The 72089-nt window shown below is 44.1% G+C and overlaps 2 protein-coding genes and 1 long non-coding RNA gene across 3 annotated transcripts; 2 read left to right on the top strand and 1 right to left on the bottom strand.

Moving 5' to 3' along the window:
• The first annotated feature begins 3408 nt into the window (after positions 1–3408).
• On the top strand, positions 3409–11329 carry IL12A (interleukin 12A). Its single transcript, XM_041731925.1, has 7 exons — positions 3409–3825; positions 4750–4904; positions 8168–8281; positions 8830–8871; positions 8947–8988; positions 9085–9228; positions 10721–11329. The coding sequence occupies exons 1-7, from the start codon at positions 3810–3812 to the stop codon at positions 10874–10876; spliced, it is 669 nt and encodes a 222-aa protein (XP_041587859.1). The 5' UTR covers positions 3409–3809; the 3' UTR covers positions 10877–11329.
• Positions 11330–17915: 6586 nt separating this feature from the next.
• On the bottom strand, positions 17916–52348 carry LOC121477550. Its single transcript, XM_041731963.1, has 17 exons — positions 51246–52348; positions 40610–40644; positions 40404–40490; positions 37921–37977; positions 37564–37593; positions 34291–34335; positions 33876–33923; positions 33662–33708; positions 33511–33560; positions 33020–33237; positions 32650–32900; positions 30705–30839; positions 27695–27833; positions 24604–24657; positions 24255–24335; positions 21174–21443; positions 17916–19425 (listed from the first exon to the last, which is right to left on the bottom strand). The coding sequence occupies exons 1-17, from the start codon at positions 51275–51277 to the stop codon at positions 19406–19408; spliced, it is 1599 nt and encodes a 532-aa protein (XP_041587897.1). The 5' UTR covers positions 51278–52348; the 3' UTR covers positions 17916–19405.
• On the top strand, positions 46181–54637 carry LOC121477551. The gene is made up of 3 exons (XR_005984288.1): positions 46181–49512; positions 52347–52518; positions 54132–54637. It is a non-coding gene; the product is annotated as an uncharacterized LOC121477551 (long non-coding RNA).
• The last annotated feature ends 17452 nt before the right edge of the window (positions 54638–72089 follow it).

Here is a 72089-nt window from a genome sequence, read left to right as displayed (position 1 = left end):
AGGAGGTCCACGTATACTCTCCTATTAGATATTGCAAAATATCTTCTCCCAATCAGCCAGCTGTCTATTAACTGTCCATGGTTAACAGGACTCCATACTACAGAAATTCTTAGTTGTTATGTAATCAAATTTATCAGTATTTTGCCTTATGGCTTAGGGCTTTAATGTTTTTAAGAAGTCCTTCCCATCCTTGAGTGACAAAGACAGCCTCCTACATTTTCATCTAGTACTATAATTATTTTACTTTTCCTATTTAGTATTTAATCCACTTCTGAGTGGATTTACATGAGTATGCTGTTTTAGGTTGGAGTCCAGTTTTATATTTTATCATATAGTAAACATTTTCTACTAAACAACCCATGTTTTCCTCATTGACCTGGTTGCCATCTGAATGTTATACGAAATACTCGTACGTACAAATCTGTCTCTAATCTCTCTATTTTGTTTCAGTGGTCTATGTGGCTGTTCTATTGCCAAACACTATTCTTCTTACTGTTGCTTTGGACACTGTCTTTATAGCTAGGGCTACTCCTCCTGTTTATTACTCTTTTACAAGTTTAGTTTAGATATTCATGGGCTTTTATTCTTACATATACATTTTAGAGGAGGCTTATTATTAACTTCCTCAGAAAATTATTTGTAATTTGCATTGGGATTGCATTGAGTATATGAATTAATTAGAATAGACTTGAGCTCTTTATATATTAACATCTTCCACCCAAGGGCATGGAATGTGTTTCCATTTAAATTAAATCACTCTATGTTCTTGATTAGACTTTAAAACTTTTTTTCCAAAGACTATTCCATACTTACACTAACTCATGTAATAATCATAACAACCATTTAGTCTTTTATTATCATCATTTTCCAAATGAGAAAATTGAGCCCAGAGAAATAAGGGACTTGCCCAAGAACCCCTAGCAAGTAAGTAAAGTAAGTAACAGAGCCTATGTTCAAATAGTTTATAGTCCATACTTTAACCACAGTACCACCTCTCAATTTACAGGCAGTTATTTTTTATTTTTTGGCTACCACTGTGAATAGCATCTTCTTTGTATTATCGCTTATTTATTATCTGGTGTATTATTTTTTATTATATTTTCTAATTGATTGTTGAAGCTGTAGAGAAATGGTCTGTTTTTTTAAAGTTTAATTCCAGTATAGTTAACATACAGTGAATGTTATATTAGCTTCAGGTGTACAATACAGTGATTCAACAATTCCAAGTATCACCCAGTAGGTTTTTTTTTTATTTTAATTCCAGAAATGTAGTTGATTTTTAAAGCTGATATTTGCATCCAGGGAAGTTGCTGATTCCTCTAGCTAGTTCTATGGTCTACTATTTCCATTGCTTTTTTTTTTTTTTTTATCAACTGTCAATAATGACCATTTTATCTTTTTCTTTCTAATTTTTAACTCTCTCATTTCTTTTTCTTGCCTTATAGCATTGGCCCAGACTTCCAGTAAATGGTAGACTCTCTATAGTAGTGATCATGGGCAAAGAATGTCTCTTAAAAAAACGCAATGCTGTTCCAGAAGGTTTACATTTTATCTTGGCTATAACACATACAGCTATAACATATACGCAGCACATCAGAGAACTGTTTTACAAAAGCATAAGTTAGAAATAGTGTCTCATGGTCAAGAATCCATTCTAAGCAGATAGGCCCTATGCTTATCTATGCCACAGAAATTACTTTTCTATAAGAGATAGTCCTTCCAGGGGAGACATAACTCAGTTGTGATAAACTTGACTTCATTCTGACTTTAAGTATATTTAATTCCATCCTAAAGCCCTATAGCAACAACACAGATCTGCACCTGCCACTTGCTTCACACAATCTGCTAAATGCAATTGTTTCTGACAACACATTGGTCTCCATCCCTAGGGGGGAATTCACAGACTGTAGCATTGGAAGGAGGCTTAGAGATCAACTATTGCTCTCACTTTACACACATCTAAAAGTCCCTATAGTGGGTACCTCATTAACCTTGAGAAGATGACCCACCTTCTGGGGCTGATGCTAACAACTGAGAGAGCTTATATCAGAGACCAGGGGCTAACACTGCTTTCTCCTAATTGGCTTCATCATTCCATCTTCAACTGGCCCTGCTTAGTGATCATGGCAGCATCTCAAGGTTTCCAGCGATTCATCCATCCTGACTTCAATGGGGACCTAGAGGAGAGAAAGAGGAGGCATCCACTCTTCTTTCTTGTATCCCAAAAACTTTTCCCTGTTCAAAATTGACTCATCTGCACAAAAGTGGGCACCAGTGGCTCCATTATGTAGTCCTGAGGCCTGGGTACACTCAGACCCATCAAAAGCTCTGAGTAGGTGGCCAAACACACCCCTCCCTTTCACACATACCCAGGGTGACTAACACTTGTGGTAGAGATGAGTGAACTGAAAAGCCCCACAGAAACCTCAAACCCATTACATCCAAAATGGAACTTCTCACCGTCTCCTCCAAACTCACTCCCTCTTACAGTAACCCCGGTCCAGGCCCTGGAGCAATCTCCATTCAGCCATTCTCAGCACCTTCCTGTCCCACACACCTGAGGAGTTACCAAGCCTTGGCCACTCAGCACCCTGAGGGTCTCTCCTGCCCACTCTTTCCTCCCCATTCTGATTGGGGCCATACCCTCCCAGCTGCTCTTCTCTACTCCTGACTCCTAGGATCTACCTCCATCCTACTGCTGAAGGGAATCTTCCCATCATGCCTATCTAACCATGTCTCCTGCCTGAAACCTTAGAAGGCTCCCCACTACCTTCAAAACAGATGCTCCTTAGTGTGGCATCTACTACCCTCATAGCACAGCCTCACTGCTCTCTCCAACCTCACACCCTGATGGCAGGACCCCCAGATCTCCACCTCCCTCTACCCTCCCTGCCCCTGCTTCTGATTCTTGTTGCATCACCTCAGAACCTGCATCCCATTTATTGGGAACAGTCTCGTGCCCCTAGGAGCATGCTGGGGAGCCATGGTCCCGGGAGCCTCACCCCCTTGTCCTGCTGAGGTGCCCTCTCTCTGGGCTTCTCCCAAGACCCGTGCATCCATCCCGGTAAATGATAACGTCCCCTCTGGACGCTGTACGGAACTGGATGCTCTATGACAGTAGTCATTGCATAGCCAGTCTGGTTTCACCCCTTTTCGTATTTAAGATTGAATAAAATACATGGAGTCAGATTTAGTGTGGGAGTGCCCCCACCGGGACCTGTTCACCACTGGGTGTCCCTCGCCTAGCGCAAGGCCCGCCTGGCACACCGCCTGGCACACCGTGGACCATGGGAATGAAGCAATGATGAGCGCGTGGCTGCTGAATGAACGCACGAGCTGCCCTTGCCCTTTCAGGACCCCGTGGGAGTCCGGACCGCGGCCCATCCTGGCCCACTCGGGGCTCCGTCGGAAGGGGGCGTCTGAGGCCCGGGGACCCAGGGTGGCCCGCAAGGGGTCGGGCGTGCCCGGGGGACCCTGCGCCACCAACTCTGCGCGAATTTCGCTTTCGCTTCGGGCCAGCTGGAGGCGGCGGGGCCGTCCCCGGAACGACTGCGGCCGAGCGCCCGCGGAGTTAATCCGAAAGCGCCGCAAACCCCGCGGGCCCAGCTCCACGTGTCACCGAGAAGCTGATGTAGAGAGAGACAGAGAGAGAAAGCGGGCTGGACCCCGAGCCCCGGGAAAGTCCTGGCGCGCCTCGGGCCAATTATAAAAATGTGACCCCCGGGTCGGCCTCCCACCGCCGCCCTCCCCTGCTGCGTCCGCAGTCCGCGTCCAGCGCCCGCCCGGGGTCCACGCAGCGCCCGCCCAGCATGTGCCCGCCGCGCGGTGAGCAGGGTCCGCGGGGGCTCGGCGGCGCCGGGGGAGGGCGCGGGGACTCGGGGGCGCCCGGGGTAGGATGCGGAGGCTCGGCGGCGCCCGGGGAGGACGCGGGGGCTCGGCGGTGCCGGGGGAGGACGCGGAGGCTCGGCGGCGCCCGGGGCAGGACGCGGGGGCTCGGCGGCGCTCGGGGAGGACGCGGAGGCTCGGCGGCGCTCGGGGAGGACGCGGAGGCTCGGCGGCGCTCGCCCGGGGCAGGATGCGGAGGCTCGGGGGCGCTCGGGGAGGACGCGGGGGCTCGGGGGCGCTCGGGCAGGATGCGGAGGCTCGGCGGTGCCGGGGGAGGACGCGGAGGCTCGGCGGCGCTCGCCGGGGGCAGGAGCACAGTCCGCCGCCTCGTGCGGAGGGGAAAGACAGGACGACTGCTCCGTAGGACATCGCCTCCTCGTCGGGAGACCGACCGCCTCGCGGGCTCTCCTCATGCCCACTTCGCAGATTTGAAACTGAGGCCCCACGGGCTGCCTTTCTCTCTCTGGGTCCCTCAGTCCCACGGCTAAAAGGGGGCACATCCCAGCCAGCCTCAGAGGGAGGCTTTGTCGTCCCCACTGTTTCCAACCCGCTAGTCCCTTCACTTCCTGGCCTCAGTTTCCCTGCTGGTGAATTAGTGGCTTTTTCGGGGTGAGCTCTGAATCCAGCACCCTTGTCTGAGCTCGTTAGGGGGCCCTCTCAGGGAGCCGGCGTCCGGCCCTACGGTAAGGCCCCGCCTTCCAAGAACTCGATTCATTTCTCAGGTGTTGAAGGAAGATGGGAAACGGCGGAGGGAGCTTGGTGTCGGTTAAGATGTGGACGGGTGGACATGACCAGAATGGATGGAAGGTAGAGGCAGGCCAAACCAAGCTGACAAGCTCAGCCTGCTCCTTGCTTCCTTTCCAGGCCTCCTCCTTGTGACCATCCTGGTCCTCCTAAGCCACCTGCACCTCCTTACTTGGGCCAGGAGCCTCCCCACAGCCTCACCAAGCCCAGGAATATTCCAGTGCCTCAACCACTCCCAAAACCTGCTGAGAGCCGTCAGCGACGCGCTTCAGAAGGTGAGTCTTTCAATATTCTTGTTCCCATTTTGCAGCCTATCTAGGGAAGGAGTTTGTCTGAACCCTCCCTCACCTGAAAGAATTGCAGAGAAACTTAGGGCGTTCATCAGGAGCTGTCAAGAGGGGGAGAGGGAACTTTACAGTGGGCCCAACTATTAGCCAACAAGTCTCAATGAAATTGTGTCTCCAGAGAAACCAAGAGTGGTAATAAATTATAATGGCGTTCATTGTGGCTATGTCTACACAGAGGAAAGTGGATGTTTACAGTGTTCCCTGTAGCCTGCCAACAGAGATGGAATTGTGTCAGGCCTACACTGTTTCTCTGACACACTTATCAATCCAGGAAACTGTTATTAGGTGCTGCCTCTGTGCTCTAGGGGCTACAACCATGAATTAGTCTCGCCCCTCACACTGCTCATCAGCTTCTGATGTGCTGATGCCATTCTTTGAGCAACACATTTCAGGGGGCCTGTGACAGTGTGTCTCAAGCCTTCATTTTCTAGGGAGATTGTTGTCTAATATTATTTACAGTTTCATTCATTTTTTTAGGTTTCATATTTTAATGCAAAAAAAATCTTTTTTTTTTTTCCTTTTAAAAGTGCTTCTGTACCTATAGCTCTTCTGGAACAGCCAAAGACTGATGTTTTAAAAGCTGTCTTTTGCCTTCCTGTTCTCTAGTGAATCTTTCCTGAATATTTTCTAGCTTGTTGTTTTATGGGTATCTTAAAATAAGCTCAATACCACAAGGCCTTCTTAAAAAATTCTTTTCACCTTCTAATCTTGCACAATGTGCTGCCAATTGCTCCTCATAGTTTAGTCAATCTTAATTAAAAAGGCAGCTCACCAAGTGAAAACTGCAGAGAAAAGTCCTTTGACTTCTGAAGAAGGTTTCAAAATGGATAAAATTTAGGAGCTGCAATTTAAATAGAGGCTTTAGGGGCACCTGGGTGGCTCACTGGTAGAGCACCTGCCTTTGGCTCAGGGCATAATTTATCCCAGGGTCCTGGGATGGAGTCCCACATCAGGCTCCCCGCAGGGAGCCTGCTTCACCTCCTGCCTGTGTCTCTGTCTCTCTCTCTGTGTCTCTCAAGAATAAATAAATAACATATTTTTTAAAATAATATAAAAATAGAGGCTTTATGTGATGAAGCTAACTCTGGTCCTCAAGTACAACACTAAAAGTCAAAAGATTACAGCATGCAATTTGATATTTTTTTCTATCATTCCTTTGTCAAATTTGCTAGAACAAATGATCTGAAAAAAGAGGTGGCAAATGCATGCAATTCACAACCCACAGATTTGTAGAGTTTGGCCTATCTATTTTCTTTTATTTTGATTTTGGGTTTGATGCCATTGAAAAAGTAGACCTTTCATATAAGAATCCAAATTTCTGGCTTCTCTAGAAAAGATCAGAAGAACTACAATGGAGGGCCCATATTTCCAAATTTAACTCCTTACCACCTGCTCAGGATAGTGGCTGCCCACGTGTGTGTGAACACCTCCAGGAAGAGTGTATAGTTTCTCTTATACACTATTCCTGTTGCTGCTGCTGTAACAAATTACCACAATGAAAGTGGCTTTAAACAACAATTTATTATCTTACAGCTCTGGAGTTCAGAAATCTGAAATAGGCTAGAATCCAGGTGTGAACAGAGTTGTGTCCCTTTTTGGGGACTCTAGGGGAGAATCCATTTTCTTGCCTCTTCCAGCTTCTGGGGGCAGCCCACATTCCTTGGTGTATGGCCCCTTCCATCTTCAAAGCCAGTAATGGTCAACTCAGTCTTCTTCATGCTGCATTGCTCTGACGTTGACTCTCCTGCCTCCTTCCATTTATAATGACTCAGCAATTATATTGGACCCACCCAGATAATCCAAGATAACCTCCCTATTTAAGGTCAGCTGATTAATGACCTTCATTTCATCAGCAACCCTAATTCCCCTTGGTGGGGGAACACATTCTCACATTCCAGGGATCAGGAAGTGGATGGCAGGGTGGAGGCATGGGGCATTATGCTGCCTACCACAGACAGAGGTTTTACTACTTGTTTCCAAACATGTTCTGCATCTCAAGCCTTCATTATGGGTCATGTGTTCCCTCTGCCTGAATTTCTCTCTCCTCTGCCTATCGAGCTTCTCCTCCTCTTAATGCAGATGTCCCATCTCTGGTGAGCCGTCATACCCCTCTCAGTACTTCTCACCCGCTGACATGACTCCTAGTCGTTTAGGCACTTTCCTGTCTCTTTCCTGGAATCTGGGAAGGGAGCAGGAGATAATGGTCCTCTTCCTTAGTACAGTAAGTCCCCCCTTATCCAAGGGGGATACTTTCTGAGACCCCCAGTGGACTTCTGAAGCTGCAGCCAGTGCTGAAGCCTATATTGTGTTTTAACAATATGTTATGTGAATGTGCTCTCTAAATATCTTACTGTATTCACCCTTCTTTATTTATGTGATGATGTGAAATGATAAAATACCCATGTGATGAAATGAAGTGAATGACCCAGGCATTGTGACGTATAGCATTAGGCTACCAGTAACCATTTGACTACGCATTGGAAGGAGGATCATCTCCTTCCAGAGCACAGTTGCTGTCACATAACTGAAACCAGGGAAAGCGAAGCCACACATAAGAGGAACAACTACTCACACACCTTAGGCTTGATGAATGAATGGCATGAAGTGATTTCAATCTTCAGTCAAATTTACTGACTTTTTAGAGAAATTTCCTAAATATGTTCAACGATGCTTTCCAGCATGTTTAGAAGATGATACCTTTGTGTGTGGCTGTGTGTGTACGTATACTGCAAACTAAATCTCCACTCGTCTTTAGGGCTACACGTTTGTTATATGCATCAAGTTGTGACCTTAACAGTTCTGCCTTTAGAAGTTATACTTTAAAAGGATATTCATAAAACACTGGTGCTTTGGCAAAATGAAAAAACTGTTTTCACCAGAAGCAAGTGTCACAGTGTGGCATAGATGCTGATTAGCATAGCCTGTTGAAATGATTTATAGTGTTTACATAATGGAAAAACATATCATCCAGAGAAACATGTTCTAAGCAAAGGGAAAGGAGGGAGAGAGAAAGAATGTAAATAACCTGTTTCCTTTTGTCTTATGAAGATCTCAAATTTCCTACAGGTCAAAGAGATAGATGTCAGGGGCAGCCAGCTCTCTCTTTGCTGGCACCCTGCAGTGCCAGCCTCATCTGAAGCCAGGTGCCTTATTAATATTATAAACTGAGTTATTCTTTATGTTTTTTACAGGCCAGACAAACTCTAGAATTATATTCCTGCACTTCCGAAGAGATTGATCATGAAGATATCACAAAGGATAAAACCAGCACAGTGGAGGCCTGCTTACCACTGGAATTAACCATGGTATAGATGATTTTCTTCCCAGAGCATGTAATACAATTAAGAGCTATGCACCAAACCTCATCTTCTTCCAAAACTGTACATGTTTCTGGTCTCCATCATCATGAGATTTTAACAGGTTCCCACTTCAGAAGTTAGATTTGAAAATATATATATAAAACAAATATGTGGGGATATGGGTGGCACAGCGGTTTGGCGCCTGCCTTTGGCCCAGGGCACAATCCTGGAGACCCGGGATAGAGTCCCACGTTGGGCTCCCGGTGTATGGAGCCCGCTCCTCCCTCTGCCTGTGTCTCTGCCTCTCTCTCTCTCTCTGTGACTATCATAAATTATAAAAAAAATAAAAAGAAAAAAATGTCTTTTACAACAATGAGGATGTGCTTAATACTATTAACTGTATACTTAAGAGTAGTTAAAATGGTAAATTTTATGGTATGTGCTTTTTTTTAACCATAATTTTAAAAAAAGATACCTTTGGGAAAAGTCAGGAAAAGTGTATGTTAAGAATTGATACCGTTGATGAGATTTTTTTTTTTTTTTTTTGTCTCTAGAATGAGAGTTGCCTGGCTTCCAGAGAGGTCTCTTTGATAACTGTAAGTCAGAAAATTAAAAGTTTCAGCCCATATGATGAATTCATATCAATGATGTCTCATTATTTTTTCTTCTAGAACGGGAGTTGCCTGGCCTCTGGAAAGGCCTCTTTTATGACGGTAAGACACAAAACTCTTTCTTTCCTCAAATGCAATGCGGGGGAAACATTTTTAGCCATCTCAATTGTTTCTTCCCTCTTTTGTCATATCACTTAGGTCCTGTGCCTTAGCAGCATCTATGAGGACTTGAAGATGTACCAGATGGAATTCAAGGCCATGAACGCAAAGCTTTTAATGGATCCCAAGAGGCAGATCTTTCTGGATCAAAACATGCTGACAGCTATCGATGAGCTGTTACAGGTAACACCTTTGTACTACCAGTAAGAGCGCCTTCTTCATGCTGAGACAGGGTCCATGATGTTATAAAATCATCCCTTCCTAGATTGGGAGAGGCCTGAAATCCCCTTCCTAGATCTCCTGCAGAGCCTCTTGACAATGGGCATTTGTGAGCAGGTCACGGTAAGAAAAGCAGACTCCCACTTGTTGATCATGTGGCACAGACCAGGCTCTCTGCAGATGTTTTCATACCTTTTCTTTTATGGTCCCATGACAACCACATGGGGTATATCCAAAGGTTAGACTTAGCCCCTTATCCACGTGGCTTGTAAGTGGCTGAGCTGGGATTTAAACCCCCATCCAAGGGATTTCACTACTTATCTTCTCACTCACTTCCAAAGGCTCCAGGATGTGCAGTGAGGGACCAGCATGCATATCTGCAAATATTGTCAGAGAAAACAAGTGGGGCTGATGCCTGGGTATGACCCATTTTGAACTAAAATGTGTATGAAATAAGAGTGACCTATCATATCACCTAGGACATCCACAATGTCACCCATAGACAAGAATATGCTTTGTAATTTTCTGATGCTGTAATTTTCAGCATGTAATGCTAATACAAAACATAGAAATATCCACTTGAGAAAGGGCAGGCAGGGTACATTCTGTGGTGACCAGGGCATGGGATAAAAATAAGTGTGGTATCAGGAATCACTGTTTGAAAAAGAAGTATTCCCCTTTCTTTCTTTCAAATTACCATTTGAAAGGCAACGAACTTCATGTAAATATCAAAGAATGTTCCCATCTAGAGAGTTACTTCATTTTCAGGCCCAAGAGTTGGGTGATTTGAGCTTTGGAATCCATTCTACCAGGAATCAGAAAACCATGCCCAAACCATTCACCTCCTCTGGGACTTGTATTTTCCTTTGTAAAACTGGCATGACCTTACCTACCCTACCTTTTTCTTAGCCTTTTTGCAAGGAACAAGTAGAAGTATTGATCATTGTGCAAATGTAAGATCTTGCATCGTGTTATCAAATTAAAAGGTTAAAAGTGAGAGATGCATTGCCAGGTTTGTTACCTGGCACACATGAGTGTCTGGGGCAAACAGGTCTGTTACTCAAGGAGTTCTGATCAGTAGCAATCCATCACCTCTCTATTCTAAAAAGGACTTAGCTTCATAGTATGACATATAAAAATTAATTAGATATTGCAGCAGATGTCATCTTAACAGAATTGTTCCTTTCTAAAATGCAACTCCCACTGATGATTTTCTAAATAGCTTTAAGGGTCTTTTCAGAGCTCACTGAAGATACATGTGCTTGGATAATGAGTATTTCTTCTCTCAGGTCCTGCCTGGCCATCTGGCTGGGAGTGGATTTGGGTCGGGTTTAGGAGATGTAATGAGGGAGTGGGTTGCAGGCTCTGAGGCATGTATTGGCTTCACCCATTTTTACAGATAAATGTTTTAATTTTGGAATACCATATATGTCATCCTTAATATTTATCCTCATAGGCCCTGAATTTCAACAGTGTGACTGTGCCACAGAAATCCTCCCTTGAAGAGCCGGATTTTTATAAAACTAAAATCAAGCTCTGCATACTTCTTCATGCTTTCAGAATTCGTGCGGTGACCATCGATAGAATGATGAGCTATCTGAATTCTTCCTAAAAAGTCTCTCTCGACTTTAAAGTCATTCTTATAAAAATGTGAACCAAAAGAATTTTTCATAAGATAGGGGTTAAGAACCAGGGAGGGGGTGGCTTGACCTGGTCCTACTTAAGCTAGTACGATAATTCTCATGCTTGTTTACATTAGTTGCCACTCAAATTTTGAAAGATGTGACTGTTATATCCACACGATGCCTTTGACCAAGTATATTTCACATTTACTATGGATAAGTTAAGTGTTCGTGAGCAAATTGCTAAAGAGGAAAAATGTCCTCACCGAACATGTTTTTATTTTCCCTTTAATAGAAGAGCAAGACTTTATAAGCTATTTCTGTACCAAACTGTTTGTAGAAACAAACACTCAAGCATAATTTATTTAAAAATACTTATTTATATAATTTTGTGTTCATGAAAGCATGTGAATTAATTTATATTTATTTATGTTATATTTATTAAAGTATTTATTATCAAGTGGATTTAGGATATCTTATGTTCTAAAAATAAAATGATTGAGTAGAATAAGTCTCATACTTTTTTCTAATGTAGTTGAAATACATTGTGGGAAAACTGAAAACTCCAATGTGAACAAATTTCCCGGGGAAAGGATGCCCCAATGTTCTTACCCACGTCCTATTTCCTCTAATCTCTTATTTTGAAAGGAGACTCGTCAGACTAGATATGCTTTAATACTAAGGCCATTGAGTGAGTTATGGTTTTTGAGAGGATGTTTTGTTCAACATTTGCATCCCAGGGATCCCTGGGTGGCGCAGCGGTTTAGTGCCTGCCTTTGGCCCAGGGCACGATCCTGGAGACCCGGGATGGAATCCCACGTCGGGCTCCCGGTGCATGGAGCCTGCTTCTCCTTCTGCCTCTCTCTCTCTCTCTCTCTCTCTCTCTGTGACTCTCATAAATAAATAAAATTAAAAAAAAAAAAAACATCTGCATCCCAGAGTAAAATACCTAAAAATGTTTTCCCCCATTAACCACAGCTCCGTAACATACTGTGCATTAGACAAATACATAATAATATCCTCTGACTGGGGAAAACATCATTAAAAGGCCTTCTAGTTAAATTATTCTAATTTTTGTGACCCTTTGGGCCCTCAGGGGAAGCTGTTTCCAAATTACAATGAGAAAAACTCCATTTGTTTTAAATTATACAGAACTTCTGTCTGAACCACATGGATAATTGCCTCTCTTTGACTTAAGAGATGTGCTTTTAATGACCCAATATTAAATTCCATCTTTTTAATTTTCTAAACCACGTGAATTTTAAAAGACTCACCTGGCAGTTTACCATGTAATTTTAGTGCTCTGATAATGATATTCCTCCATCTGAAAAGGCCATAAGAGAGAAACTACTTAGGGTGTCCTGCCCCCTTCCTCATGTGACCCCTCCCCACCACAGCCTGGCTGGAATCCCTGGGGTGTATGGCCACCCCAGGTCCCCTCATCTGTGTGGGCGACGGACTCCTTTGTTCAGATTCTCACCACTTGATACCCAGCTCGATAGAAATCATCAGAAACTAGGTCCCAATACATATCCCCTTTTCCTTGAGTGATTCCTCCACAAACTTGAATGATCTGCAAGTGATACACAAACAGGAGTTTCTCGCCATTGAGTGTTGGGTTTGGCCTTTCATCAGCTTTGTTTTTTTTTTTTTTTTTAAGATTTTTTTTTTTATTCATGAGACACAGAGAGAGAGAGAGGCAGAGACATAGGCAGAGGGAGAAGCAGGCTCCTCGCAGGGAGCCCAATATGGGACTCAATCCCAGATCCTGGGATCACGCCCTGAGCCAAAGGCAGATGCTCAACTGCTGAGCCACCCAGGCGTCCCCTTGAACCACCCAGGCATCCCAGCAGCTTTGATTATGAGAAAGCTCAATGGCTTGATGGGGCTGGGGCCATAGAGTTGCTGCCCCCCTGCACTTGGTATGATGACTCGTGTGTTGTCTGGCCAGTTGTCTGTGCCCAGAAACAAGGAGAGACAAGCAGATCATCTATGGACAGGGTTTGTAGAGAGGAACACAGATGTTACTTTGGTTCTAGAAATTACCATGACCTATGCTTCAAAAACATGACTGGCCCAAGAAACCTCTTCACAACTAATTCCATTATTACACGGGTGGTTTTTCTCTTTTGTCTTTTGATCCTGGGCCTACAATTTGCAAGTTTAATAACATGACCAAGTTGTTTTAACCTCTCCTCTTCTAACTCTTCTAATAAGTGATGCTTCTAATAAGATGATGCTTGAACTACCTCAAAGGATCAGAGTGAGGCTTTAATGCAACAGCTTGTGCGGAGGACTAGCACAGCACCTGACACATAATACGTACAGCATAAATGTGAACAGTATCGGAAAATTATTATTAGTCTTTGGGCTTGGTGACTGAGCCAAATTGGTTAAACCCTCCTTTCCTACTACTTTCTTATCTGTGAAAATCAGAAAACTGTAGCCCCTATCTCAGTGCTATTGTGAGGATTCAATGACACAGTACAGGGCTGGCATCTAATCAATGCTCAACGTCAATTTTTTTAAAGTGTTAAGATTGTTTAAAGATCTCAATGATGCCCTGGCCCTGCACAGCCCTCAGCACGTCACAGGTGTGCACCAGGCATCTGGTGCAAGCGTCTGCCTTCATGAACAAAGGATGGGGAGCAAAGTAACTTAATAAGACCGAGGTCCTCCCCTACTAAAAGTATTCCCCAGTCCTAGCCTGTTAGAGATTCGTTTGATTAACAATTCATGTTTTTATTTTTATTTTTTTAAAGATTTATTTATTTATTCATGAGAGATAGAGAAGCAGACACATAGGCAGAGGGAGAAGCAGGCTCCCCAAAGGGAGCCTGATGCCTGCAGGACTCATCCAGGATCCCAGAATCACGCCCTGACGCTCAACCGCGGAGCCACTCAGGCGTTCCTGATTAACAAATCACTTTTAAAAGGAAATAAGCAGTGAAAGTGTTTCTCTCACCTGAGAATGACTGAATCAGAAAATTAACATGAAAATAAACAGCTGACAGCTACCCCATCAAGGACCCAGAGCTTTAGGAAAAGCAAACAGTTCTGGGGAGCGGTCTGGCCAGACATCCACAGGTAGGAATTGGTCAACTCAACAGATGCAAAAGTCCCTCAGACATCCTAATGAGAAAAGGAAACATGGGAACAGAAAGAAGAAAAACTAGCTTTGTCTGGGGCCAGCATCAACAGAGACTGGTGAGTCCCCTTGGCCGAATCACCCCCAACCATTCAGGTACTATCCTTGTTTCAAGACTAAACACCTGGTTCTAGGTAGCATGATCTGGCTTCCTAGTTTAAGGCAAAGTGCCTTACAATACTGCCACAGACTGAATGTTTGTGCCCCCTTAAAACTCCTATATTGAAGCCCTGATCCCCAAAGCAATGATACTTAGAGGTGAGGCATTAGGAGGTGAGTTAGGTCATAAGCATGTTGCCCTGATGATAGAATTAATGCCCTTGTAAGAAGAGATTGGGAGAAAACCCCAACCCCTTGGGGCAGACACAGGGACAGGTAGCTGACTACAAACCAGGATGAGAGCCCTCACCAGACACCAAATCTGCTGGCACCCTGACCTCAGAATTCCCAGCCTCTGGGACCCTGATAAATGAATGAATGTTTGTTTAAGCCACCCAGTCTGTAGTATTTTGTTGTAACAGTCTGAGCTGATGGAGAAATCTATTTTAAGTAAGAAAAAAACAAGCCAGTTTTCAAAAATTGAGTTGTATCAATTTTTTGGTTGAAATGTATTTGGTGAGGACAGGTCAAAAACAGTTGTACTTATGTATCTTTGATAATGATATTAAAAATATAAATGTGAAGGGCACCTGGCTGGCTCAGTCGGGAGAGCATGTGACTCTTGATCTCAGGATGGTGAGTTCAAGCCCCACACTGGGCATAGAGTTTACTTAAAAAAAAAAAAAAAAAAGAAATGAAGGGGCACCTGGGTGGCTTAGTCGATTGTCTGACTATTGATTCTGGCTCAGGTCGTGATCTCAGGGTCATGAGATAGAACCTCACATCGGGTTCTGTGCTCCATACAGTGTCTGCTTAGGATTCTCTCTCTCCCACCCTCTGTCCCACCCCCCGCTTGTTCTCTCTAAAAAAATAAATAAAATCTTTTAAAGCTGTGGATGTGATTTTATGACATCAACTTAACATCAGAGACAGTATATTCGTGTGACCTTTTTTAGAAGCAGTATTAACTAATGCTTATAGGTGCTAACTAAATGCTTGTCATGTTCCTAAGTGTTTACCACAAAGGCATAAAATCCTCCCAATAATTCTATGGGGAGAAACTATCACCTTCCCCTTTTGATAGATAAGGAAACTCAGGTAAGAAGCCATGTAAGCTAGCATGACAAGTAAGTGACGCACCATGATTTGACCCCTGGCCACCTGTTCCAGCCTATGAAGCCAACTCCAGGCTTTCACTTCTGGTAATAAGGGCCCAGTAAGTCAAGGGACATTTCCATCACAACCATATAAACATCATCATGGTTATTTATACATCTCTTCCCCTCAAAACACCATGAAAACCTCAAGTACAGGAAATGCCATGTTACTCATGTCTATGTGTTCTCAGGCCCTGGCACTTAAATGTGGAGGACAGTGAGAGATGGCAAATCTTGATGGGCTCTCATATGTCTCTCATTTCTTTTTCTAATCTAGGAATAAAGAAGAAAGTTTTAGTCTTCAAAAATCAAAGTATTCGGGCAGCCCAGGTGGCTCGGCGGTTTAGCGCTGCCTTCGGCCCAGGGCCTGATCCTGGAGACCAGGGATCGGGTCCCATGTCGGGCCCCCTGCATGGAGCCTGCTTCTCCCTCTGCCTGTCTCTCTCTCTTTCTCTCTCTCTTTCTTTCATGAATAAATAATAATAAAATCTTAAAAAAAAAAAATCAAAGTATTCCCCATTACCAAAAAAAAGCTTAAACTTATAAAGAATGCACATGCATGCTTGATTCAAAACAATTTTACATGCTTATACTGGGGGAAAAAAATCCAAAATTCATAAGCATGTTGATTTACGTAATCCACATACCTAAAGTTTGGCATCATCACACTGGTGAACCAAAGAGTGGTCCACTTCCCCTTGCACACATCTTACACACAAACCCCTCAATGGTAGTTTCAAGAGGACCAGGCAATCATCTCATTGGCTGGTTCCCAAACTGGCCCTGACAGGAATGGTTTGCAGATCCAGCCAAGCTCCTTGACACCGCCCCCTCCCCATAGCCCTCAGTAACCCCCCACAAGAGAAGCTTCACTTCTGAACACTTTACCCATGCAGGTTACAGATAACATTTCACAAATGGCTTTTACAGCTAAGGAAAAATTAAAAACTCACTTAACTATCCAAGTTCCTCCTACAGTTGTTTTTATAAGTAACAAAACCATCTCTTAGACTTCCCAACTTGCTTGAAGATAAAACACTACTGTAAATGCACAGAGCATACCCTCTTCTAAAAATGAAACTCAGGGCACCTTGGGGGCTCAGTGGTTGAGCATCTGCCTTTGGCTCAGGTCCTGATCCCAGGGTCCTGGAATCGAGTCCCACATCAGGCTTCCCACAGGAAACCTGCTTCTCCCTCTGCCTATATCTCTGCCTCTCTCTGTGTGTCTCTCATGAATAAATAAAATCTTTTTAAAAATAAAATAAAAAATAAAAATGAAACTCAAGCCAGAGGTTACAGCCAACAGCAAGAATGGACTTCCACAGAATAAAGATGGCTGACTAACTTCAGGATGTCTTGTCTAACCAGGAATCTACATTGTGACTGGAACAGACTGGATCTAACCCCCCTGGGGGGCTTCAGGGCAGAGCTGGAGGTCCCCATAATGAAGCAGAAAAAAACTCAGAACTCTGAGCTCAGAATTCAACCCCAGGACCTCAGTTCAAGAGCCGCTATCAAAAATATTCAAACCACAGGATGTGGGCAGGAAAAGACACAATCTCTGCAGTTATCCAGTCGGGATCACACCCTTCGGCAAGCAGCATACTGCTTTGCCCCATGAACTTCCAGCAATGAGCAATGGGGCTGGGCCTACAGCTGAAAACCACCACCCTCATGAGAACCCCTTTAAAAATCAACAACTACAATGGCCTCTTCAGAAAATGGGAATGGGACGCCTGAGTGGCTCAGTGGTTGAGCATCTGCCTTTGCCTCAGGTCGTGATCCCGAGGTCGTGGGATTGAGTCCTGCATCAGGCTCCCCATGGAGGGCCTGCTTCTCCCTCTGCCTCTCTCTGTGTCGAAAGAAAGAAAGGAAGAAGAAAGAAAGAAAAGAAAAGAAAAGAAAAGAAAAGAAAAGAAAAGAAAAGAAAAGAAAAGAAAAGAAAAGAAAAGAAAAGAAAAGAAAAGAAAAGAAAAGAGAAAAGAAAGAGAAAGAAAAAGAAAAAGAAAGAGAAAGAGAAAGAAAGAGAAAGAGAAAGAAAGAAAAAAAGAGAAAGAAAGAAAGAAAGAAAGGGAAGAAAAGAAAAGAAAAGAAAAGAAAAAAGAAAAGAAAAGAAAAGAAAAGAAAAGAAAAGAAAAGAAAAGAAAAGAAAAGAAAAGAAAAGAAAAGAAAAAAAAAGAAAAGAAAGAAAATGGGAATGAAAATGTGCTTCCACATGACAAAGAAGGGGAGGAAAATTTTTCCCTAAAACAATTCAATAAAATTACAAAATGAGTCCCCGACACACAGAAAAATCCCATAGGAGATGCCCAGGTGAGGACCTACTATGAATCCACCTGGTTTTAAATAAAAACACACCTTCCAATAAGAAGGCGGAAGGGGTATAGTCACATACGCCATCATTCCCGGAGTGAGGACAGTTAAGGGGACGTGCAGGTTCTTCTGAGTCTCTGCAAACTCCTGGGTGAACCAGCTCCCCCTGCTTTATACTGCCCCAGTCCAAGAACTGGAGAACTGGCTACAAAACCAACTAATGCCCAAACAGCCAAGACAACAGCGATTAAGAAATATGATGCTTTCAAAAATAATTTGTAAGTAAATAATAATACAAAGAAGACACATTAGTACTATACAAATGCAGATTTATTTTGCTTCCCTTCATCTATAGTATGAAAAAGGTTGAAAATGTTAGGAAACCAGCTTACATCCAAAGCACCTCTGAGATTATGCTTTTCTTCAGAAAACAACTTATAAAAAATAATAAAGATTTAAAAATTCAAGTCCTTTAATAAAGTATTTTACATTCCTGAATGTTAAAACTCCTTGTGTTTCCTAAAATATAGTACAATTAAAAAAAAAAACAAACTCATAAAGTGACACTGATTTGAATTCCACAGGATCCCTGACAATTAAAAATATGTTCTTCCTTATAAAGTAAATTTGTTCTTCACACGCAAAACAATAAAGCGTACTTCTTTGATTAATTCATTGAGATATATCTTATTCTCCAGCTAATTATTACAGAAGACTAATGGTAATTTATAGTTTCTTTGAATAAGTTAACAAAACATATCCAAAATGTTAATCATCACACACATGATTCTGGGAGAGCGACAATATCTATACATACCAAAAAAAAAAAAAACCAAAAAAAACAAAATAAAACCCATTTCACCAATTAACAAGAGCCAATGTGGCTCATTATTCCCTGGGGCAGGTCTTCTTCAAGAAGACAGGACAATCTTCCCTTGGTCCTGCTATGGCTATTTCTGAGTAGCATTCTTTTCCCCCCAGAAAGTAAATAATCCCAGGGTGAAATTCAAGAAATGTAGTGCTTGGCTTTGTGGTTTTGGAAGGTTGATGAAATCTGCAAGGACTCCCCAACCATCCATCCGGTTGAACTTCGCCATGTGAGATAAGATCGCTTCTAAGTGTGCACCCCAACATGTGATGGGGACAGGATTACATTCCTTTCTCATCACTCTAGGACCAGGTAACATGACTGGTTCTCCGGTTTGACAAACCACTGGCCAGACGGGAAGGTGATGTGAACTATGGAAACCATCCCACCTAGGAAGATATATTGTACCCAGAGACCTGTGCGTCTGTCTGAGAAGAGGCTAAAAGAACAGGAATCTTTCCTCATGATTAACGTCACTGTGAAAAAAAGCCCAACTAAATTAGTGCAAGTTTAAGCATACTACCACTTAATTGCTAAAAAGGTTTCGAAAGCTTGATAGGAATTTCATAGTTCACAGACTCCAAAAGGAATGTTACCGCATTTCTCACCTGACTGAGTGGAGCCATTGGAAGCACCTTTGGATAGATGTTGAATGGGGAAGCAGGGCAGGATGGTGTGAGCAGGAGGTGTTAAAAAAAAAAAAAAAAAAGATCTTAATGTTATAGAGGTGTTTTTCTTCCTTAAGTTTTCCAAGTATTTTACATTTTCTGTGCCCCTGAATAATGTGAGCTACAGAGTGGCTGCCTATGTGAAAGGAGTTGCCTCCAGACTGTAAGTTCAAGGTCTCATCAAGTCCATACCCAATTACCAGATGAAGTGGTCTCTTGCAGATGAAAGCTCCTGAGGCTTCCTTTTTCAGTTCATCTTCCAAACTTCACCTTTCCTGTAAGAAACCTAACAAAAGAAAGAATCGAACAAATTCAGGGATTCACTGTTGGGGGCAGGGGGGCACGCATGCTTTTAGAGCAAATCACTTGGCCATTTCAAAAAAGATCTTCTGCAATGGCTGGGTTTTCCTGAGCTGAAGACAAGCCACTGCAATTTCAAGACTGTGGTTACAAGATATACTAAAATATCCTGATAGAAATACAAAATTGCACCAACTAACTGGATATCCCAGCCACACAAAGGCACAGAATATTGGCAAATTTTGATTTTTTTTTTTTTGCTTGTTTGTTTCTAACTCAGAAGAGTTTTGTTTTCCTGTTTAATGAGGGAATTGGACTAATACGCTGGTTTTTATTATCTCTTTCAGCGCCAAAAAGATCTCACAGACCCATTTATGGTTCTAATGTAGCAACAGGGGCAGTCCCGGTGGCGCAGCGGTTTAGTGCCGCCTGCAGCCCAGGGCGTGATCCTGGAGACCCTGGATCGAGTCCCACGTCAGGCTCCCTGCATGGAGCCTGCTTCTCCCTCTGCCTGTGTCTCTGCCTCTCTCTCTCTCTCTCTCTCTCTGTCTCTATGAGTAAATAAATAAAATCTTAAAATAATAATAATAATAATAATGTAGCAACAAGTCAAGCATCTCCTGAGATCAGGAGCAGACACAAACAAAAAAACAAAACAACAGCCCATTGTAGTTTGTGAGAGAGACTTTTCAAGGCTTACTCTGATGGAAGAGGCTGTGATTATGACAGCACAGAGGCTATAGTTGACGACAGGCAGAGGCGCCTATATGCAAATAAGCAGATTTCCACACGTGGGCCTCAGTGATTTACAAAATTTCAACATATCCAGGAGCGTGAATGAAAAATTTGGCACTGAAACTAGATATCCTATTTGCTTGAGGTTTCTGCATCCAAAATCTATGGGGGAAATATGCCCACAGTATCTCAAAGCATCCTGACAGATCGCAGAATGATTTTACTCTTCATACAAACTTATGGGGCATTTACATTTTTTTACATTCTTTTTGGAATAAAAAGTTGAAACAGAATTCCAAGAAAACCCTCTCCCTGCGGCCTTGGGGAAGTGACACTACATTTGTCAACTATGGTAACAATACATTATGAAGTTTTGAACTGGTTTGACCAGTGTGCCAAATCAAGCCGCACACACAAAAAAGAAGTGTTTAAGACAAAGGAAGGAGCTGTAGAGTTTTCTGGATTAGGACTAGAAACTTTAGCCCTCCTCTGGGCTCTCCTTTTCCACTTCTCTTCTCTGCTACTCGAGGTTCACTGGTGCCACCCAGTGGCCTCCCCCAGCACCGCTCCAGGCCACCAGGCCTTAGAAGGCTGAAGGTCTCAAGAACCACAATGAAACATTCTTGGCCACCCCTTAGGGAGCTAAATACCTGGAGCTGTCCACGCGTGATCTCTTTTTCATTCCCACAATAAACCCAGGACAGAAGGGTTTTTGCACCCATTTGCCAGATAGGAACAGAGAGTCTTAAAGTTAGGTTGAGGATTTGCTTAGTCACAAAGCCAGCCAGCATTTGAGACGGGATTTGAACCGTTCCTCTGACCCCACGCACAAATCATCTTTACTTAGATTATGGCAGTCCACATGCTTACCCTACACTTCTGTAACTCTCTGAACCCAAGCTCACGAATAAGCAAGCAGTACATTCTATGGTAGAAACTTGCTACGTGCAAAGACACAGCTTGATTCCAAGTAAACAACTAAGATAATTTCCGGCTCACCTTTGAGCACATCTTGGACTTCAACAGAAATGTTTTTCAAGCAGTTGTATAAATTCTCGGCCGTGGCATTACTCTGCTCCTTTTCTTGCCACTTCTTCAGCATCCTAAAGTTACAGATCGTAACATCTTCTTTCTTCTCCCGGATAGCATCAATATCGCCAATCTCCAACTCCAGGTTGGCAATCGCAATTTTTATCCACTCCTTCCCCAGCTTCGCAGCAAGGGTAATCAACTGTGTGTCTGTTAACAGGGTCCTGGTCTTCGCTCCATCTAAAAGCAAAACAGAAGTCTTCTGCTGAGAAGTTCTTCTCAACACTTCAATCACTTATAACAAATTATAATGAAAATGTATTCACCTTATATAAAGGAGGACATCATGATTTGTAACATAAGCTGCCTTTAAAATACATCTGAGTGTCAAAAACTCCCTGCTTTCCAAACTATTATAAGGATTGAGGGAAACTATTTCGTGTAATAACATTAAACCAGGGAATAATGTTCACAATGGTAATTCAGGGAGTGAGACTTTTACAAAGTGGCACAAACTGGGTTGGAATAAAAAAATCAGACACCGAAAATAATTTATATGGCTCAAAAATAAAAATGTAGTTGTTACACCCTTGCCCAGCTCTGTGTCTTTATTTGAATGTTAGTGCCACATAGAGATGCTACCTTAAGGGCCACTAAAGCAGGCAGCAAGACATCTGACTTGCAATCTCCATTATGCCATCTCCTGGCATTAGGGGAAAAACGGCACCCACAGAAAAGTCATGAGATGGTATATGTAATATCTGTTGATCTCTTAAGAAACAGCATCATAATCTTGGAGGAACATGTATTTGCCACTGTTAAACCTTCAGCCCCATGAAAAATATTAGCCCTATCACTAAGCTAGATTTTCTCTTTTCATGTTTTTTTTTTTTTTTTAAGATTTTATTTATTTGTTCGTGAGAGACACAGGGAGGGAGGCAGAGACATAGGCAGAGGGAGAAGCAGGCTCCCTGCAGGGAGCCTGATGCAGGACTCAATCCCAGGATCCTGGGATCATGCCCTGAGCCAAAGGCAGATGCTCAACCGCTGAGCCACCAAGGTGCCCCTCTTTTCATGTTTTTTAGTTGGTGGCAAAACTCAGGGGTCCTCTAGATTCAGTGAAGGATCATAAAGGCACTACAGATAATAGAGGTGAAATCAGAAGGGAGTGAGAGGTGGAGTACTTTCTGCCCTTCCTCCAGGACCACGATACCTCTGGCTCATCTATAACTGACGATTTACTACTATGAATCTAACCTTTGTCCTGGGACCCTTCCCCACCTCACAGATCCCTAACCTTCTAGATTGAAGAATGGGTCTAAGCGATGCCTGCGCCCTCTAGTGGCTTCTCGAGACGTGGTGCATGCTCCTAGCTCTCCCAACTGCTGCTGCAATGAAATCTGCACAGGGAACCTAGGGAAAATACAAGTTCTCAGGACCATCCTCAGATCTACTGTTTCTGATTCTGAACCTAAACTTTAACACGATCTCCAGGTGAGTCTACTGAGCCTGAGTGGTGAGCATATTTAAAAAGCATCACACTGATGGGGTGAGTCCAAAACCACCAGGACTGTGGTGACTCAGTATCTCAAAGAATGTTGTAGAAATACCTAAACAAAAGTAAATCCTTATTAATTTATTTAGATACCATACTTTCAACTCCAAAAAAAGGCTGGAAAGCCTTAATCTTTCTAGGTAGCATTTAATAATTTTAATCCTATTTCTAGCTACTTGATATTGGAGCTCATTTTAAATAGCCAAAAGTAACTGCATGTGACAACAAAAACTTTCCCATGTATCACTGTAATATAAGTGTGTCCCGGTTATTAGATGAATAAGGTCTGAGGATCTAATGAATAGCACGATGACTAGAGTTAACAAACTGTATTATATACTTGAAATTTGCTGAGAGTACGTCTTCTGTACTGTCACCACCAAAAAAAAAAAAAAAAAGTGAGGTGATGGATGTGCTAATTAACTTGATTGGTAAATATTTTACAATGCATATGTATATCAAATCATCACACTGTACGCTGTAAATACACACAATTTTATTTGTCAATTATGTCTCAATAAAACTAGAAAAAACGTATTCCAATTTAGTTAGGTTTTTAAAATAATTCTAGAGCCTCACTCATTTCAATGTTTACTTAACAAAAAATAACAATAACCATTTCTATAGTGATGTACAGTAAAATCATCCACGTCATCCTCACAGTCTCCTGTTCTAGAAAGTAGAGAGTATCTTGCTTCCCTTTATAGAGAGTTTATCCGCTTTCAGAGATTCGTACCTTATAATAATAGGAAAAGAAAAGGTATTTTGATGAAGCAGTTAATTTAGGAAGTTGAGGCCCCTGAAGCCTTAAGGCCTCGACTCTCATATAATTTGAGTCTGTTTTTAAACTTAGGTTTGTAAATTCTGGTTAGACTGGGATTTTGAGCTAGAGACTCCATCTTCTGGTACCTTGGAGTACTGCGTGAAGCATTTTAAATCTCTTCTTGTATTTTCACAACTATCAAGCCTTGGTCTCTGCCATTTAATTGGAAGAAACTGAGACCTGCCTCCAATAATTGAGCTGGAGGCTCTTTACCCCAGATGCAGCTGGTAACCGTGAAGCCAAATGAATGCATACATAGACATTTACTATTTCATTCATTCAATTGACATTCATTAAAGCTGTCATCATTGACATCATTTTATGTCATCACTGACCTAAAAAGCTCCACATTCATTGCTACAGGAAACGTAAAGATGGATGGTTCATGGCCCCTACCCTTACATGCTTAATGGGAGCTCACCCTGGTGCCTCATTCTATTTAGACTGAGTGAAGAGGTGGAGTGGGGGCTCTAGCTGGGAAAAGGGTGAGGCCAACCAAGGAGGACCCTCATCCGGGGCCTGAGGAGCTGGCACACAGGGAGAAGGTACCCAGGAGGGCAGGCACACCTGGGATGCGGCTCCAGAAGTCTGACCCAACAGCATGGGCTTGGATGATAATCAAAGGGGAAATCAGGGAAAATAATGTAAAGCCACTGATGACACTTTTACACACCTGAAGTGTCAACCTGCTTCATTCTCTTGTCATAAACGTCCTCATCAGGTAAGCTGCTGGTCATTTTTCGCCGCCTGTTACCTTTAAAAACAAAAACATCAATAAATTGGCTTACCCTTCTATTTCTTATTTTCCACCTACCTTTAATGAGGATTTTTAACAGTAAACATCATTCGGGTACAAACAAATTGAAAATGAATACAAAGGTTGTCTGGATGATTAAGAGAATTACAGAACACTTAGCAGATCTTTAATGATACATTTGCCCAGCGAAAGAAAAATTCTAGCAGATAGAAGGAATAAAAGAATAGATTAAAACCCGTTCAATGTCCAGTTAACCAGCACTTACCACTTGTGCTGCTTTTTGAAATGTTCTGATTCTGATCATGCTGAACCCAGTCACCTGTTAAAGTGTAATAAGCATCAATTGGAAATAGTACAAAATTTTATTTAAATCAATTTATGAAAGCATATGAAGCTCTAGAGTCTTGGAAATCTCTCTGAAGTTCAAATATGAATTTGGGGTTTTAACTTGGTATGTACGCCAATGCACCTATTTTTGAGATCGCAGGTCCTACAAGTCAAGTGTTTCCCAGACTCAAGTCATCTGCATACAACTATCCCGATTCTTGCCAAACCCATATGCCAGGTGAAATGTTATTATTCGGTATTTCTTTATATCTCTAACCACTGTAAAGAGAACACTGGTCTCACTTGCTATATGGATAAGGAAGTCAGAAAGATAAACATTGTTTTGTTTTGAATGTATTTATGTATACTCTATCTAAAACGATCTCATATATTATCATTCTGTACTTTGGGAATACTGTACTTGAGGAGTTCTTTCTGAACGCATCATTGTGATTCTACACCACCTTCCCGGTCTGAAATGCAGTCCCTGTTCTATGAGGTGTCTATGCCTCATGCAGGCCTTCTATAGGTCCCTATAGTGAAGATGACTTCATAGTAATAAGCAATCTCAATTAACCATTAGTTTAGCCCCTCTCCCCCTCAAAACAATGGAGACCAGAAACATCTTTTAATGCAGGGTATTATTAAATATGTTTTTAAAAACCAAACATAAGAGGTCTTATAAAGTGGTCTTTAAAATGACCAAGCAACTTATTCTTAGTCCAGATAATATGTTATTCAGATCGCTACAGGTTACATACCTCTATTACTTTGGCATCATCTGACCAAAAAATAACATTCTTCACGTTCATTTACTTGAACAAAGAATGAATACCAAGAAAAACACCACAATCACTGACACACCGTCCCAACTATTTACAGGTAAATAAATTTTAGCTCAGATAAAAGGGCCTGTAACTCAAGAGTATAATACTGAGAATAAGAATCAATCCCATCTACTGAAAAGGCTCATACTTAAGCAAAGACTGAGAATTCCAAAATGTGTAAATCGGGTTTCACAGCTAAAGTATAAAGACATGACAGAAAATGCAGACTCAGGCAGCCCAGGTGGCTCAGCGGTTTAGTGCTGCCTTCAGCCCAGGGCTTGATTCTGGAGACCTGGGATCGAGTCCTACGTCCGGCTCCCTGCATGGAGCCTGCTTCTCCCTCTGCCTGTGTCTCTGCCTTTCTCTCTCTCTCTCTCTCTCTCTGTCTCTCATGAATTAATAAATAAAATCTTAAAAAAAAACAAAGAAAATGCAGACTCTAACAGATAGCCATCTATATGTTGGAAAGACATAAATGTATGACCAGCACACAGCACTCATTCTATGTCTTTAGCAATTACCAAATTCATTTGTCTATACATAACCCAATGGAAACAAAAGAAACTAGCTGAGGGATCCCTGAGTGGTGCAGCAGTTTAGCGCCTGCCTTTGGCCCAGTGCGCGATCCTGGAGACCCGGGATCGAATTCCACGTCGGGCTCCCGGTGCATGGAGCCTGCTTCTCCCTCTGCCTGTGTCTCTGCCTCTCTCTCTGTGTGTGATTATCATAAATAAATAAAAATTAAAAAAATAAAAAATAAACTAGCTGAAAATGGGCTCAAATGTTGTTCCTGACATGGGACTCGATCCCAGGACCCTGGGATCATGCCCTGAGCTGAAGGCAAATGCTCAACCACTGAGCCACCCAGGCATTCCAACTCCTTCTGGTTTTTTGGAATGACATTGGATTATGTATAATACCAGGAAAGAGTTAAGGTATTATAATTCAAAATGCAAATGATGTGGGGCACCTGGGTGGCTCAGTTGTTGAGAGGCTGCCTTTGGCTCAGGTCATGATCCTAGGGTCCTGGGATGAGTCCCACATTAAGGCTCCTTGCAGGAAGCCTGCTACTCCCTCTACCTATGTCTCTGCCTCTCTCTGTGTCTCGCATGAATAAATAAATTTTTTTAAAATGCAAATGATGCAAAAATAATTTCTACTACAAACATGTGGCATTGGCAGGAGGAACCTCAGTGCCATTTGCAGCTGAGGACATAGCAGCCACAAAAAGGTTGAGAGACTTGCCCACACTCCCATGTAGAGCTAGTCAGTTCTAGGGCTAGAACTAGAACCCATAGGACCTCACTCCCAACCATTCGTTGGCCTCCCTTTGGCTCCAAAATGTGTTCACTATACACATGTCTGTTGTTTTAATAACTTCCTTCCAAGAGAATTGGAGGCCAAGCTCAGACCTGCCTGAGGAAGCAGCCAGGGGCAGCTACAGGGTGTCCCTTCACTGCCTCTCCCCTCTTCCAGCAGCAGCCCTCTCCAACTCCTCCCAGGGCAGGAGAGGATGTTAAAGAAGTGGTTGTCGGGCAGCCCCGGTGGCACAGCGGTTTAGCGCCGCCTGCAGCCCAGGGTGTGATCCTGGAGACCCAGGATCGAGTCCCACATCAGGCTCCTTGCATGGAACCTGCATCTCCCTCTGCACCTCTCTCTCTCTGTGTCTCTCATGAATAAATAAATAAAATCTTAAAAAAAAAAAAAAAAAAAAAAGATGTGGTTGCCAGAGGACTTCCCAGCACCAGACTCTTAAACAAGAGGAATGTGTTCCTATAGCAGAGTTGTGATCATACAGAGCAGGAGCTGCCAGTTGCAGGTCAAATAGGCAGGCTGAGGCAAATGAGACAGGTAATCAGCCAAAATGCAAACATACATCCAGGTCCTGGAACAGACTTTGTCAGGACACCCCTAATTCACAATGAAATATCTGAGATCCAAACTTTAGAATGGTAAGGGGAGAGGGGATCTTCTATTGGCTAAGCCCACCTACTACCTGAAGCTTCCACACACTCGCAGAACTACCCCCTGACCAAGGGGTCTGGACATGAGTGCCTGATAACCAGAGCCTCAAGAGGGTCTTTGTGTCTCTTAATCAGATTTCTAGATGTTATGGTAACAGAACAAACAATCACTCTACTTGTTTTTCTACCCCAACCACCCCACAAATCAGAGTTTTCATTCAAGACACAAAACACTTACATTCTCTCAGTTTTGCATTCCATACAATTTCCTCAGAATCCGTTTCGACCAAAAGTAATTTAAACTCCACTGGTTGCTCCAAATACACTTCAATGTAACTTTTCAATTTTAAAAGTGAACCATCAACAAATTCAATTTCCTTTAAAAAAAAAGTGATTTTTTTTTTAATAAAAGCTGCAATAGTTGACAACATGAAATGTCAAATAAAGAATAATAGAAGGGTCAGTGCTGACATGAATGCTCACTGAAATTCTGATGCTGGAAATCCCATTCCTTAATCACAGACCCTCTTTTTCTCTGGCTTCTTAAGTCCCTCTTTACTCTGACCTTCTTTTCTCCTTTGTTGAGGCTTCCAATACTTTGGCCCTATTTTTTTAAAGCATAACTTTTCAGCCCTTTCTTTGTTCACTGTTTTGTGTTCCCAAACTGATCACCCTATTGTAAGTGATTTTAAACTTCCTCACCATCTTTCGCTTCGATAATTCCACAACCTAGAACTGATTCAAGACATTTACAGGACTACGTTGTGTGTTTTGTTCACATTGCCTCATTGACCACGACTTTGCCCCCAAACAAATCCTTTCATTGATATTTCATGAATAAAGAATCTCAGAGAAGCTAACTAACTTGCCCAAATTCACATCTGGGAAGTGGGAGAACTGAATTCGCATCACACGTCCTGACTCAACCACTACATTTAACCACTACAGAGACCGTCCCATGCCCTCCTCTGTTCTTCTCCAGACTGGCTAGCAAGCCTGGAGGGAGAAATCTCCTTAAAAAAAAAAAAAAAACATTGAACTGCACTGGGCATCACCTTTAAAAACCAATACTCTTGCAAAGCCAAAGATCTCTCTCCCCCAAAGCCCTCTGCAATCCCATTTACCACACTCATTTATCTGGTGCCCTGAGCCCAGCAGCACATCCCCATCACCTCACTTACACATTTACAGCTCTCTCTTCCAGGAGGGCTGTGTCTCCTGGTGAAACCCTCTCCCTTCAAATCCAGAACAAATGTTACCATATAGAAACCCTTCCTGGATACCCGTTGCACCCATCTCTATGGTAATACCACATTACATGTTAAAATTATTTCTTGACATGCCTATAGTATATCTCTCTTTGTAATGGTATCTTTTGAGGGAAAATATCATGACTTACTCATTTTTTAACTCTTACCCCAGACTCATTTGTATTAGGCACATTTGAGAAATGTCAGTTAAACAAATCATTAATGGCATGAAATCAATAAGAACACCTTAGATTTTTTAGCAGAGTTTCACAACTCTCAGAGTAGCCCAAAACCATTACCTTATACAATCATTAGGGCAATACTGGGAGATCATCCCCCTTAGCCCAGAAATTTGGTTAAGAGGGAGTACACAATTGGTGACAGGACTAGACAACTTAAAGCCCTCCCACTATCATCATCTTGCAGAAGCGAGAACTCTGGGGACCATCTCAGTCCCTTCCTAGACAGAATTATCCATTCAGTGTGTATTATCCCCTCTCCTAGTGGCTCTTAATCTTGGCAGCACATTACAGTCACCCTGGGAGCTTTAACAAACCCAATGCCAAGGCCACTTCCAGACGAATTAAGTCAGTATCTCTGGAGGTGGGACCCAGGCCACAGACTTTTTTAAAACCTCCCCTGGGAATTCCATTTTGCAGCAAAGGCCAAGAACCACACTGTCCTAAGCAAACCCTTCAAATTTAATTCCACCTCCCAGACAAGACTGCACTTGGCTTCTAATGTTCATTGTTAGGTAGCACCCGCCAGGGCTTGATCAGCCCGCAATGGCTAAGAATTAACCTCTCAGATCCCAATGGAAAGACTGTCATTAGGAGCCAAGGAGAGGCTGGGCTTAGGGCTAGGCTCTCCTACCACCTGGATGTAGGACCCGGGCAGCCTGCTTGCCTGCTTTGTATATTAGTCTCTTCAGCCTCACTGTTGTGAGGCTTTTGTGAGGCTCAAAAAAAAAAAAAAAAAAAAAAAAAAAAAAGAAAGAAAGAAAAAGAAAAGAAAACCCAAGTGGAAAGAAACCCTTAGAAACTGGAAAGGGGGATCCCTGGGTGGCGCAGTGGTTTGGCGCCTGCCTTTGGCCCAGGGCGCGATCCTGGAGACCCGGGATCAAATCCCACATCAGGCTCCCGGTGCATGGAGCCTGCTTCTCCCTCCGCCTGTGTCTCTGCCTCTCTCTCTCTCTCTGTGACTATCATAAATAAATAAAAATTAAAAAAAAAAAAAAAAGAAACTGGAAAGGAAGGTATGGAAAGCTGTTTGATCAACCTGACTGCTTCTACGGGGCACAAGGCCTCTGATGATATAATAAAATTATACCTCTGCCATCAGCTCTCCCTTGCTTCATATTTTAATGTAATGGAATCAAAACATGTTTTCAATCTCTCACAAGCTATAAAACAAACAAAAAAGAGGTGTACAAAAAGAATTTCCACACAGATGTCTAGTTAGATAACCGACAGCACACATTGAGAGCACATAATGAAAATAAGTTTTAAAAATAACTTCATCATTTACAGGAAACCAAAATCACTTACAAATGTCATAGTGTGTACAGTGACTAGTTGAAATCTGGTGACAATTTGTTCCCATAACTATTTTTCAAATGGCTTCTAATAAAAAAAAAAAAGCCAATATCCTTGTTAGCAACTCTTTTCCATTAACCTTCAGTGCTCTGAAGAGCTTAAGAGGTTAAGGTTTTTATTCCTTTGAAGCTAGCATTGTTTGAAGTATTTAATGAAAGAACTCAAGAAAATCTAAAACCTTTTTAAGGGGAAAAAGATTAAATGATCTCTTTCTGCAATGGTGGCAGATTAATTCTGAAACTCAACAGCACTTTGGAATAAGGTGCAAGTTTAGCAAAACAATTGCTTTCTTGTAAATAAATTAAAAATGAAAACAAAATGCATTCTTTTAAAACCTTCAAAATACTCTATCTATGAAACATACATCCCTGTTGCTACTCCAAGTGTTTTTTAAAATATATACCTCTGGGGTAATTTCAGCTTCTGGTTCACTGATCAGTCTGTATTTCTTCCCATTCTGCAATAACTTCTGGCAAACAGGAGGCTTGTCAATTTTCATGAATTTCTTAGAGGAGTGCTTTACCGACTTGGAAATATCCTAAAGGTAGAAATAGGTTTTGGCTTTGAAATGCATCAGCAACAACTCTAAGGACCAGAAGCGTCCAAGCAATGCACATGCCACCCTGCATTATCTTCATTTCCTCATACAGAATAACATCAATGGAAAAACCTTTCACAGTGCTCTAAAAAGAGATGCCACAGGGGCTAATAAGGCACCTTTAACCCATGCTTCAGGCTCCTAGGTCTCCAAACATCTTTCTGCCCAAGCATTACAGCCAAAAGCAACACACACACTCTGCATGACACCTAAAGCTTGCTTCTAAAGGATCTCAGAAAATTAAATTAGTGAAGCATTATACATTTGTATTGATTATCTGCCCATAATGTGACTAAAAAGCGACTTATTTTATTGTACACAGTTCTCTTTTACCCAGAGTTTGTTTCAACCTTTCATTTGTGTTTCCACCTTTCATTTCACAACTATTCCCAGAGGGGTCACTGATTTTATGTGCATGGTTCAAAGGCCCCAAAGAGGCAAATGGAGATTTTGGCCCAGCTTCACATGTAAAGCAGCTGTATAGCTGAACATGAAATGTGGGTTTCCTGAATGCAAAGTGCAAGGACATTTTCCTACAGAGGAAAAAAAAATCAACCCAAGGAGGTGTAAAAATACAGTGTCAACAGGAAGCACATCCTGCCTTAACCATGCCATGCTCCCTATTGTTCAAGTGATGTCCTCCTCTACATATCTGTTGCTATAATTGGCTCCTCACCCCAGCTTCCCAGGAAGTATAGATAATACCCTTTTAGGTAACTGAATTTACTTTTAAGAAATATAAAATTCATTAAATAAGGGTACTTAATTCCAAGCCCATGCTAATTCTACTTTACATGGGATTATTTGTATACCATTTTGAAGACTAGTTTCCCAACTGAAAATATTAACTTTAGTGAGAAGACAGGAAGCATATTTTACTTTCTTTGAAAGTAACTAAAAACCTATTATTTAACAGTTTTTAAATATTAATATATATCGCCAATTATAATCGATATAACTTCTGTTTAAAGCTATCAAAACACTACAGCCTAAAGACACCGGAAATAGGTAGTCTGATGTTGTAGGGGGCCAGGGGCAGGCTACCCCAAAACAGGCCACTTTGGCATGAAGATTATTTTTAGTTAAAAACAATCAAGGGTGGGGAGATGAGTGAGACGGGTGAAGGGGATGGGATTAAGAATATACTTATCGTAAAGAGCCCTTAGTAATATACAGAATTGCTGAATCACTATATTGTACACCTGAAACTAATGCAACGCTGTGTGTTAATTATACTTGAATTTTTTAAAAAATTAATTAATTCAAACAATTTTTTTAAAGCAATCAAAACCCAGCCAACTCAGGAAAAGCTCCTTACCTCCCAATAACTGCCTAAAAGAACTGGATAGCGGACCTGCTCCGGAAGAGAACTATCACCATAGGTAACTACACAGTGACATGAACTGGGTGTGGTAGACAGGGAGGCACCTGGCAAGGCCTGTTTGTTTGATCAAAGTCCTCATGTCCCAGGGCTTCGGAGTGGCCCAGCAAACATTTGTTTACCAAACATTTACTCTTTTTCATTTTCCTGTGAATTGCACTTCTTCCCTTTAAAGTCCCAGACCCATGCCCCCTTCTCCTTAGTTCAGAATGACCGCAGTCCATGAATCTGAGGACCTGGCACTCACCCTATAACCTCTATAGATGAGTGCCAACTGAGACCCGCAGTGGGGGTATACTTAAATCAACAGGGACAGGAACCACATAAACATGGCATTCAACATGCACTATTCATTTTCATTAACTTTACCTTGATGAAGGACTCATTATTGGTTGCTATGTACACTCGAAAGGACAAGGATGGATTATGGTCAATGGCTTTGTAGAGAATCACAGCCCCGTGGTGGTATACTGTTTCTTCACTTTGAATAACAGGTCCCACAGGAGAAAGAGAGCTCACATGCCATTTGACATGGGTTGTAGAATGATCCACAGTAGATTCTAACGAGGCCCCGGAACTTTTAACGTGTAAGACTTTGAACGTCATATTGGCATCGTGGTCTGTTAAGATACAAAGGTAAATTAGTGATTAGTGCTCTGGGCGGTACATAGGTGGCACAGATACACACGTATACACACATGCACACACTACTTAAGACTTGTAGAAGATGAGTACTTACGACCCAAGCAGAGGGAATGTGGAAACTGAATGGAGGTGAGACAGGTTGGGTCACATTTAACATCAAACAAAGGTCCTCCAACAACCCAGGGTTTAACAACCAGGTCTGCGTATTTGCTCCAGGACAAAACGCAGTATTTGATGTCGACTTTTCTGTTCACCTCAAATATCAGACCAGTTTCCGTGCACTGGTAAATTCCTTCTGTGTCCAACTTCAGTCTGCATTGGGCAGATAAAAACACCTATTTAGTCCCACTACTGGGTCAGGAGAGGGCTACTAAAAGTTATTTACATTTTTACTTCCATTCAAAAGCACTAATGAGATTCTATAGCATTTTTAAGAAGGTCACCATCAAAGAATATACTCCAAGTAATTACATAAAATGTGTGAAATCAGTTATGTTGCTTTGTGTGCCCTCTCCCTGGGGTCATTTTTATGTACAAAGTCAAATTACTGATGATATTGAGACTTCTCTATTTACAACTACTTACAAAAACTGTTCCCGGGAAAGGAGCCTGGGGGTCACTTGTTCATTGTGTTTCTGGAGAAAAAGTACATACGTATAAGCAAGTAATACATACGTAAAAGTTGTTTTCTTTAAGCAAATTAGAAAATCATGTTCTATAATTAAAGGATACTTACATTTTCAGCATTACAGTGGTCACAGTAAGGTTGGATTTTATGAAGTTCTAAATGATAGAATACAAGTCTTACTTATATGAATGGGATTGGCATTTTCAAATAAAAAAAATTTTAATAAATATATGTGATATGACCAGATCACAAAATTCAAAGGTACATGCCCCTCAACAGTAACAATATGTAAAAGAACATTTTGGAAAATGTAAGTTTATACCTGAATGTAAATGATCTTTGGGCGATTCTTTATCCTCCCATTCTTCCTCTGTGAAAGATATCATCACACACACATCGGCACAAGTCAATGACAGGGTAAATCTGTACTCCTTAAGCACCCACCTTCAGCTTCCCAACCAAAAAAAGTTTAGACATGTATTTAAATGCTTCCGTGAGTCAATCCAATGACACAGGACACGTCATGTTTGTCAATCCTACCATAGGTCTAAGGTATGAAAATGAGTTTGAATGAGACTCAAGTTTCAGTGCATCCCACTGTGGCACATAAATTGTTATGTGATCTTTTTATGGAGCAGGTCATCATCCTTTACACCTGACCTACACATCCTCTTCTCACACAAGCATGGGAGAGAAGCAAGGAAAGTGGAGGGTAAAGCACATTGTCTGGTTCTTACTTTGAGCAGAAGCTTCCTCGATGGAAGACTCTCCTGGCTCCCCATCTGTGGAGACAAGAGGGGCATGAGCAATCTTTTCAGTCGTTATTCCTCACCTAGGCCAGTGTCCCAGCTGGAGGGTGGTAGCCCCCACGGAAGATTCGTTCATGGCCCAAGATGATGCTTGGCTGGCATCAGCCCTCCAGCTGAGGATTAGAGATTAGCTTGGAAGAAAAGAAATAATGTCTGATATTTAAACCGGAAGGACTGTAAGAGTCTCTGATGTAGCATGCAGATTCCTGCCATATGGCGCAAGGCCCCATCTGGTCTGGCTCCCCATTACCTCCTCTCCTGCCTGTCTCCCTGCGCCTACTGCCCTGCAGTTACTACTTGCCATCTCTCCACTCCCAAGCACACACCTGACTTGGGGCTTTTGCACGTCCTGTCTCTTCCCACAAATATTCACGTTGCTTGCCCCCTCACATCCTTGTGGTCTCTGCTCAAACGTCCCCTTTTTCTGAGAGGCCTTCCTGACATACACACATGCTCTCCCTCCCTGAAACAGGGCCTGCCCCACATACTCACTCTGCCCCCTTCCTTTTCCTTTGGGGCATCTCCTCACCAGGCACACTGTGATTTAGTGTTTCCTGCTTCCTATTTCTCTCCCTACTAGAATGTAAGCTTCATGAGGACCATATCCCTAAGGCCTGGTAAGGGCTCAGTGACTATTTTCTGAAAGATTTCAATTCCATAATACAAAAATGTATTAAGAAAAGGAACAGCGATGAATTTTTCTATTATCTACACTGGCCACTAGTTGTATGAGCTTGGGCTCTCTGGTTATATTACTAAGTCTCCCCATGTTTCACTTTCCACATCTGTCAAATGAGGATTAGAATACCACCCTCCAAAATTTAGGAAAATTAAATTACCATTCCCTAATGCTCAGTAAGTCATAGATAATTATTATTATCTATTATTTTGCTATGGTGATAGGTGGGACTCATTAAAAAATTCAAGAATTCTAGACAACAACTCTGTCACTTAAAGCAAAACCTAATGTATCAAATGCTTGGTTTCATATTTTAAAGGTCTGAACAACCTTTGAGAGGTTCTCCCCATGGGAAGGCATTCCTCAACACATATGCAAGGTCCTACGCCATCACCAATGCCCGGAAGGTACAGACACCCCTCAGGATAGCACTCCAGCCCAGGACACACAAGCTGCCTGATTTCTCAGCCTACTGGGGCAGTGTCCAGGGGCCAGGGTTTTCAAGAGAGAACCAGGTTTTAAAAACAGCATTAGGGGGACACCTGGGGGGCTCAGTGGTTAAGTATCTGCCTTTGACCCAGGGTGTGATCCTGGAGACCCAGGATTAAGACCCACATCAGGCTCCCTAAAGGGAGCCTGCTTCTCCCTCTGCCTGTGTCTGCCTCTGTGTGTGTGTGTGTGTGTGTGTGTGTGTGTGTGTCTCATGAATAAATAAATTAAATCTTTTTTAAAAAATACATATAAATAAATAAATAAATAAAAACAGCATTAGAATAGGGTCGCAAATAGAGACTAAAAATATTCAGAGTCTGGACTCAGAACACTATAGATCCAAAATATTGACCCAACTTCTGCACCACACAATCCTCCAATCATATTTCCTCAGGCATTGTCCTATAAAGGATCATAAAATTCTAAATTATTGATTGGCTGTATGCCTACATAGTATTTTATCCACTTCCCATGTTTTTCTGCCTTGGGAGCACAGAAAGTGAAAGAGATCAGAAAGTCCTAACTAGCTGGCGAGCATGGAGTCTCTGACCAGGTCTTCCCAGCTAAAGCAGAAAAACTGATGCAATTCTCCCCAACTTATAAACCACAGTGTCCCTCCAATCCCTATGATGTGGGTGATCCCAGAATTCATGCCTGTGAGTAGAAAGCACATCCACTCAGGAGGATAGGTAGGATAGGTAGACCTGCATTGCCAGCTAGCCCACAGAGGAGCAAACACTGCAAGGTAGCCTACCTGGTCTTTCCACCTGACCTGAGAATGGAGGTGAATGGGAGGGTACCTCTCTGAGATCTCTCCTAATGGGAAGGATAAAAGACCTTTTAGCATTAAGAATAATCTTGGGGGAAGTGGGGAGAAGGCCTGACCTAAGAGACCAAGCTGACCCCACCCTCCCACCCAATTTTGAGCCTATCTTGAGCTTCACTGACCCCAAATGCCTTCCACCTAGGTTGCCTGCCCTGGTGAGGCCCTGGCCCAGGCCTAGCTTCTGGACTCCTGAGGGTCCGGACTCAGGACTCCACGTCCGTACAGCCCCTTACCCAGTTATTAACAGGGATAACATCAGAAACCTCATCCCAAGGCCATCTTTCTAATTTCATTTCTATCTCAAGCCAATCTATGGAGGCTGGACTTTTGACTGCATTTTGAAGGATGAAATTATCCATAATAATCCAATGTAGAATTGGGGGTAAGAGGGTTGGCACCCATTTTTTCTTTATGAGTATCAGAATATGACATCTCCACAACAGTGATACACAGATTACTGCAGGTTCTTATCAATGTACCACAGGACTGCAAGAAACTTATAGTTACCATCCCTGGTTCTCCACTGAGAAACTGCAGAGAGAATCAGATTATATTTGGGACTTCTGAGTGAAGAGACTTCATTTATTTAATAGTATTGCAAAGGAGTCCTCTGACTGCCTTGCTACAGTGTTCATGGGCAGGTCCCAGTCTAAGAACCAGGGGAAAAAAATCCTACAGTAAAATAAAATCACTTAAAATACAAGCTTAGTCACTCACAAAACTTTAGATGAAAACCGTATTTTATATTTAGAATCTATGCCCTTAAAGTGGTTTCATACTCGAGTTGTTCATAAATAGCTAGAACAGCATGCCAGAAACTCTAAACCACAAATGGTACATTTGCAGCAGCAAATAGTTCACTCTGCCATAATCTGTGAGCAGCGACCACCACGGAAGGAAGCTAGGGCCGCTTGTGGCTGCACTACAGATTATGGTCGGCCTCTCGATCTTTCCTCCTTAGGGAAACTAAGAGCAGAACCACACTCATACAATCCTGGTATTGACGCAAATCAAGAGCATATTTTATTCCCAGTGTTGTGAGCTCAAATTTCCAAAACACTTAGAGAAGTTTCCTAATGTTTACCTTAATTTTGCACAAAAAAAAGATAATGAACAAGCAATCGGTAACTTAAAAATCCCAAAGGCTATCCTCCCCTTTCTTCTCCACAACAAAAAATAAAATTGAGAGGCAGGATACACTCACTTGTTTTTTCTGGTTCTGGTTCCTCGTTATCTACAAAAAGAAAAAAGGTCTAAATCAAATTCTTTTGACAACCAAGAGGAAACACGGCCTAATGGGAGAATAGGTGAAATGTTTGGCTTTCACCAATAGCAACGGTTTCCTGCCTTTCTTCTTCAGCTCATCCTGTTCTCCCACTTCGCTTGCCAACTAGAAAGTATTTACCATGTACATGTACGTATTTCTTCAGGGCTTTACAAAACCACGCTAGTAATATGTCCTCAGACAATATAAGGGATGTGTGCATTACTTGAAAATAAAAATAAAGGCTCATATGTTTAACTAGAATTCCGTAATTCAAGAAAGGAATACATTACTCACCAGATTCACTTTGGGAGCTGTTCTCAGAACTGCTGTCCTCTGAACTGCTGTCCTCTCCTGAAGAGAAACATATGTCGCAGGAAGTACACAGTGAATAAAAAATAAGAACTATTTTTCTTTTAATTTATAAAATAGATCGAGGGATCCCTGGGTGGCGCAGCGGTTTGGCGCCTGCCTTTGGCCCAGGGCGCGATCCTGGAGACCCGGGATCGAATCCCACGTCAGGCTCCCGGTGCATGGAGCCTGCTTCTCCCTCTGCCTGTGTCTCTGCCTCTCTCTCTCTCTCTCTGTGTGACTATCATAAATAAATAAAAATTTAAAAAAAATAAAAATAAAAAATAAATAAATAAATAAAATAGATCGAAACTCAACTAATTTTTTCTTAATTCATTATATTCTCATTGAGTCCAAAACTCGTTTGGCTCACGTAAAAGGGGGCTTATTTTTCTTTGGAAGTGGATACAACAGACTTGAGCTGTAGGAGCTGTAGGAGCTCCCATCACACTTTGGCTGAGTAATCATTTCATTGGGCTGCCCCTCAATCCCCCACCACCACCACCACCACCACCACCCCCCCCCCAGCCGTGACTTGCCCTCACTGCTCCTGTCCTGCTCCTGCACTTGCACATCCAGGCCGTTTGCAGGCACAGGCTCAATGACACACCGTGCTAGAAATACTTCCGTGTAAATGGCACTGACTGAAGCACAGGGCAAACTTTGTCCCTATTACTCAACTACTTCTGGAAAGGGTGGTCCCCAAGAATGTTCCCTCCACTTCCTCACCCCAACTCACCCACTGCAATCAGGTTTCTGTTCCCACAGCTAGTTGGAAGTCCTCTCCCTGATGTCCCTAAATTAGGACCACTAACCCCCAGAAAATGACTCCTGCATTTAGACACCCACCCGGCCCTCCTGCCCACATGGGCCCTTCTGTGAGGTCTGTCCTGGTTCCCCTACCTCTCCTACCCTCCACCTGCCTGGCAACTCCTCTCTGCCACCCGCCCCCCCCCCCATTACTAACGTCCCAGGCCCCATCCCCATCCCCAGCCTCCTTTCCACCTCAAGAGCCCAAAGGAGGCACTGTACCCACTACCCAATCAGATTCTGATCTCCACCTGCAGGGGCACGTGGACCTCTCCCGACAGGCCCCAGAAGCTCCCCAGGCCCAATCTGTTGACCAGGTCCATTCCCCCATGCTCACTCCTCATTCTCTCCTCCTCTCAGGTTCCAGATGCTGCTTCACCCTCCACGTGGGCCCAGAATGCAACACGTACATACATGGAAAGCTATTAGCATTATGCTCAAATCTCCCCCCGCCCCCCGCCATGTCCATAACGAAGGACTGGCAGCAGTTACACAGAGGAAGGAAAAAAATCTGAGAATAATGCGAATAATAACAGCAGGTAAGAGCTGATGATAGCAGCTTGTTGTGAGTGTTCCATGTGCCAGGCACCATATACATGTTTACTCATTTACATATACTTACTCATGTTTATTTATAAATTTTGTGTACATATACTTTACATATATTTATGTAAAATGCTTCACGTATATCTACACATTAATCCTCATGACTATCCAGTGATGTGAGCTGGGCCCCTGGGAAGTCTATAGCTAAGATTTCAACTCAGGCAGTCTGGCCGGAACCTGCACTCTCAAGCATGTTATTACACTTACAAGCACACTTATTATTATTCAGCAGGTCAACCCCTAGAAATTGGTGACTGACTGGACACGGCCGTAGAGAGGGCATGAGAGGCAGATTCCTGCCGGAGAGAATGCCTAGGTGAGGACGAGGCACTATGTCAGGACAGGTGCTGGGAAATCAAGTGATGGGATGAGGCCTCAGTCCTCCAGGGCTGGAAGCACGGAAGAGTGGTTCTCAACCTTGACTACACCTCAGAATCATCTGGAGAGCTTTCTCAACACATCCATGCCTGGGACTCAGCCCCCCCTTAGGTCTGATTTAGCTGGTGTGGGGTGAAGCCTGAACGACAGTATTTGTCTTTAAAGTCCCCAGGTGATTGCCATGTGCAGCACTGGCCTAGAATCCATCTATTTTAACCACAAGCCAGTCCCAAACTTGAACACCAGGATGGATGCCACTCTTTCCTCTCCGGATACCTTCTCACTGCCTGGAAGTCCCTCCCCCAGGCCCCACCTCCAGCATTCCCAGGGATCCTTCAGACCTAGCCCAATGTCACTTCCACTGAAAGTCTCCCTCTACCCCACCGAGTCAGCCACGCCTCCTCTGCGATCCCTCCCTCACATTTCTCCGACTGGCACACAAGGGGCTGCTGGTTTCTTTATTGGTCTTTGAAGCCCGGAGGATGGAGGCCACATCTTAGCACCTTGATTCCCCAGCACCCATCCCTTTGTAGATGCTCAATGAATGAACGGACACTTGCCTGGCTTCCAAGTACCAGGCAGACCAAGACCAGCCTCCACAGTGAGTTCCCTTGCTTAGGAAAATTGCCACCTACCAATCTGGAGCGGTTTGCCCCCCTCTTCGGTCTCTCCTTGCTGTTCCTGTAAGGTGGCCAGCTTGCAAGCCAACAGTCGGTAAATGCCTGAATGTAACAAAGCAGCTACAGTCCATAAGGAAAATAAACGATCATTTTCTAAAACTGCAAATGCTTCAACGGTATAAGTTTTTTAAGAACTCAACATGGACTCAGGAGTACCGTACCTTTTTCTTCTGAAGGCGCATTGTGATGATCATCACTAGAACAAGAAAAGAGAAAGACTCTTAAAAACGGATACTAATGTCATACAACATAATTACAAAAATCTTCAAAATGATCAGTATGCCGTTTCCTCGGAAATGTCACGTGTGAAAGAACTCCCTTCCTGGTTTTCCTGCCCCTCCGGCTCTCGGCCAAGGCCTGAGTCCACCCATGGCCAAGCCGAACTCATGGTCCGGGGCTTCTCGGGTACGCACCTGGCCACCCCTCGGCCCACCGCACCTCCAAGGCCCCACGCCCAGCCAGCTGGCCTTCCTCTGTCGCACCCTAGGCACACAGGCCCATCCTGTGCCCATCCTGCGCTGGCCTCCAGGCCTTCCATCTGGTTCCGTGAGTCACCTCCTCCTCCCAGGTCATCCCCTCGCTGCTCTGGCCTCCTCCTCACCGCTGCCTGACGCTCTGCATCCTTCTCACCAGTCACAATACAGCACATGGTCCCCACTGTCCTGGACTCCGAGCCACCTGGCGCCTGCTCTCCCAGGCTCCCCGGGACCCCTGGCTCGGGACCCCTGGCCCACAGGCCCAGTGGCCTTCTTCATTCCTTGGTGACCCCGCCTCCCAGGATGAAGCTGGTGGCTGGCATTCCCACGGCTTCCATGTCCTTTCTCACCTGCTCTGCTGCCACCCCCCACCTTCTCTCTCTGGGCTTCATGCCCCCCCCAAGCTCCTCTGGCCTCACACTGCCTCGGTGCTCCCCTAAATTGGCACCTCTGTCCTGGGCCTCTTCCACGAGCTCAGATGCCCGGGGCCTGGGGGGCACTCCAGCACTTTAAACATGGTCAGTAGTTAACTAATCCTCACTTTCCCTCTTCCTGAGAACCTCCTCCTGACCCACCTTGGCAGAGAAGCCCATCACTGGGCCACCCACCTGGAACCTTCCGCCATCACCAGCTCCTGCCCCCTTTTCCCCATCAAGCAGCCAGTCCAAGTGGTCCTGAGCCTCCCTCTAGACATCTCTCCAATCTGTCCCCTCCTTGACATACACTCCCTGTCTCAGTTCAAGTGTGCTCCGTCCCCCTCTTTCTTCCTCTCCTCCTCCCTCCCTCTCTCTCTCTTCCCCCCCACTGGCTCTCACCCGGTTAATCATAATTTTCTCATAATTATTATACATGCCAATAGTCTCACCCTCTTGGCTCATCATGTGACCACCAGTGTGGTCGAATCATGTCTCTGCTTACAGCCTTCTGTGGCTTCTCACTGCTTTCTGGCTGAACCTAAACTCCTTGGCACTGCACACAAGGACCTCCACCCTGCTCCCTTGTCTCCCACCTGTGTGCTCCCCCAGAGCGAGTCTTCAGTGTCCCAAGCACACCCTGGCTCCCTCACGCTCACACACACACACACACACACACACACACACACACAGCACACTCTCTGTATCACCACCCCCGCCCCCCACCCCACCCAGGGTCACTGCCTATGGCCTTGCAAGTCATGTGCCCCAAGGACATGTACTATGATGTTGGAGTTGTGTGTGCATAGAAGTGCCGGTCCTGCCCTTCCTTTGATGCCAACTCCTGTTTGTCATTTAGGAACAGCACTTCTCAAAGTACAGTCCGAGGACCATTAGAGCACCATGAGGTAACCTCTATAAACAGTTTTCCTGGGCCCACTGAATCAGAAACTTTCATGAATAAATGGAAAGACAGGAAGAAAACAACAATGACCTTATTTGCACTTACACATGTTTAAAAATCTTTATTTTCTCATTAATTGCCCCAAAAAGCCATTTTAAGAATGCAGAGAGGCGCAGACAGGTTAATTAACTCCCTCAGGGTGACAGGGCTCACATCTAGAAAAGGAGCACTTGACTCTGGGCCATTATAACTTCAAAGCCCATGTGCTCACCTGGTACCATGCCTTCCTTCACTGCCCACTCCCCCCCAAATCCCAACCTGGTAGCAACCTGAGGACGAAGACAGCAAAGCCGCAGACCAACTGCCTTCCCTTTACCTCCTCTTCTTCCCCCAAGTCAGTTGGGACCCCCAGATGTTGTAAACCTTCTTGACTCAAGATTTTATGCTGGTAAACTTCCCCAAGTATATGTGGTATTTCCCAAGTGCCATAGTTCTAGGAAATACACACATTCTCGTTTTCAGGCTTAAATGCTCTTGTTTTTTAATCCTCAACTCTTGCTTCAAAAGGTCAGGCAGTGGTGATGAACCTGTAATTGGGAAATGCTTCAAGAAACTAAGAAAGGCTAAAATATGGTTTTTAATGAAATATGTAAAAGAACGAGCCAAACATTACATTTTTTTCTCTAGACTCCTACCTCGTATAATGCAGCCACAATGCCTTTTAATTTGGAAATAATTATGAGAACATGGATTGGAAGTTGACCATTCTTACCGTACAAAATATGTCTGGTTAAAACCCACTTCTGTGTTCTCAACAAAACTTTTTCTCCTGACTAGCACTTTCATTTTCCCCTTTCTGCCGCTGCTTATCTCTGTTTCCAGACATGTATCCATCTGCTTAGATATTAGAACTTTTGCTAAGACCCAGAAAGCCTCTGCATAAAATCTTTATTTTCTCCATGAAGAAAGTGAGTGGCACCCAAGATGAGATTAGTGAGGCTGTGGAGTGGAAGGCCAGCTCCCTGCAGAGAAACACTGGACACCAGACCGTGAAGGGGAGGGGCTTAGACCTGAGGAGGAGGAGGAGGAAGAGGAGGAGGAGGAGCAGCAGCAGCAGCAGCCCCCCACCCCCCAACCCCACCTGCATAGACCCTGGAGGACGCAAGGGGCTCCTTGCCACTACAGGAACGCTAGATCCCCACACTCTTCTTCCACGGGTACTGCTGTAGAGTAAAACCACAGCAACCATGGAGAGAGCGCCCATTCCAAATGTTCTGTGTCATTCAGGGACTGAAAATAAGTAGGAAAGGGGCAGGCGCATCCACTTACACTTGAAACTCCTTAAATTTTGATGTGGACTCAATCATTATTACTGCAGCTCCGACATTAGCATCAAATATAAATGCTGCCTCTGGGGTGCCTGGGTGTCTCAGTGGCTGAGCATCAGACTCTGGCTCAGGTTGTTGTGATCCCAGGGCCCTGGGATCGAGTCCCACATCAGTCTCCCCACAGGGGACTTCTGCTTCTGACTCTGCCTATATCTCTGCCTCTCTGTGTGTGTCCCTCATGAATAAATAAAATCTTAAAAATAAAATAAAAATAAAAAATTAAATGCTGCCTCATACCTATCAGCTTCCAGGCCCCAAACTGGTAAAGCCCCCTTCCCTTAGGGGAAGGGGGAACCGAACAAAAACACCCTGCATCTTGGCACAGTAAAGTCCCTGAGCTGCTACAGGACCAAAAGAATGGGCTTAAAACCTTAAAGAGCTAATATTAAATGAGGGTGATTATTGCATGCTTGTTGGAAAACGTGGATTACATGAAAGTATGTGCAAAGGAGTAAACCAATTATTGTTGGAATTAAGTCATAGCTGCAATGAAATGTAACCTGAGACCACCACCTAATCCTCATGCAGGTGCAGGACCCTAAAACTGTCAAAGTGCTTTCAAATATGAGAGCACCAGCCCCTCACACAGACTCAGCCAGGAAGGCAGGCCAAGGAGCACCATCCCCACATGCAGATGAGGACACTGCAGCTCAGAGGTGTTCAGTCCTTGGTCAAACCAACACGGGCAGGTGAAGGTGCACTAGAACCAGAATGCAAGAACTCCAGCCTCTGAAGAAGCGCCTTCTCCCTCCTCGGCACCCGCCTTGACTATGCAGCGTGGACAGATCGATAACTAGGCGTCCAAATGATTTTACTCCCATCTGGCTCATAAGTAATAATTCTCCACTTAAAGATTTTTAACAATCCTTAAAGTAGAAATAAAACTGTAATATGATAATGGCCTATCTATGTTCAATGTTTACGGTGTGCTGGAAATTAATCCAAGGACTTGGCATATGTTAGTGAGCTCATTTAATCATCACAACAACCTTTTAAGTGCCTGACACTGGGCTAGAATTTTCCTCCTTTCACAGAAGAGGAAATAATGCTCAGAGATCTTGGGTAACTTATCCAAGAATCCTGGTGAGGATTTGGTCCATTGATTGCAGAGCTCAAGCTTTTATCAGTACGGTTTTACAAAAAAAAAAAAAAAAAAGCTAAAAAGACTGCCATGCAGATAATGACGAAACACCAGTCTTTTTTCTACTAAGGATCCTACTGCCTATGAAGGTAATTCTCAACTACACGTAAACGGAATTTTTTAGGCATAATTGCACCCATAATAATCCCCAAATCCTCCTCTAACTTTTCACCAGAATTAAACCAAGCAGTATTTTTTTTAAGATTTTATTTATTTATTCATGATAGACACAGAAAGAAAGGTGGAGACCCAGGCAGAGGGAGAAGCAAGCTCCTCACAGGGAGCCCCATGTGAGACTCAATCCCAGGACCCCAGGATCAGGATCTGAGCCACCCAGACGTCCCAAACCAAGCAGGATTTTACTTCTGTTAGCTCCTATCAACCTTTTAGAAAACAGACCGTAACAACCAGTAAAACCCGTAAGTAAATCGGTTAAAGAAAATGGAGAAGATTTCATGTTAGTCACAAAGTTAATATGGACAATTGTGAAATAACTATACCTCCCAGGCCATAATCCCAATGCCAGTAATATTCTCCATAATATAGATCTCTTCCATCAACTCAGATTAACAAACACCTAGCTATTTACCATAAGACAGGTGCTGTGCTAGGCAGAGGGGATATAAAAGTAACACAAAGCACAGGAATCTTGTCCCCAGGGGGCACCTGCATGGAGGCAGGAGACAGATCAGGAAACAAATACATATGCATATGATGCAGGAAGAGGAAAACAAAAACAAACATAAGCTATATTGTTAGCCCAGAGCAGGCTACAAGCAACTGGGAAGAACTGAGCTTTTATGCTAAGATCACAAGCATGTGACTAATCACACAGCCAATTAAACATAATGCTAAAGCCATCTTGCATTTTCAGAGAGTGCTGCCTCCCCACCAACACGATCCTCTAGCTGTTAGGCTCAGAAAAAATTGAAAACGAAAGGAACCCACAAGATCTTACAGCCTGATGCATTATTTTACAAAGGGAGATGGGAATCTAGGAGAGGGTAAGTGAATTAAATATCCAAGATCACACAGCAAGTTATAAGGAGAGACAATCTCACAACTTGTCTCAGGTCTCCTAGTTTCCTCATCAATTCACTCATCAACTAACATGTGTGGAGTGTGTGTGCCAGATACGAGTGAACAAAGCAACCGGCCTGTGCCATCAGCCTGATGGGGAAGCCTGACTTCCTATATCTGAGACAGGAAGTGCTTTTAGAGAATGACAAGAGAGTTCCTCTAAGATTGAGGAATTGGGGTGGGCTCCCTGGAGAAGTGATATTTTTTTTTAAGACTTTATTTATTCATTTATTTGAGAGAGAGGGCACATGCACAAGTGGGTTAAGGGCAAAGGGAGAGGGAGAAGCAGGCTCGACCCCAGGACTCTAGGATCATGTCTTGAGCCAAAGATAGAGGCTTAGCCAACTGAGCCACCAGGAACCCCAGGAAGTGACACTTAAGCTGAGCCACAAAGCACAAGAAGAAATGGACAATACAGAAGAACTGGGAGTACTGAGAGCAGCTCCCATCTGAGATAGGGAGGAGTGGATCAAGGTCCACGGACAGGAAGAATGAAAGTGTGGTCAGGGGGAGAGAAGCAAGAGATGAGGAAGGTCAAGGAGGTAGAGGAATCCTAATTCTGTAACCAAAGTGGTGACAACCACCAGGATGCTAAGTGGAAATTCTTCAGTCGGCTAGGTAGTCTCTGTATTTCCATCTTGGGAAGATTTAAAACTTGAAAGCAGAGGAGGAAGTCAATAGTGCAGGGTCCCAGAATCTGCTGTCCTCAGCTTCTTACAGGCGGACTGCCTGAACCTGTGTGACCCTCTGACAACTTGCAGATTAAGACACTGCTTTTGTTGAGTCCAGAGGCCTAAGCATTTCACCAAAGAAAACCTCCATCCCCCAGGCCACAAGAACCAGGCCCCCTGCCCAGGAAGTTGTAGTCCAAAAAGCTCCCCGGGGGCTACATAACTTTAAAGAACAGTCCAAGGAAACTGTCTTCATTTAGAACTGAGCTCTGGAAGGCAACGTCTCCTCCATACAAGCCAGGATGGAAAGACTTCCTCTGAGCCAAGCCCTCCAGGACTAGCCCTAGGGTAGACCAGAGACTCAACAAAGGGAAAGTGGGGGAAGGTGGGAGGTGAGCAGAAGAGATGTGGAGACCCTGAGCCACCAGCTGTCCATCCCCTGATCAGGATACCTCCTGAACGAAGCCAGTTTCCCATCATGACCTAGTTTCTTTTCTTCTTCCCAAAGATCTCTACTTCCAATCAGCTCACTCACAAAAGAAGCCATCCTATGGTGTCTCTTCTTCACTGGTCAGGTCCCTGAATGAGAGCAGTCTTCAGTTCCTCCAAAAGTATTAGCGATGGCAAAGATGGAAAATCCACAGGGCTGGCTCAGCAGGCTGGCTGCTCCACCCACCACTTTCCCTTTTTAAGTCACTCCAGTAAAACAAGACAGTGGTGGAACTGGTAGGTCTTTGGGTAGCAAAAGGCTAAAAGATTCATTGCATATTATTTGTATGGCAGAAACTGGGAACAACGACCACACTCATCAACGGTAGAAATGGATGAACAAAATGTGATATAATCATAGAATGGACTAGTGTCAACAATGAGAAGGAAAAACTGCTTACACACAGCAATGTGGCTCAATCTCACGGATGTAATGTTGCACAAAACAAGCCAGATGTGAAGATTATATGCTGTACGATTCTATTTTTATAAAGTTTACAAACAAGCAAAATTAATCTCACTCCTCTGAGGAGAAGAAATAGGACTGTGAGTAATCAGAGTATGAGAGGGGCTTCTAGGGCACCATTTTTTATGTCTTGACCCAGATGGTAGCTACATAGATGTGTTCACTTGTGAGATGCCACTCAGGATGCTTGTGTTTTCTGTATGATTGTGTATGTACACACACACACACACACACACACACACACACAAAGGGTTTTCAGCATCTTAGGAAAGGAAAAGGAAAGTATCTAGGATTTGGCTTTCTGGGCCACGTTGTGAATGGAAAATGAGCCTGGCCAGTGGGGGAGCCAGGGAAAAAGGCTAACTGCATGGGGGAATGTGGCCTAAAAGGCAGCTGTAGGGTGGCAGGAATTGGGGAGAACAGTTTCAGGGTTTATTGCCTTCCCCCTCCCTGTACCTGTCAGGGAGAGCGCTGCACAATGTACTCCAAAGGGAAGTGGGGCCAGGAGAGGAAAGGGCTGTAACATCTCCAGCGGCAAGAAGACAAGGAGGGAAGGAGGGAGAGAAAAGAGAAAGAAAGTGCCCAGAGGGAACAAGAAAAAAAGAGTTTACGGGAGCTGGAGATGTGTGGGGCAGGGGAATCCCCATGACTCAGCCCTGTACCTCTCCCTGAGCCAACATCTGATATACACCTGGATTAATGGATTTACTGCCCTACTCTGCTGTAATCTGTTTACAAGTCTGAGAACTGAAAAAACAAAAAAACAAAACAAAACAAAACAAAAAAAAACGAGTAAGAGCGTGAGATGTGTATAGCCACAGTAAACGAGTAAGAGTGTGGCATGTGTATAGCCAAGGATTCCACATCCCCGGCATCCAACACATGGCTTGGCCTATAATCTGCACTGGAAAAAAAAAAAATGTTCATTGAACATATAAACGACAGAAAGAATATGGTAGCCATAAAGACTCTCCTCCTCGGTATTTAAAAAAATCTATAACAAACAGCTTAAATCGCCAAATATGTGAGAATGGAATGCTGTGCGGCTGCTAAAAATTACAAGCAACAGTAGCCAACATCTGTGGGGTGCTTTACAGTTTACAGAGAACTGCACCTCACCTTGGTCTGATACTGAATTTTACGGGACTTTGTTGCCAGGCTGAAACATGAAAATGACACATTAGCAACAGTCTCCCTGAAGAGGCCAGAAAGATCAGAGATGGTGGACTAACAAGTTTTCGTGGAAAGAGGTGGGGAGGGTCCATATCTTCCAGTAATACCAGCAAGGGTGGGTAGCTCTGGGTGGCCGGCAGAAAAGTCCAGGCAGCTCTGTTTGTGGAAAGGACCGTGTTAATGTCACATTTCATATTTCAATTCACTTCCTCTCTTTAGGGTTTTCTTCGGAGGGGAAACTTTACAAAAGTAAAGCCACAATTTAATTCAAAACTCTCTTTAACAACCATTCCCAAGACCTGCTGTTGGATGAATACCCCTCTAAGAAGAGGGTTTGATGTTCAATGTGTCCTAGTGGTTTTCTTCATGATCTTGGTCAAGAAATCAAACAGTAAAGCCTACCTGCACACAGACTTTTCTAGGCTGCCTTCCTGATTGCAACAGTGTTTTAAAGAAAGGACAGTGGTGGAAAAACAAACGTCCCTCCTCTCTGAGAAACCGGGCCTAATGTTTAATGATGCACGAAAAGCTGAAGTGGTGGACATTTTAAGCCGTGGCAGCCTCTCCTTGCTCTAGCTGTTCCTCGGGTTTGCAGCAGTCACCATCCTAGAAGAAAATTCTCTGCAGTCTGAATCTTTGCTGAGCGTTTCTGCACTGCTTTAGGTGGCTTCCTACAAGCACTGAACTAACGGCAGTGAGAGGATTGCTTAAAGGGTGTATTTTGCAAACCGCCCATCACACGACTTGCTGAAACACCACATCCAAGGCCCAAAGCCTCCTTTTGCAGATGACGGCAACTGTGGAGAACACGCCCGCGATCCCGCCAGAGGATCCCCAAACCAGCTCTTCACAAACATCCCCAGGTAACAGCTGCTGCTGTTAAAGGTCTGGTGACCAACGGAGGCACTGGCTACCTCTACCGAAACAGCAGAAAATCCTTCAAGCAACGTTGACTGGAGCCCTCCGTGCATGAGACGTTGTGTTAGCGCCACCCGGGGGGGGGGGGGGGTCCACGCTGGGGCGGGGGGGGGGGGGGGCGGCGTTAAGGGAACCAATCCCACCCTCGATTCAAACAGCTTAAAAGCCGGGGAGCCAAAGTGCCAACAGTGTTCGGCAAAACCCCAGGCATCCGCCTGGAGCGACCCCTCCCCCCAAGTCCTCGTCCCGGTGCAGAGGGTGTGGGGGCTCCCCCTCAAGTCTTCCTCCCGGTGCAAAGCGCGCAGCCCCCCCCAAGTCCTCGTCCCGGTGCAGAGGGCGCAGGGCCGCCTCCCGAGTCCTCGTCCCGGTGCAGAGCACGTAGGGCCCCCTCCCAAGTCATCGTCCCGGTGCAGAGGGCGCGGAGGCCCCCCAAGTCCTCGCCCCGGTGCAAAGCGCGCAGGGCTCCCCCCCAGTCCTCGTCCTGGTGCAGAGCGCGCAGGGCCCCCCCCCAGTCCTCCTCCCGGTGCAGAGCGCGCAGGGGCTCCCCCCCAAGTCGTCGGGCCGGTGCAGAGGGCGCAGGGGCCCCCCAAGTCCTCGCCCCGGTGCAAAGCGCGCAGGGCTCCCCCCCAGTCCTCGTCCTGGTGCAGAGGGCGCAGGGCCGCCCCCCGAGTCCGAGTCCCGGTGCAGAGCGCATAGGGCCCCCAGCCAAGTCCTCTACCCCGTGCAAAGCGCGCAGAGCCCCCCCCCAGTCCTCGTCCTGGTGCAGAGCGCGCAGGGCCCCCCCAAGTCCTCCTCCCGGTGCAGAGCGCACAGGGGCTCCCCCCAAGTCGTCGTGCCGGTGCAGAAGGCACAGCCCCGCCCCCAAGTCCTCGTCCCCGTGCAGAGGCCGCGGGGGCTCCCCCCCCAAGTCCTCGTCCCGGTGCAGAGGGTACAGGGCCTCCCCCCCCCCCAAGTCCTCGCCCCGGTGCAAAGCGCGCAGGGCCCCCCCCCAAGTCCTCGCCCCGATGCAAAGCGCGGAAGGCCCCCCCCTCCCAAGTCCTCGCCCAGGTGCAGAGGGCGCGGGGGCTCCCGAGAGCTGAAGCCCGGGAGCCGGGGGCAGACGAGGACAGCAGAAACCGAGCCTCGGGGGCGGAGAGTCCGGCGGAGGCGGGAAGGGAGCGGGGCCCCCCGCGGGGAGCAAGGGGGGGCCTCGGCGCGACCCGCCGGCCGCCGCAGCCGCCCCCACCGGGGGCCGGGAGCCAGGGGGCCCACCTGCCGCGGCCGCGGCGCCCTGCAGCAGGCGCCGAGGGCAAGGCGGCCGCACCAGGCGCAGCGCGGCCGGCAGGCCCCGCCTCTGGGCCGGGAGCGCGGGGCCTCGGGGGCTGCGCGCCGCCGCCTCCCGCGCGGGCACCTGCGCGCGACCCCGGCGCCGCCGGCGCTGCCCGGGTGGGGTCCGCGAGCCCCCGGCCTGGGGCGGAGGCGCGGAGCCGAGCGCGGGGGGCGCACCGGGTCCCCACGCCCTGAGCCCGCGCGGAGCCGGCGCCGCCGCGGCGGGCTTTGTTTGCGCGGCCGGAGCGGGGATGCCGGGCCGGGGCCCCCCCCAGGGCCGCCCGCAGGGGCAGGTCCCGGGAGGGGGCAAAGCCTCTCCGCGACGCGCCGACTTGGGCCCGGCCGCCCCCCGGCCCGCGGATGCGCTCACCTGCTCTCCACGACCCCCGGGCCGCGGCTCATCGTGCCTCTGCAGCTGGGAGGGGGCGCCACGCGCGCCCCGGGCTCTGCGCTCCGTGCGCGCCGGGGCGGCCCTGCAGGGGCTCGCGTGCGGAGCGCGGCCCTGCGCCCTCGGAGCGGCCGACGCGGCGGGGGAGGGGGGAGGGGGGAGGGGGCGGGGGGAGGGCGAGCGGGAGCCGCCGGGGGAGGGGACTGGCTGGGAGGGGGGCGGCGCGCCTCCGCCGCTGCAGCCGCGGCCTCCGGCTCCGGGGCTCCGGTAACGGAAACGCCCGCTCGCCAGCGGCCGCGCGCGTGCACACCAGGGTGCACACCAGGGTGCACACCGGGGTGCACAGCCGCACACGTGCGCACGCCCGCCCGGCCTCGGCTGCCTGCTGGCGTCCTGGCCTTGCGGGAGCTCAGCTCGAGGACACTAAGCCGAGGCTTCTGTGCAGAGGGACCAACGTCATTCTTTCAGGAGGGGTCAGAGAGCTCAAGCCATCCTGATTGGGGCGGCAACCCCAGTATCTGGGGATTTTCACCACCACCACCACGGGGTTCCCAGATTTGCTTCTTAGGGATCTATAAGGCCCCTGAAACTCTGTCAGGTTTTGTATCTAAAATACAAGCGCCTGGAATGAGGTACCACAGCTTTTATTGCATTAACAGCTGCGTGACTCCGCCCCCCGCCGCCAAAACCATAAAGATGGATGGATTAAACCAGTGGTTCCCAAGCTTTGCAACGCATTAAATCACCCAGGAAGTTTTTTAAAAAGTGATGCCGCCAAGTAGCATCTCACACCGGTTCAATCAGGGAAGTGGGGCCCAGGCATCAATATTTTTAAGTTCCCAGGTGATTCTAATTAATGCTCAGGAAAGTGTGGGAACTACTGCCTAGATTGTTCGTGGCCTTCATCCCGCACTGTTGTCTTTTACCCCATTTTTCAGCATGAAGTGGTGGGTGTCACAGCATCTAGCCCGGGTCGGCCTCATGGTAGCGCTCACTACAGGGCCACTGCAGGAAGGAGGCAGAGTCCAGGATGGGTCGTCTAACTGGCAGCCTTCTCTTTGTTGTTCCTGAAATTCTCTGCAGACTGAAATACCCCAGACCTCATGGAAATGGCCTCATGTAATGCCTGAAGCTGGGGAAGAAAGTGGCTCATTGCAGCTTGAAGAGACACCTGTCCTTTAGGTTCATTCCTCCAAGAGTCTCAGCCTACCTGCCTGCCTTACTGTGACTCAAAGGTCCTGAATGGGCAGTGTGGGTGAGTACAATAAAAGTCATAACCCCCCTGGGTGGAACACTGGAGAGTCCAACACTGTTAGTAGGTACTTTAGATTCTAAGAAAGAGCTACTCTGGCACTGTCCCTGGGCCTTGGTGTTCTCCTGTTGAACATAATTTCACAGAACACCAACATCAGACAAGTCCTCTCTGTGACCATGATGGATCAAGGCAAGAACAGGACCACTCGTAATCATGTCTGAACACAGACAAAATGTGAACATTGTCCGAGCCACAGAATACCAAACATACAGCTCTCCTGGCTAAGAGGGACTGCTGCTTCTTGGCCAGTCATGGCCTGAGCCTCACTCTAGTCTGCCCTCTCTGTGGCTAAGATTTATGAAGATACACATTCATAGAACCACCCCTGCTTTCTGAAGCTGACCCCCATGTCAGTTAACAAGAGCCCAAATCCTTTAATAATATTTTCTAACACCCTGTCACTGAGACATCTCCATGGTTTCCTATGGTGTACATTTCCCTCACTGCCATGAGTAATAAATCCAGCTTGTATAACCATAGGTGAATTCCAAGTGGTCTTTGGCAAGAAGGCATTAAAAATAAATTATCTTTAATCATTGCAATAACAACACAAGGTAAATATTACACCCTCTTTTCGTACAGGCTAACTGGGATTCTAATAGATCATATAACTGGAACTCACACAGGGCCACCAGCTGTCAGTGGAGAGCTGGTTCACGTTCACATGGGCTTCACATTGGGAGCCAAGCTAGTGTGTTGCCGACCTGCACAAACTTGGGCTTCCAGATGAGCCTGAGCTCTAACCCCAGCTCTGTCTTCTAGCTATGGGAATTTGAGCAAGTTTTTTTTAACTTTTCTCAACCTCAGCTTCCTTGCCCACACACACACACACCCAAAAAAGGGAGGGATGTCTAGGAACTGGTATTTTTTAAATTGAGATATAATTGACATATAATTTTGTATCCGTTTCGGGTATACAACATGATTCAATATTAGTATATACTGTGAAATGATCACCACAGTAAGTCTCGTTAACATCCATCACCACACGTAGTTACAGATTTTTTTCTTGTGGTAAGATCTTTTAAGATCTATGCTCTTAGCAACTTTCAAATATATAATACATTATAATTAACTATAAGGAATTGGCATATTTTTTATAAGCTCCCCAGGTGGCCCAACCCAGCACCTGCTGGCCTACTCTGGTTTGGGATCTACTGGGCCAGTCACCCTTTTCCTCCTTCCCATTCACTTCTCAACCAATTCTTTTTTTTTTTTTTTTAAATATTTAATTTATTTATTCATGAGAGACACCCAGAGAGAGAGGCAGAGACACAGGCAGAGGGAGAAGCAGGCTCCATGCAGGAAGCCTGATGTGGGACTCGATCCCGGGTCTCCAGGATCACGCCCTGGGCTGAAGGCAGTGCTAAACCGCTGAGCCACCCGCGCTGCCCTTCTCAACCAATTCTAACGTTGTTCCTGACCCACTGCCCACTCTTACTAAGGTCAGCAATTAACCTTGCAGCTGCTAGATCTGGAGTACACTTTTTCTTATGCCATTGACTCACTTGGCCATTCTCCCCTTCCTGAAATTCTCCTTCTTTGGCTTCCAGGAGGCCCACATGATATGATAAACAACGGAGACCCAGAGAACTGAAACTCCTGATCCAACAGCCTGTGAGACACCAAAGCCTGAAAACCACCATGTGAGTAAGCTTGGAAGTGGATCCTTGACCCCAGGTGAGTCTTTTCATGCCTGCAGCCCTGGTGGTCTAAGCCACTTCCAGATTCCTGACCCACACAAACTATGACAGAATAAATGTTTGTTGTTTTAAGCTGCTAAATTTAGGGGTAATTTGTTATGCAGCAATAAATAGCTAATACAAACAGGAAATAAGATCCTATGGTTCGTGTAGTAGAATCACATCATTTGCACTTCAACTTAGGTAAACTCAACCTTACTCGGTCTGCAAAAGAAGGAGAGAGAATAATTTACATGGTGTCAACCATTCTGCTTGCTATTCCAGTGAAATGACATGATCAGATGAAAGAGGCACGTCTGGTTTCATTAATCAGTCGCTGTTCCAGTCCTGGGCACCTCTCATAGAGGAGAAAGTCCTCATGCTGGCTATGCTGCTCATATATTCATATATATATATATATATATATATATATATATATATATATATATATATATATTTTGCTGCTCATATTTTTAACCATCCATATTTTGTACAAAGTGGGGGAAATGAGGCTAATTCACTGATTTAGGTTCTATATAATATAATGAAAATAACCCCTGAAATCCCTTAACTCATCAGGACCTGAGCCCAGGAGTCCCCCAAGCAAAGAAAAATACTGACCTTAGGCCAGGGCTAGCCCTGGACCTTGTTTCAGAGGGCCCTTACCTCCATTTGTACCTCCCACAGGATGAGGAGCCAATGAGGCCCAAGGGGTTTGCCCTTCTGGACACTGACCTCCCACTCCAACTTGCAGAACAAATTTAGGGAAGGAGAGACCCCAGATTCTCTGACCAAATGGTCCTGAGACCACTTCTAGGGCCTGCATAGGTCTTTTTCCCAGGTCCAACTTTCTATGGGTGGAACATACCACCAGCATACACAGGCCAGGGTAAGGAGAGACCAAGTTTAGCTCCTTAAAGGAATATGGATGGAGTTTAGGTGGTCCACATTATGGAAGCTGAATGGTCCACAAGTGCAGTGCAGACAAAGCAGGCCCTTCACAGTGCAGACAAAGCAAGCAGTGGAACGCCAAGAGGACGGCCTATGGACCCCAAGCCAGCCCCTAATGCTGCCTCACACTGGTGGTAGACTGAGAAGTCTAACTTGATCTGATCTTCCACACCATTTTACAGGAATATCTGTCAAGTCAGAAAAATGGAATGTATTTCAGTTAACAGTGAGCTAACTTGATATATAACTTCTAAATATTTAGACTATTACATGTGGACATTCATTTGTACTGTAGCCCTGGGTCCTGCAAATGATTGGGAAACCCTGGCCAAGTACCAAATTGCATTTACTTCAAATTACTCTAGTTTGGGCCTGTCTTTGCTCGAGGAAGTGGAGACCAAGGCATCATTTGAATGGGAGAGGATAGCAAGGGATAAAGTGATTACTTTCTCCTTCTCCCTTTATTTAAATATATTTATTTTCTTTTTCCCAACACATTTGGTTAAATCCATGAAGATGGTGTGTCTTCCCTCTCTGAGGGCCAAATGGGGCTTGTTCTTGGGAAGCTCTGTTGGTAAAGCCCATGCTTGGATTTTTTTGTTTTGTGGTGGTTGTTTAATCCTCTTCCTGAGGTAATGACTTGGCTCAGTTGGGAATATTCATTTCAGAACATTTTCCCCAAAATATTTTTATATATTATAGAAAATATCATTTTTATGTATGTTTGTCTCAAAAAGTGTGTGATATGTGCTCTGTTTCTCAGTTTGTTTTTGCTCTACATTGTATCTCAAAGGTCTGTTCATCTTAAGAACAAGTTTCGCTATTTTTTATTTAGCAATATTTGCTTTATATGATTTTTTATCTCCTATTGATACTAAAGATACTATATGAAATTTGTATGTGAGTCATGCTTGTTTTTAGATTAACCAGTGAGTTTATTTATCTTAATTTTTGGAGAATGGAGTGTTAGTAGAGAGAGATTTGAAGAGAGAGGATTTCTGAAGACATCCTGGAGAATTCCTCAAATACTATAATCTCAGGGGGACTTGGATGGCGCAGCCAGTTAAGCTTCCGACTCTTGGTCTCAGCTCAGGTCTCAATCTCTGGGTCATGGTTTCAAGCCCTGCACTGGGCTCTATGCTGGGCGTGGGATATACTAAAAAAAAAAAAAAAAGGATTTTGTAAGATCAGAGTGAGAATCATTTCTTGAAGCTGTGAATAGGAGAAGATCGGGCATTTCCTGATTTAAGTACGCCAAGGACTACTCAGTTTTCTCCATAGCTACTTTCTCTGTGTCGTAGACTCTTGTCTTTCTCTATCAGCCCTGGGAAAGCAGATGTAGCCAAGATATCAACACTAAGAAGTTCTTTAGCTACTGACGTTATCCAGTGGAAATCTTTTGTTATGGATTCAAACAACTCTTGGTTTTCTTCCTAAAGGCATTGATTATTCTCTTGGGTTCTGAGCTACCTTGGAATTTACAATGTTTGTTTTCTAGAATGAGGGCATCCCATTTTTTGTTAAAGATGCTTTTCATGGCATCCTAGGATTTTTTATGCAAGCCAGTTTCTCCAAATGACAAAAGAAGCAATCCTCCAGGTTCCATGGGGAAGGGAGCATTTGCCTATTGCTCCTCTCTCAGCCAGAGCTCCCCATGGTACACTTCATTCTGGTGAAACACACCACAACTGACAATAGAGCCCTTTGCCCAGAACTAACAGACTTCCAGCATTGAAGTTAAATCATTTATCTTGAAAAATCTGTATCTAGTTGTAATGGACTGAATTTTTGTGTCCTTTGCCCACATAATTTAGATGTTGAAACCCTACCCCAGGATGTGGTGGTACTGGATGTGGGGCCCCATAGGAGGTAATTAGGTTTACATAAGGTCATGATGGTAGGACCTCCCCCACCAAAAAAAAAAAAAAAAAAATGAGACAAGTGTCCTTATAAAGAGAAAGACACCAGAATTCCCTTTTCATCTTTTTTTTTTTTTAAAATTTTTATTTATTTATGATAGTCAGAGAGAGAGAGAGAGAGGCAGAGACACAGGCAGAGGGAGAAGCAGGCTCCATGCACCAGGAGCCTGATGTGGGATTCGATCCCGGGTCTCCAGGATCGCGCCCCGGGCCAAAGGCAGGCGCCAAACCGCTGCGCCACCCAGGGATCCCAGAATTCCCTTTTCATCTTATGAGGAAATAGCAAAAAGGCAGTTACCTGCAAGCCAGGAAGAGAGCTCTCATCAAAAGCCAATTCTGCTGGTACCTTGGACTTTCCCAGCCTTCAGAACTGTGAGAAATAAATGCCTATTGTTTAAGCTACCCGGGCTGTGACATTTGGTTATGGCAGCCCACGCTGACTCAGACACTGGTCTTTAGATGTCTATTGTCAACAAATGTTATATTTTTGTGAGGACTATTCCTTTTCTGCCATTACCCAGCAGAATTTAGCTGGATTTATCTTTATCTCTTTGCTTTATTTACTTAGAGACAGAAAGTGTGTGAGAAGGAATTTGAGGAAAGTAACTTCAGCTAGGAAGTTACCAGTCTTCCCTCCTACAACCCCTTACATCCCCATTCTAATCACACACCTGAAGATGTAACTACTCAAAGAGTGATTTCCAGATCTAGTTTTATAATACATCATTTCATCTCCAATTAACTCTAGGATTGTTACAGAACAATAAAATATTGCTCAACACAATTTTAACTTGCCTTAATTTTTAAAATTAAACATCATCTGGGTCTTTTTTAGAAGACAATAGGATAATTGTCATTCTAGAAAAATTGGAATTTGTCCTTTTAGTGTGTTTTAGTATCGTTTTATCTATAAACCCTGCCTTCCCCTTATTGATGATAGAATCCATAAGTATAGGTCAGGATGTTAGTTTGAGCTGAAAATAAATTTGATAAAGACCTTGCTACACAAAGGAGATCCACAGGCTAGCAGCATCAGCATCACCTGGAAACTTGTTAGAATGCAGAATCCCAGGCCCACTCAGACCTACTGAGTGCCAATCCACATTTTAACACAATCTCCTCGTGATTTGTAAACAGGGCACAGTTTTGAGACGCATTGATTTAAAGATACTGGGTACCAACTCTGTGAAGAAAGTCCATGATATTTTGATAGGGATTGCATTGAACCTGTAAATTGCCCTGGGTACCATAGACGTTTTCACAATATTAATTATTCCAATCTATGAGCATGGAATGTTTTTCCATCTCTTTGTGTCTTCCTCAATTTCTTTTAGAAGTGTTCTGTAGTTTTTAGGGTATAGATCCTTTCCCTCTTTGGTTAGGTTTATTCCTAGGTATCTTATGCTTTTGGGTGCAATTGTAAATGGGATTGACTCCTTAATTTCTCTTTCTTCAGTCTCAGTGTATAGAAATGCCACTGATTTCTGGGCATTGATTTTGTATCCTGCCACATTGCCTAATTGCTGTATGAGTTCTAGCAATCTTGGGGTGGAGTCTTTTGGGTTTTCTATGTATAGTATCATGTCATCTGCGAAGAGGGAGAGTTTCACTTCTTTGCCAATTTGAATGTCTTTTATTTCTTTTTGTTGTCTGATTGCTGAGGCTAGGACTTCTAGTACTATGTTGAATAACAGTAGTGAGAGTGGACACATATAATCTTAAGATTTGTGTGGAATCAGAAAAGACTCTGAATAGCCAGGGGAATATTAAAAAAGAAAACCAGAGCTGAGGGCATCACAATGCCAGATTTCAGGTTGTACTGCAAAGCTGTGATTATCAAAACAGTGTGGTACTGGCACAAAAACAGACACATAGATCAATGGAACAGAAGAGAGAACCCAGAAATGGACCCTCAACTCTATGGTCAACTAATATTCGATAAAGCAGGAAAGACTATCCACTGGAAAAAAAAAAGTCTCTTCAATAAAGGTGCTGGGAAAAAAGATAAATAAATAAAGGTGCTGGGAAAATTGGACAGCCAGATGAAAAGAATGAAACTAGACCATTCTCTTACACCATACACAAAGATAAACTCAAAATGGATGAAAGATCTAAATGTGAGACAAGATTCCATCAAAATCCTAGAGGAGAACACAGGCAACACCTTTTTGAACTCGGCCACAGCAGCTTCTTGCAAGATACATCTATGAAGGCAAGGGAAACAAAAGCAAAAATGAACTATTGGGACTTAATCAGAATAAAAATCTTCTGCACAGCAAAATAAACAGTCAACAAAACTAAAAGCCAACCTACAGAATGGGAGAAGAAGATATTTGCAAATGACATATCAGATAAAGGGCTAGTAGCCAAGATCTATAAAGAACTTATTAATCTCAACACCCAAGAAACAAGCAACCCGATCATGAAATGGGCAAAAGATACGAACAGAAATTTCACAGAGGAAGACATACACATGAGCAACAAGCACATGAGAAAATGTTCCGCATCATTTGCCATCAGGGAAATACAAATCAAAACCACAATGAAATACCACCTCACACCCGTGAGAATGGTGAAAATCAATAAGACAGGAAACAACAAATGTTGGAGAGGATGTGGAGAAAGGGGAACCCTCTTGCACTGTTGGTGGGAATGTGAACTGGTGCAGCCACTCTGGAAAACAGTGTGGAGGCTCCTCAAAGAGTTAAAAATAGACCTGCCCTACGACCCAGCAATTGCACCGCTGGGGATTTACCCCAAAGATACAGATTCAGTAAAATGCCAGGACACCTGCACCCCATTGTTTATAGCAACAATGTCCACAATAGCCAAACTGTGGAAGGAGCCTCAGTGTCCTTTGATAGATGAATGGATAAAGAAGATGTGGTATGTGGGCAGCCCGGGTGGCTCAGTGGTTTAGCACCGCCTTCAGCCCAGGGCGTGATCCTGGAGACCCAGGATCGAGTCCCACATCGGGCTTCTTGCATGGAGCCTGCTTCTCCCTCTGTCTGTACTCTGCCTCTGTGTGTGTGTGTGTGTGTGTGTGTGTGTGTGTGTGTGTGTGTTTGTGTCTCATGAATAAATAAATAAAATCTTAAAAAAAGAAGAAGAAGTGGTCTATGTATACAATGGAATATTCCTCAGCCATCAGAAAGGACGAATACCCACCATTTGCTTCAACGTGGATGGAACTGGAGGGTGTTATGCTGAGTGAAGTAAGTCAGTCGGAGAAGGACAATCATATGGTTTCACTCATACGGGGAATATAAGAAATAGTGAAAGGGATGATAGGGGAAAGGAGGGAAAATGAGTGGGAAAAATTAGTGAGGGTGACAAAACAAGAGAGACTCCCAACTCTGAGAAACGAACAAGGGGTAGTGGAAGGGGAGGTGGGCGGGTGTTTGGGGTGACTGGGTGACGGGCACTGAAGGGGGCACTTGATGGGATGAGTACTGGGTGTTAATACTATATGTTGGCAAATCAAACTTCAATAAAAAATAAATAAAAATAAAGATACTGGGTAGTTCAAAGACTCTCCAGGAGGGCCGGAGAGCCAGATTTGGGCTATTGCTATCTGAAACAACACCCAAATCATCGCACAGAGCAGCTCAGCAAGAACAGGAGCCTGGACAGCCACCACTGGGCAGCAGATACCATTCACCATTGGAGCCCATGTGGGTCCAGCACCTTCTTCATCTCTTTAGCTTCCAAGCCAAGACATAAGGCAGAGGCAGAAAGAAAGTTTCTAGGGACCAGCAACTTTCCCCCAGCTTAGGGAAGGCCCAGAAAGGGAGTGGCATTTTCAGTTTTAGTAATGGTAGGAGGGGTGTGCCTCCAAAGGGGAGAGAGTCTTCAAAACATAAATGAGAGGTGCAGCTGTTGGGTGGCCAAAAAGAACCACAGATCTCTACTCCCTGTGTATTTACTTTTGGAGAAAGGGTAGAGCCCAGCTCTGCCATTACCTGCCCAGTCACCTTTAGCAAGTCCAGGAACATCTCACAGCCTCTGTTCCCTCATCTTTCATATTATTTTAGTATGATGGTTTTTAGTCACACAGTGCTTTACAGTGTGCAAAGCATTCCTACACATGTTTTCATTTGAGCCACAGAACATCTCTGTGTAATAGATAAGGAAGGTAGTGTTATCTCCAGTTGAAAAAGAGAGGCACAAACCGACCTGTCTGCAAGTGCTGAGACAACGAATCTTCAAACATCAAGAACTGTAACGTGTAACCACAGTCAAATGAGTTAATGCATGTGAAAGGAAATTGAAAGTGCAATGTGTTAATCCAGTAAGAAGTGTTCCTTATCACTTCGGCATTGTTCCACAAATACACTTCCTGGTGAACGGGATAAACACCATGATTCTGTTAGGCCAAGAACTATTGCCAAGAAAAGTTACTAATTAATATCAGTGGTGGTGTGGATATTAATGAGCAATACAAAATACCACAGGAACTCAGATGGGAGAACAGTCTAAACTAAAATTGTTTCATTGTTTAGAGTCATCTACAGAAAGGGACCGAGAAAATGTTAAATGCTTCGTTTGAACTATTTTTGATAAACTAAAATGGCTACCAATTCAATTATTTGTTCTTTGTCTTCATACTTTATAAGTTCTTCTATAAGATCCCGTGTCCAATTCAGACCAGAACTCAGGTCTTCTGTTCTCAAAATCAATGTTTATTTTGAGTTACTAAATAATGAGTCTTTTCTATTTTCTTCTCTAGAAAGACACAACAATTTCCTTTTCTCTCTTTTTTGACAGTAGGTCACACCCTATGGTTCCTTCATCATCTGTTATGAATTCCACTAACTCCAGTTATTTCTTTGTCATTGATGTTACATCAAGTGAAAGATTTTTCAACAGGGTTTTTAACTGGGTGAGGTCAAGGTCAAATGTCTTTGGCAAAGCTGGCCCAAGGAAATAAGTTTTCAGCTGAAGTAGTAGAGGAGAGATTATTACATTTATTTTTTTTACTATTATGAAGTCCCTGCTGTGCAAATATGTGATAATAAATGATATCACTGTCCCATCTAAACTGAAATAATTTTATTCACATTCATTTTTTTGCCTTTTTTGGGGAGAGTGAGGTTCTTTACTATTTTGGATATGTATGGATGGATAATAATGGCCATTTGTGATGTGCCTACTAAATGCAAAAGATTATGCTAAATATTTTTAAATAATTTCTTTATAACTTTTATTTGTTAAGTAATATCTACCTCTAATATGGGGCTCAAATTCACAACCCTGAGATCAAGAGTCCTAGGGTCTACCCACTGAGCCAGCCAGGTGTCCCAAGACTATGCTAAATTTTAAATGCATTATCTCAAATCCCCTTTGGTACTATTAACAATGTTGTCAACATTATACAGTTGATTATATGGTTGAATAATAATAATCACTAATTTTTATTGCCTTTTTAGAGGCAATTGTGTCTGAGTCAAGCTCTTTCACATGTATTATCTTGCTTAGTCCTTGCAACCACCCTATCAAGTAGCTGCTATCATCGTTCCCATTTTACAGATAAGTAAGTATTAGAATCAACATCCATCCCCAGGTAGGTTTATTACCAAAGTCTTTTTGCTTCCCAAGAGCAGGTTACCTCTGAGTTCTGCTAAATTCCCATAAACACAGTTGCCTTTGAAAGACCTTGGAAAGCCTAGCTTAGCACAGGCAACAGCATCAGACAGACTTGGCTTCCGATCCCAGTGAATTAGATTGGCAATAACCATCAAGGTGATGTCTCTGACTTCTCCCAAGTCTACTTTCCAGCCAGTGGGAAGGGAAGAAAGAACAAAAGCATAAGCCCCTTCCTTTCATGAATGACTTCTCCATGCCATTGGTCAGAACTTCGCCTTATAGCTAGATCCAAGGGAGACAGGGGAATGCAGACTTTACACTTAGCAGCCATGTGCTCAGCTATAGGGGATTTTTACTAAGAAAGAAAGGAAGGAAGAATGAATGTTAGGACAATGGGGAGTCTTCTCCTTGAAATTCACCATTCTGCAATGTTAGACAAGTTACTTGTCTTCTCTGAGCCTCAGTTTTGTTCATTGCAAAATGAGAATAAATAGAATCATGAGCATAGTGTTAGGGTTTAGCTGATGCGTATAAACTAACTATTCAGTGCCTGGCATAAAGTGAGCACTCGTTAAATCTTAACTACTGCTAATACTGAAAAGGATTGTATAATTGAAGCCCTAGATTGGAGCTATAATGGAGAGAACCATATGATGACTAAAAAACTTGAATTAGAGTGTCAGCATATGACAAGGATTATTTTTCTGGGTTTTGTATCATTGCTGAGTTTTCTCCTATCTATGTTTCAGGTGATTGTGGGAACTAAATGGAATATTAAAATTAGATAGTTTCAGATTCTCAGACAACTGAGGTTTAATTTCCCCTAGGGATGCCTGAGTGGCTCAGTGGTTGGGCGGCTGCCATTGGCTCAGGTCATGATCCCGGGATCCAGGATCGAGTGCCGCATTGGGCTCCTGCGAAGAGCCTGCTTCTCCCTCTGCCTATGTCTCTGCCTCTCTTTCTCTCTCTCTCTCTCTCTCTCATGAATAAATAAATAAACCTTTAAAAAATAATAATAATAATTTCCCAGGTAGAAATGGTGACCACACTAGAGTTGTATGTGTGTTATCCTGCATTATCTAGATACAATATCTACATAGTAGCCTAGAGCAATGACACTCAGCCTCAGTTTTACAAAACTCTAGATTATCTCCAGTTATTTGTAATGAATTCTTCAAATTGAACTTAGCTAAAATAAATTTTTATCCATGCAGTATACACTGTGTTCTGACATTTTATACAACATTTATTGAGCTCTGACTCAGCACCTCGGTAGGTACTGGAGATACAGTGACAAGTGAAGGTAGACATGGGCCTTGCCTTCCTGGAGTGGACAATCTCTAAGGGGAGATAGACTTTAATCACATAATCGCACAAGTCAATGTTAAAATTGCAACTCCGGTATTATGAATAGGAGGCACATGGTGCTCTGAAAATATACAATAGAGGGGAAAGGCTACAAAGGAAGATGGGGAAGGTTTTCCTGAGGAAAGTCATGCCCTTTTGCCATTTGAGGCATGAGGAACATAGAGAACATGTTCTGACGCAATCTGGAATCAATCCAGATTTTGTGGGGTCTAAAGAGTATAAATTTTGGGAATCCCTCTTTCAGAAAAAGAATACAAACATATCTTACTTTGGGAATTTTACAAAAACACACTGACCATGCAAACATACTGAGGGCCCCATGTAAGTGAACAGCTCTGAGGCTCAAGCTTCATCAATTATAGGTAGCCCTTTCAGGATAAGATAGACTAACTTGGTGGTGATTTTTGAATGAGCAAGGAAGGGAAGTTTCCAGACCATCCTGAGGGAGACAAGTACTCAGATTCCCTCTTAGAGCTAGGGACCAGTGAGAACTTTTAAAGCAGTCTCTCTAGTAACCTCAATTTTTAATTAAAAGGCTCAAAAGGGTTTGCTAGGTTACTCTAGGGCCTGGACTATACTTTCAGATTTTTCAAAAGCAGTATTCATGGGCAGGAGAGATCCCTCCATCCTTCGTGTCCATGATGTGCTGCATCTAAAGGCAAAACCCAAGTAGGGTGACCAACCATCCTGACTGGCCTGAAACTCTCCCAGTTTTAGCACTAAAAGTGCCTCAGCCTGAGGAAACCCCTCAGGCAAAAGGGAACAAACAGTCACCCTCACCCAACAAAGGTCAGCTTGTGAATTCTTACCACTGGGATGCCTCTTCTGGTGAAAGTGGGTGTGACAAGCATTATTATTGCTCACTCACTTTCTGTTCCTATTTCCCAACCAGAAGGAGGTTTATACCTCTCTGCTCTTTTGAAGTTAGGTGATGTCATATGACTTAACTTTGTCCTATAAAACATGAGTGGAAAAAAATGCTTGTGACTTCAGGGTAGAAGCATTTAAGAACCAGTATGCGTATTTCTCCATATATTTTCCTCGTGCTATGACACTGGCAATGTCTTAGATGGTGGAGACTTTGTCAGCCTGAGTCCCTGAGTAAAGATGACATGGAGCAAAGCCCCCCACCAACCCTCAAAGTCATGTGGTGTGTGTCATCAGCTAGTGTTCTCTTAAACCACTGCAATTTGGATGACTTTTGTTATTGTAGCATAAGCCAGTCCATCCTAACTGGTACAGAAAGTAAAACCAAGACCCTAGTTAGAGTCTACAGTAGTAGTATGGTTTCAATGATCTTATTGTGGAAAGTAATAATAAAACTGTTGTACATATCCTGGTATGGTACTGAAAAGAGAGAAAACCAGTGTCACTTTTCTAAACTGTCTGGCAGGAGAAAGGTCCTGGACTAACCCGAAGGCCTAGTGACAAAAACCCTCTGGGTTTGGGATTTCTCTAACAGGTGTTGCCGTCTTGACCTCACAGGATTAGGCAGGTGCATGGTACCCAGCCCCTTCAGAGAAAATGAGGCTCTGCCACGAGTGTGCTACGCTACAGATTACAAAATTGAACATGCATTCTGATTGTAACAGAGTTAAATTAGATATTACATATATATGTATGTATATATATAAGTTTATGGTGGTATAATTTACATACTGTAACATAATTTTAAGTGTACAATTTCATGATATGTAGTAAGCTTGCCAGGTTCTGCAACCATCACCTTGTCATTTCCACCACCCCAAAAAGATCCCTCTTGCCCAATCACAGTTAATACCCACTCCCTCCTCCACCTCTAGGCAGCCACTAATCTACTTTCTATCTTTACAGGTTTGCCTTTCCTGGACATTTTACATAAATAGAATCATACATTATGTAGTCCTTTGTGTCTGGCTTCCTTCAGTTTACATCATGTTTTTAAGGGTCATTCGCATTGTGGGATGTATTAATACACACACACACACACACATAGACACACACACATCAGTATCAGTATATATAATTTTACGGAGACATATATTTTTTTGAAAAGACAGGGTATGGTGGAGAAACCATAGGCTTCAGAGACTATGAAACGTGTGCTGAATCCCAACCCCTGGAAGCTCTCAATCTGGCAGTTCAATTATTCCTCAAATCCTTAAAGGTGTAACAAAGTCTCTGTACCTGAACACAAGTATCCCCATCATTCCCCGACATCTTCTTTCTCAAGGTTTATATGGAAAGGTGAGTGTACATCAGAAACGGTATCTCCCTGTGCAAAGATGTGGAGAAGGGGCAAAATCCCAGAAACTTCACAGTAGCCATTTCCTCCTCACCCTACACAATGTCTCCTCAGCCCTGTAGACAGAGCACCTGGCACGGTCCCTTCCTCAGGTCTGGACCATGCAGGTCGGGAGCCCTACAGTAAACTGCCCGGAGACAGGCCGCAGAAGGAGGACAGGAAGGCAGGAGAAGAAAAGGGCAGGGTAACTCATACATCCAACAGAGCAGCAGCAAACGATGTTGCAGATAGAGCCCAAACAGCCTTAGAGGAAAAAAATCTGGGCATTGGAGTGTGTGCTTAAGCTACAGATACCAAAATACCCATCATACATAAAGCTTTTTATTTCCTCACTATAGATTTTATATATCCTGGCTGCTCCCACAGTGCATCAAATATTTACTCTGCTAAGAGATATCACAAATGTAATTAAGAAGACATGATACTGCAGAAAGCATTTATGCCCTGAGCTAAGGGAAACTGCCAGGGAGACACTTTCGAAATGCCCTATTCTGGTGGCGCCCAGCCCTGGCTGCACATCGGAGTCACCCAGGGAACTCTTAAAAACACATAATACCCAGGCCACACCCCAACTGTGTTAGTTCCCTGTGACTGACAAATTACCACAAGTATGATGTTTTACACAAGAGAATTTATTCTCTCACGGTTCTGGAGGCTAGAAGTTTGAAATCAAGGTATCAGCAGGGCTGCACTTCCTCTCAAGGCTCTGGAGAATTCTTCCTTGACTCTTCCAGCTTCTAGTGACTCAAGGTGTGCTTTGGCTTGTGGCTTCGTGGTTGCAATCTCCACTCCATCTTCGCATGGCCTCCTCCTCTTCTCCTTGTGACTCTTCCCTGGTGTCCCTTAAGGGCACTTGTCAATGGATTTAGGGTCAACTGAGATAATCCAGGATGATCTCATCTCAATATCCTGCACTTAATTACATCTGCAAAGACCCTTTTCCAAATGAGGTGGCATTCACGGGTAAACATACCTTTTTGGGAGCCACCATTCAACCCACAAAAAAACTGCTAGAGAATGAATGTTTATGTGTCCCCAAAATTCCTGTGTTGAAGCCTCATCCCCAGTGTAATGCTATTTGGAAGTGGGGTCTTTGGGAGGTGATTAGGTCATGAGGGTAGAGCCCTCTTAAATGGGATAGTGCCCTTAATGAAAGAGGTCCCAGAGAGCTACTACACCCTTTTTTACCATATGAAGACACAGCAAAAACACACCCATCTATAAATCAGGAAGCAGGCTCTTACCACACACTGAATCTGCTGATGACTCGATCTTGGATTTCCCAGCCTCCAGAATGATAAGAAATACATTTCTATTCTTTACAAGCCACCCAGTCTATGGCATTCTGTTTAGCAGCCTGAATAAACTAAGACAGAAATCAACCCATTAAATCAGACCCTTTAGGATGGAACTGGACATTAGCATTTTTTAAAGTTCTCCAAGTAATTTCAACTTGCAGCCAAATTTAAGTATCACTGATCTGTTTGAACTATCACTTCCTGACCAGAAGAGGCCCAAAGAGAGCCCAGACAATGTTCCTGTTCCTCAACACATACCTGAAGCTGAGCAAGATTAAGTGGACTCCCCATCACAAAAAGAGGAGAAGGGAATGTTCAGAAAGAGGGAATCCCTATGAAATAATCTAAGAAATGGCCAATGGAATAGGAGAAGCTGCCAGCTTTTAAGGTTTAGAATCTGTTTGTAGGAGGGAGTTTTGCTAGAGGTTAAAGGCAAGACCCTGATGTCAGATAAGCCTGGTTTCAAATACTGGCTCTGTCATTCTTTTGCTGTGTGACCTTAGGCAAGCTACCTAACCTCTCTGCCCTTTAGTTGTCTCATCTCTCATAACAGAAAGGAGTCAGCAGCTACACTGCCATCAGTTACTGGAGGTAAAGGTTACCAATGGAATTTAGAAATGATAGACCAAATTCCCAAAGAGCTGGCTTCCATGGGTACAGGGGAAAAAATCCAAAATGATGAGAAAGAAGTTTAATATACAATCCCCTGGCTATTTTTAGCTGTAAGAACTAAAGTAAAAGTAAAGGGGAGTTGGGCAGCCCGGGTAGCTCAGCGGTTTAGTGCCACCTTCAGCCCAGAGCCTGATCCTGAAGACCCGGGATCAAGTCCCATGTCAGGCTCCCTGCATGGAGCCTGCTTCTCCCTCTGCCTGTGTCTCTGCCTCTCTCTTCTCTCTCTCTCTCTCTCTGTCACTCATGAATAAATAAATAAAATCTTTAAAAAATAATAAAATAAAATAGATGTGAGTGTGATTAACTGAGGAACAGTCTTCTTGATTTTGAATACAGCAGAGTGCAAGAGCATGTTTGGCTGATGCAGGACCCACAACTTATTATTGAACAATCAGACATGGTGGTACATGATCCAAACACAAAGCAGGTTGTTCCAGAAGGGATAACTAGCCTGGTAGACTGGATAAAAGCCACTGTAAAGTTTGTTTACCCTGAGAAGGTAAATTGGTGGTTCTGATCCTTAAATGCTGCCCAGATGAGGCAGCTCATAGGCTGCATGTGCAATCCATGCTGAATTGGCTTTATGATGATCAGGATGTTCATCCACTTGATATGCCCCTTACCCAGGTCAAAGCAAATACTATGATTAAGGGAGCCCACTTGCGTAGATACTCCATATAAACATACTGTTGCAAAAGCAAGCAACAGTCCAAGAAACCATATCAGAGTTGTTTACTCAGCTTACCTGTAGTCTAAGAAAATTAGGCCCATTCAGAAAAGAGTGGGGGAAAGGGACGCATCCCAGCAAGGTAGATGAGTCCCAGCAAGGTAGAAGTCTTTAAATAATTATTAGAAAATGGAATGAATCAATATGGAGGACACTGATGAGGTTGAAACACAGATCTTAATGCTACACTATGGGAGATTGAGTGCCTCCTGCTGATGACCCAACATTGAAGGGCCCTAAACAAATCCACTCTATTTACACTGGTTTGGAGAAAATTTAAGGGCTGGAAGGCCAAGATGGCAATAAATAACATGATATCATATCACTGGTGGCAATGGTCAGGCAAATTAACCAGGGTGAAGATCGATAAAAATACTAGGGTGTCTTAGCCTGATCCCTAGCTTCAGGGACCCAAGGCCATGTGCACACATGTGGCTAAAATGGCCAGGGGGTGAACAAAACTTTTTCTGGGACACTTTAATGTAGGATCCCTCTGTGTAATTTCAAAACCTATTGGTGAGGTCCTAAAGGGGGCCACAGTTCGCTCGGGAGCATAGGCAGATGCAACAGTGATAGAATTAATGGAATTGGATGGAATTGGATGATAATTTGGACTCTTTGAACAGCTGTGTATCCTTTTCCAAGATGTACTATAGGGATGGATATTATGTCTGACTGAGGAACACTGCTTGTATCTTGTATTGTAGAACTGAAGGCATTTAAGTGTGGCCTTTGGCTATTATTAGTTGGACAGGCTAAATGAGAACCTATAGATTTGCTGGTGCCCATACAGGTTGTTAATATGACACAGCTATTGGATGCCTAGTGGACAAAAGAGATTTCCGCTTTAATTAATGACTTCTCTGTAGGTTAGCCCTGTGCAGCCCATGAGAAAGAGAAATGGCTCATAGAGACTAACAGTAGATTATCAAGGCTTGAATAAAGTAGTATCACCTACAGCATTAGCCGTCCCCAGGGTGGTTTCAACAGTCCAAAACACATAAGCCAAAGATATTGGTACTTGGTTCTAGATCTTGCAAATGCTTTCTTCTTGATCACAATCTCAGAAAAGAGCCAACCACCGTTTGCCTTCATATGAGAAGGATGCCAGTTTACAATTACTGCATTGCCACTGGGTTATTTAAAGTCACCAGCTTACTGCCACAATTTGGTTTGATAATATATTGCATTGATGATATCATGATAGTATCAGAAACTGAGGAACAAGCCAAGACTACTTAAATGAAATGGTGATATACTTGATTAACAGAGGCTGGTTGACCAAACTAGCAAAGTTCCCAGAGCTTACCCAAACAGCAAAATTATTAGAAGTAACGTGGGCAAGAGCCACCCTTTGACATTCTTCAGACAACTAAAAACCAACAGCTGTCATTGCCTACCCTGGAACCAAGTAAGGAGCACAGTGCCTGTTGTGGTGCTTGGACTTGGAGGGCACAGATTCCACATCTGGGAGCATTACTCACTCCTATTATAAAACTACCTGAAAGAAGGTCATGTTTGAATGGGAGACTTCAGAAGAGCAAAAAGTAATAGCCTGATCAATATTGGGCCCTCATGATTCACACTCAGATATGATCTTGGAAGTATCTGCAAACTCACACTTAACACGTACTTTTGCTTATGGCAATAGCCTGTGAATACTGCCTGAGGGTGACTGCTGGGATTTGGAGCTAGAACATTTCCAGATGCAACAGTATGGTACATGTCATACAAGAGACAGTTATTGGCTTGTTATTATCAGGCATTAATTGAAACTGACTCTGTGACTGAAGGACATAAAATATTATTGAAACCTGAAATATGTGTAATATCTTGAATGATGTCATAGAAACATTCCAATAAGGAAATCAGTGCCATAGAAGGCTTCATAATAAAATGGAAATGATTTATTCAGGAACATGCTACTGGAGGAATGAAGAGTCTACCCACTCTTTATTTAGGAGTGGGTAGGCTCATCTCTGCAAGGCCAACTTTGGAACCGTCTGAGGAGCCACCAGATCCTATTGACACATTGGTGGTGTCATACAAATGGCTCTTGACTGACCAGCAAAAAGCTGTGGTTTATGGATGGCAGTTCTACAGTACAAGCATCCTATTTGTAAGGCCGTGGACTGTGACCAGCTGGTGAAAAACTACAATTGAAGAAGGTGAGAACCAATCAGCTCAGTGAGCTGGATTACATCTATTTTCCTTGCATTGATGGAGGAATCGAACAACAGTAAGAACCCAAAAATCAGAGTGTATCTGGCTCATCAGTAGTGGCCAACAATTTGGCCATACAGTCAGGCAGATGGACAATGAAATATTGGATTATTAAATGGATATCTATATAGGACACAGCCCTATGGGAATATAAGGGGTTTGTTAAATAGGACATGTCAATGCCCATTAGAAGAATTTCTTTCTCAGATTGGAAGGTGATTGGTTATCTTGGTGCATTCACCTGAGGTGTTCAGCTGGGTCCAATGTAGCAATACAGAGATGGGCTGATCATCAACATATTCCTCTTGCACCCCCAGAGGCACAAAATGCCAACCAGAACTGTCCTGTCTGCCAGCTGGGAAGATAGAAACTACAAGAGGCTGTGGGGCAGGTTCCCAGGGAGAAGACTTCTGTGCGCAACTGGCAAGCAGATATATTGGGTCATTGCCAGTAGTGCTGGGAGGCTATAAATTGGTCCTGATGGAATAGACACTTAATTTGGACCAGGCTTTGCATACCCAGTGTTAATGCAAGTGCTCAAAACACTATAAAAGGATAAGAGCAGAAGATACTGTACAATTTGGACTGCTAAGCTGCGTTTCTTCAGACCAAGGAATGCACTTTACAGCCCAGTGTCCAAGGGTGGGCAAAGATATCTCACAGAAATGGACATATTGTGTTGCTTATCATTCTCAGGGTAGTGGTTTGATAGAGTTGGCAGGGATAATTGAACATTCACTGCCTAAAATTGGAGAGATAAAGGCATGAAAGGCTGATTCACACAACCTTCATGAGTGTGTG

This window comes from Vulpes lagopus, chromosome 17, assembly GCF_018345385.1.
Source record: "Vulpes lagopus strain Blue_001 chromosome 17, ASM1834538v1, whole genome shotgun sequence".
Taxonomy (NCBI): domain Eukaryota; kingdom Metazoa; phylum Chordata; class Mammalia; order Carnivora; family Canidae; genus Vulpes; species Vulpes lagopus.
Note: the sequence above shows the minus strand (reverse complement) of the source record. Positions and strands in the feature narration are given on the sequence as shown.

Bases quoted from the DNA above. Each gene is read 5' to 3' on its own strand.
- IL12A (XM_041731925.1), top strand. The intron at 8,872-8,946 runs GTAAGTCAGAAA...TTTTTCTTCTAG, and splicing joins GAGAGGTCTCTTTGATAACT to AACGGGAGTTGCCTGGCCTC. The intron at 9,229-10,720 runs GTAACACCTTTG...TTATCCTCATAG, and splicing joins CTATCGATGAGCTGTTACAG to GCCCTGAATTTCAACAGTGT.
- LOC121477550 (XM_041731963.1), bottom strand. From the start codon at position 51,277: ATGAGCCGCGGCCCGGGGGTCGTGGAGAGCAG. The intron at 37,978-40,403 runs GTAGGTGGCAAT...GTTTCTCTTCAG, and splicing joins GGGCAAACCGCTCCAGATTG to GAGAGGACAGCAGTTCAGAG. The intron at 27,834-30,704 runs GTATATATTTTA...TTTTTTTTAAAG, and splicing joins AAGCTGAAATTACCCCAGAG to GAAATTGAATTTGTTGATGG.